Source organism: Chenopodium album, chromosome 5, assembly GCF_948465745.1.
Source record: "Chenopodium album chromosome 5, dcCheAlbu1.1, whole genome shotgun sequence".
Classification (NCBI taxonomy): Eukaryota; Viridiplantae; Streptophyta; class Magnoliopsida; order Caryophyllales; family Amaranthaceae; genus Chenopodium; species Chenopodium album.
The window spans coordinates 17,582,117-17,654,205 of NC_137838.1; the positions used below are offsets into that span (position 1 = coordinate 17,582,117).

Genomic DNA, 72,089 nt, shown 5'->3' on the forward strand with positions numbered 1-72,089 from the left:
AAGTATGATTGAAAGGTTGAATGCTTAATTGGTCAGCGGATCGAGACCTCTTGAAGCTTTTTTTTTTTTTTTTTTTTTTTTTTTAATCCTTATAAATGAAAACTACCCATATTCATATGAGTTACTATGTAGAAATAGCTTTCTAATCTATCATACTCTCTCCATTCATATTAATTCTTCTCATTTTCATACATACATTTTTTTTAAAGCTCGTATATAATCATTAAATTATTTAGTATTAAAAAGCGATAATCTAGATAGTACTCCATCCGCTTTTATATATTTGTTTTATTTCTGTATGCGCGGAAATTTAGGAGAAATAGAGAAAGTCAGAAAGTAATAAAATAAAGAGGTAGTTGGGTTAGTAGTGGTAAATTAGAAAAGAGAGAATCCAAATTTAATAAAAAAAAAAAATCATTTTATTAGATCCAACTAGTTAAGAGAAGTAAATTAAATATTGTAAAAGCTTTCGAGATAAGGAAATGGAGCAAGACAACAAGTATTTTAAAACGGCCGGAAATGAAAAGTGGAGCAAGCATTTTAAAACGGAGGAAGTATATTATATTATATAACGACTAATTTATGAGTTTTAGTTATTTACTGTTTTTTAATACGTTATCTAATGCGTAGTGCTACCCCTATCTAGAAATCCTGGATCCGCCACTGCCTCCGTTTCATATTATTTGTAACGATTTAATATAAAGTAGAGAGAAAAAATGTCTAATTGCTACAAATAATATGTAACCGAGAAAGTATATAATTTAAGAGTTGTGTTTAACATGGTGGAAGTACAAAGGGAATGAAATTAGAATGGTATTATACTATTATGCATATGTACATGCATAATTGTACCATTGTATATATATATATATATATATATATATATATATATATATATATATATATATATATATATATATATATATATATATATATATATATATATATATATATATATATATATATATATATATATATATATATACCCTCCTCGTGAGGGGAATTCCTAATGCGTCAGACGTAATGATGGGAAATAAAGAAGAATTATTACAAGGAACTATATCCATACTATCGCACTAACTAAATGACCAACATTTGTTATCTAGTCCGCTGCTTGATTTGCCTCTCGAAAGATATGACTAATACTCCAGTTATCGAAATTGCTAAGAAGATGTCTTTAACAATATGATCAATTTTCCATGGTGTTGACCAGATGTCTTTAACGGAGTTGATTACTAAAAGATTATCACCTTCAATCATAATATTTTTTATCCCACACTCAAGAGCTAGAAGAATATCTTTATGAAGAGCCATGACCTCTGTTATGAAAACTTTGGTGGTGCCGAGGTTGAAAGCGCGAGCTCCTAAAACTGTCCCACTGTTGTCTCTGATGAGAATCTCTGCTGCTGCTGACTTGTTGAGTACTGAACCGTCAAAATTGAGTTTGCAGAAATTTGTTGGTGGTGCCTCCCAGGAAACCATGATAGATTGATAGTGTTTGTTGGAGAATAAGGAGGAGTAGATGAGGATCGGATCTCCGAATAGGAGATTCCGGCCCGATGAAGAAAAGGTATCGGTGAGAATTCTGTAATGTCACTCATTGAACGCAAATTGCGCTCGGTGGTAAATTCTAGGAATATCAAAGGGTTCTTAGCAGAAAATTATAGAATTACGCACTTTTCAAATACTTCAAATAAGGAAGATAAATTTCCTAATAGCTAGTTTGTGTTTTTTTAAGCATAAAAGTGCTTCAACTAAATCAGTGTAGGGAACTGTACAATCCAACTAATTCTTAACTAAGGTATTGTTCCAAACACCTTTAGAACGTATGCAAGAGAGAAAGAGACGGTTCACTATTTTACTATGAACATTACATAGGCCACAGTCACTAAAAGGGATTACGTGTATTTTGTGAAGAATATCACAAACGCTTAAACTATTATGAAGAATTTGCCACAAGAAGATTTGGATCTTAGGAGAGATATCTAATTTCCATATCCAAAGATGTTCCCATTTATATATATATATATATATATATATATATATATATATATATATATATATATATATATATATATATATATATATATATATATAAAAAGTAGTTGATAATGGTATCAACAATAGCTAAAATAATGGCATGCTTTATTTTGAAGCCGAATATGTACAACTAGTTAAAGCTGTCAATTTGGGTAAACTGGTCGGGTTTTGGTCGGATAAGAGTGGGTTGGGTCAACTCAAGTCGGGTCAATTTGGGTTAATGTCGTAACCTATGCGGGTCGGGTTCGGGTTGGGTCATGCTTGAGTTAGGTCATTTTGGGTCATACATCTTATCAAGTTTGGGTCGGGTTATATTCGGGTCGAGGGAATAATAGGTTGGGTTTAATTTGGATTTTCTCGGGTTAAAACGGGTTAGGGTAAATCTCGGGTTCGAGTCGGGTTCGGTTCAAGTTAATAATTTACGGGTTAGAATCAGGTCGGGTCATTCTTAGGTTAGTATCAACCACCATTTATCTATATGTGCTAGGAATACCCAAACATTAATCCTAATCATCTTATAGACTACATATATACAATGTACATGCCTTTCTAATTATTTACTTTGACTATATAATAATATGTATGGCAATATGATAGGGAATTATAGCCTATAATTTAGAAAGATAATTATCTCCTTTGACCATACAACAAATATATACTATATTTAACTCTTAAATTTGGGGATGATGCTTCGTTCTTATACTGGTCTGGACTGACTTGGTCTCCTTAGACAAATGCTTTGATCAACAATAATAAGGTGGTCTAAATTGAATTTAAGGTGATTTGAAATCGGGCCGGGAACAATTTGGGTTGAATTTACGTCCGGTCAATAACAAGTCGTGTTGATTTCGGGTCGGTTTAGTAACAGATCGGGTTGGATTTTGTGTCGGGTTAGTATTAGGTCGGGTAAACTTCGGGTCGGGTTAATAACAAGTCGTGATGAATTTGGATCGGGTCAATAACATGTCGGATTGATTTCGGGTCAGGTTCGTAACAAGTCGGGTTGAACTTTGAGTCAAGTTAGTAACAGGTCGGGTTAAATTTGGATCGGGTTGAAATCAGATCGGGTTAAATTCGGGTTTTTATTAGATTCCCCTTATTATAAAATTTTCAAATCTCAACTTTTTATAATTTTCACTTATACATAGCTAAAGATAATAAGATATTAAAGGTCAAAGATGTTTATCGAAGACCGCCCAAAGACAAAATGAGTCAATCCTTCAGGAATAGAGGAAGTAAAATTGTTAAAAAAAAAAAAAAAACTCCCTCTATTAAAGTTATATGCAAGATATTAGCTTTTTCACTATTTATGTATTTATATGTCTCTCTTGGCTGTATTTTTATTAGGCAAAAGCTAATTGGCGCCCCGGGGGCGCTAGATAAGAGCAATATTTGATGCATTAGCTTTCTCACATTTATTACTATTGTATTAAATATTTCTTATTGTCCCAAAAAAAAAAATACTCTGAGTACTATGTGAAATGTAAATACAAACCAAAATTAATTACTGCCATAAAAAAAACAATTATTTTACATGTATATCATTGTTCTTCCAATCGTCAAAAACAGAAACATGAAAAATTGATATTTCATGGGTATCATATGAACCTCCATCAAATATTAGATGAGAACTATATTAAGGTTTTGTTGTTGATTTTCTTTTTTATGCACTTTTTAAGGTATTCTAATTTCTATTATTACTTCTAATCATATTTTTTTTTTTGGAGTAAGAATCAATATAATGGAAAAAATAACTACATTTTACAGTAGATATGAAGCGTTTCTTCACAAAAAAAAAAAAAAAAAATGATATGAAGGGAAAAAAAAAAAAGTAAACTCTTAACTATAATACTACTCTTGTATAGTTGTCTTACTCATGGGAAATATATAATATCATGGAGAATTGAATATCTTAAATGAAAAGTAGCATTAAATGTTAATCTATTGAAAATTGATTCTGCTACATTGTTTTATGGACATATAATCACATTAAATGAGTAATAATTAATAAATTGATAAATTATATATAAATATTTATACCTTAACTAACGCCCCGAGGCGCCCGTTAGCGGGATCGTTTTTATTAACACTTTCATGTAATTTATATCAATTAGATCGAGGTGATCAAAGGGGGTTCAGGCCGAGTTCAGGTAGGGCTAGCGGATTAAAAAATCGGCCACGAAGTCGGTCAACCTTTCAAAAATATTTGTCCAAAACTTGTAAATATAGGCCAAGTTTAACAGGCTTTCGGGACGGACCAAAACAATTGACTAAAAAATGCTTAAAATGCTTGTCCATAGCCCGAGCCGACTTTTAATGTCCATGGCGTGCCAAAAATCGGGATGGCTTGGGTCTATTTTGATCGCCTCTAATACTTCTTCCGTCTCCGAAAGAACGATTCTTTTGGGTTGATTTCGTGGGTATTAATAAAGTTAAATAAAAATAAGTAAAAGTATGTTGGAAAGATAAATTTACATGAGGTTTACAAAAAAGTAGAGAGAAACAGTAATAAAAGTATATGAAAAAATAAAATTTTATATGGGGAAGCTAATTTTGCATAAATATTGTTGCAAATTGGTGGGTATTTTAATGCTAATGGGTCATTCTTTTTGGGACTAAAATTAGGCCAGATGGGTCGTTCTTTCGGAGACGGTTGAAAATTATTCTAACAAGCCCCAAGCTTTTGAAAAAGATCCCTTGGAGGCGGTATCTTGTGTTGCATCCTTTTCAAATGAGATAGACAAATGGCAGAAGGAAGTAGATGCAATAGAAAGAGCACTCTACAATGTTGGTCTTGGTTTTGAGGACGACAAGGTGGAATCAATCAAGCAAGTTGTGCGATTGGAGCCTACGGTAAGTGTTCCGCCAGATCGAGTTGCAAGTGTTGAATGCAATGACAATTTGAAGCAACCCTCGATCAAAGATGGATCTTTAGTGCGTAGCAGTAAAGATCCCCCAGTCCAAGTCAAGGAGGATCCACCAGATAAGGTGAATTGACGTCCCACAGGGCATGTCAAGAAGCCGCGTCGCAGCCGAAACACCGCTAGACCGGGTGAGAAACCACCCGATCAAGCGTTAGGCCAAGGATTCTAGTTATTATAATGTGGTAAGCGGGTCGTGCGGGACCTAGATAAACCAGCGCTTTGCGGGAGGCAACCCGTATTTCTTGTTTTCTAGACTAGTTTTCCTTTTTCTTTTTTTTTTATTTTCATTTTAGAGAGGCGAGGAGAGTAAAATTTTACCTTTTTTAAGTGTTTTTGTTCAGGTATAGGTTTGAGAGGTAAAGAGACTTAGAAAAATTTGAAGACGAAAAGAAATCGAAGAAGAAGCTAAGAAAATCCGACTGGGCACGGGCCCGATTGGGCGCGAAAGCGAGGAAAATTTTCTGCTATTAATTCGCCCGATCGGGCGCGCAAATGCAGCTGGAAATTGGAGCTTAATTCGCCCGATCGGGCGAGGCTGCCCGATCGGGCGCGCAACCACACATCTGGAGTCCCTTATTTTCGCCCGATCGGGCGAGGCTTGCCTTATCGGGCGCGCCTATTTTTGGCCGTCCCTTATATCCTTTTCCCTTCTTTCTTTCCTCACTTTCTTCTTCTTTCATCTTCTTCACAGCGAGTTTCTCTCTCTAAAACCTCCATTATCACACCTTCAAACTCCCTTATTTTCAAGATCTCCTCTAATTCTTCCATCAAAACTCAATTATTTTTGCATATTCTTAATCCTTTCATCTTTCTCTATAATCTACACCCAATTTCTACCACTTTCTCTCAATTTTTATCAAACCCTAAGAGAGAGAAAGCTTCAATTCCTACATTTTTTCATCAAAAATGGCTCTCAAAAGATCTAGGACCGTAAGGGGGGAAAGCTCAAGGCAACAAGAGCCTGGGATCGACCCGGAGTTGCAAGTTCCGGGATGGGAGAGGGTGGTCATCACCACCCAAGAGAAAAAGCAAAGGATGATCAATCTCACGTCAAGGCAGGTAATTCCTACACAAATGTATATATATTCAACTGTCAAGTTTTCAAGATATTTACGCATATACCATTAATGACACTAATGGTTGAATTGTGCATCGGTAAGAGTGACAGTCATCATTTGACTCAAAACAAAGGAATATTAGATCGATGTTACATACGTAGAAGCTGGTTTGATTAACTGATTATATAACTTGTTTGACTAGCTTCTTGTATTTATTGTTTGTTATGTAAAAGGCCAGGGCCGTAGCAAGGGGAGGACAGTTGGGGCGGCTGCTCTGGGCCCCTTGTTAAAAAGCCCAGTTTCAATACATTACAAGACCCCAAACAAATATACTTCATACTAAATAATATTACGTATATATACATTTAACCAAAAAAAAAGAGAAAGAAAGAAAGCAAGAAGTGTGTACTGTACAACACTACAATAGTACTGTAGTATTCCAAAATATCAAATGGCATTTTCGGTAAATGTATTTCATCCCTAATTTTTTGCCCAACTTATTCACTTTCCCAAATGAATTTGATTAACAAAAAAAAGTCATTAATTTTAATTGTATCTCTATTTTTGGTAATTTTATTTTTCAAAATGTATTTCATTACAATTTTCAGTTAGTTAAATTCCTTCTCTTTCGCAATTCAATTGAAGATGAAAATTATAATAAACGATCATTTTACTCTTAAATTTTCAACGTGAGAAATCTAATTATATATAGTTCTCTTTGCATTCTCTTCTTTGTATTAAATTATATTTTTCTTTGTAATAAAAAAAATCTAATGGATGGGTTGGATACTTGGTTTGAATGGTTCGGCTGGTGTAATTACTTCAACGAGAGTTACGAGAATGTAATTTCAATGTTTTATGAAATTTGATGTTTTTAAATATTATTGAACATAATAAAATATTTTTGCATACCCAATTTTAAAAAAAATTTATATAGTATATGTGAATTAGGGCCCCAATTTATGTTTCTGCCCCAGGCCACCGAAATCTCATAAACGGGCCTGTAAAAGGCTTGAAAATTAGTTTTTAGTTGAAGCTACTTCATTGTACAAAATGACTAATAAGAATTTATGCATAATTTATTACTCCGTATTAGTTTGTTAATAATGGGTAATGAGTCGATTTTGATCAAATTTAAGGTAGAAGAGCCATATATTATCCACAACTAATACAAAGTTTTCTCACAAAAACACCCCAATTACTAGGGTTTTCAATGCTAGCTTTTTAAACTCAAAACTCTATCTAAATCCTCTCTAATAATATTTGGTAAAGGTAGACTGGTCGTGGTTACGACAAGAGTCATGGAGGTGGTTGTTGGTTTCAGAAACTGGTGGTTTTGGTGACAACGGTGGAGGTGGTGGTTCTTTAGGTAAGGCGGCCGGTGAAACGGTACAGTAGGAATTGTGGTAGATATCAAAAATCTAAAGTTGATATGAGATAGTTATTGAAGTGTTGAATTTAAATATTAAATTATAATTATAAGATATTGAAGTGCTGACATCAGATATTAAAATTTATGTATTCAATTTGTTGACATAAGTTATTTCATTATCGATTTAACCTACAAAACTGCCGATGATAAGCAATTGAATCACCATCAATATAAGTTTAAGTTATTAAATTGTTATTATAAGCAATTAAATTGTCGATTAAGCTACTAAACTGCTGATACAAACAATAGTATTATTGATATAAGTTATCAAAATCTCAATATAAGTTATTAAACTATAGATATAAGCTATTAAACTACTAATATATGCTATCAAATTGTTGAGACAAGTTATTAAATTGTCAATAATATAAGCTATTGAACTACTAATTTATGCTTGTTAAATATAGAGAAATATATGAAAGAATATTATTCAGTGTGTATACTTTCCATCTGTTACGGGATATATATATATATATATATATATATATATATATATATATATATATATATATATATATATATCCCGTCTCTAGAGTATTCTAGATAGTACATGGATAATAATCATCCACTTATATATCTATATCATAACAATGCTATCGAATCGTTTAGACAAGTTATTAAATTGTTAATAATATAAGCCTAGTATTAATTTATTGCTGCTACATTCATGCAGGTTCATTAGCTTCAGCTCTAATCTTTTGAAGTACATAAATTGATCTTTTTTCTATAGAAATTCTCTTAGTTAAAATTTCATGTAGTATGAAAATTTATTATCGAGCACCAAAAAAAAATCTATAATTTAATACATATTCTTAAGGGTCTAATCTTACCTTAATATGCTTAATGATAATCATTTTTTAATAAGCACTCCGTATGATTAATAATCAATAAAGTCATGTGAAAACATCAAACAAATCTAACAACAAATTCTGAATCTGCCAACACATAGACAGAAGTAAATTAAACAATAATTAAGAACCAAAAAGGAAATTTCATAATCAAACTATACATTATTAACAATATAACATTATCACTACAAAAACCAATTCATCATAAAGCAAGTCTATTATTCTAGTTTATAGTTTTATACCCTTTTCTCTTTTACAACTCTCTTTCATTCCTTATTTCTAGGATTCCTAAGTCCACCACCCCACCACCATCCTCTTCTTATCATTACTTCTTTCTCTCTCCTCTTAAATTTTCCAGTAAAAAACACATTACTTTTTTTTTTTTTTTCTTTTGATTTCCCCAAAATTTCCTTTTCCTCGATTTTATACTCTTATCTTTAGAATTTATTTTTTGTTACTTACAATTTTTTTTATAGCAAATTTCTACATTGTTACACATGTATGAATAATCAGTAATACTGTACATTACTGCAAATCTCCATTGTTGTAGTATGCAAGTAAGTTTAAGCTTTTTTTTTTTTTTTTTTTTTTTTTTTTTTGGTTAGGTTGAATGATTTATAATTTCGAGAAAAACCCATGTTCTAAGGAAAATATAGCATTAAATAATTTCTGGGTATTAATTAATAATTATAACCAAAGATTTCTGGGTAAAAAAAAATATGCTTTGATTGGCACACTACTTTGGTTTTCTGCTGTCTGTTTGTTGGCTCAGTCTTTTATACTGTGTTGTTGTTTTCCATATTTTGCAGTTTTTTTAGAAGATGATGATGCCGGAGAAGTTGGTTAACTCGGTAACTCAGTGGCCGATTCTCAGGTTAACTCGCCGAGTTGGGGTTCTTGTTTCTGTAGCATTGTTAGCATTGTTGCTAGTTTGGAGCATTGATCAATCTGTTGTGTTTGATTTTCTGAGGTATCCAAGAGAAACTCTTTCTCAAAAACTACTTGATAATAGTACAAAATCTGCAAATTCTAAAAATTCTCAAAATTCTACATTATATGATGAATTTAATGCTACCCATGTCAGTTTTTTCAATGATAGTGATGTTTTATTGCCTAGAATAGAAAACCCAGATGAGATTTTGGTTAATTCAAGTCAAAGTTTTGTCAATGTTTCATCTGGATTAGACTATAGAAATGGTGGTGATAATGATGTTGATGGTGTTGGTGTGCCTGAGGGGCAATTAGAGGGGGATTTGGATCGATTTTCGGGTGAATTTGACCCGAAAGGCGAAACAAGGAACCTGAGTCATGGTTTGGATTGGGTGTCAGTTGAGTTTGAGCAGAATTATAGCTCAAATCTGTTGTCTAGGTGGTTGGCACCAGGGGGTGAGGCTTGTAAGGATTCGAAAACGGTTGATATTAGGTTTGTTGGGTTTGATGATGGGAAGGAAATTGTGTTGTCAACTGGGAATGCTCATGAGGTTGTTTTTCAGGCATTGGATGAGTTGGGAAATCTTCATTGTGTTGGAGATGATTATTTTGAGATTGATTTGTCGGGTGAATCATGGAAATTGCGGCCACCCATCAAGGATTGGGGCAATGGGACTTACTCATTTACTCTTCAAGTTCATCCTGATTTTCCTGGAACTTATAATCTCACCATTATCCTACTATTCCGGCACTTTGAAGGAGTAAAGTTCTCAACTGCTCGATTTGGATATGATCAGCAGCTTCGAAATATTCCTGTTACGTTTACTGAATCTGAAGCTATCTTGCCTGAATTGCATTTGTGTAGAAAATCCGATTTCAATAGAGATGTTTGGACGGGGAGATGGACAAGACATGGTAAAAATGATGCTTGTGAAATAAGCAATGATGGGCGATATAGGTGTTTGGAATCTGACTATCCTTGCACTAACCCCTGGTGCAATGGCTCGTTGGGGATGCTAGAGAGTAATGGTTGGGTTTATTCTGCACATTGTTCCTTTAGATTACTCTCTGCTGATGATGCCTGGAATTGCTTAGACAATCGGTGGCTTTTCTTTTGGGGCGATTCAAATCATGTGGATACAATTCGCAACATTTTGTTCTTCTTTCTTCGTGTTCCTTATCAGGAACTAGATATAGTCTCTAGGCGTTTTGACAAGACTTTTACAAACCCGAAAAATAAGTCACAGTCTGTTAGAATTACAAACGTTTTCAATGGTCATTGGAACATGACCAAGAACTATGAAGGCCTGAATTCACTAGCAAATGAAGGATACCGGAATTTGGTGAAGAGCTTCTTCAATGGATCTGCTGTACCTGACACTATCATTTTGAATTCAGGTTTACATGACGGAATTCATTGGCATAATGTTAGGAGATTTATTCATGGGGCAGAAGACGCTGCTTCATTCTGGAAAGAGATTATGGAAGGAGTGAAGCAGAACGGTTTAGCAGTATCGAATTTTATCTTCAGGTCTACAATCACTACAGGAGGATATGCTAGAACTCTTTCATTCAATCCCAGTAAAATGGAGGTGTTTAATGGTATCCTTCTGGACAAACTGAAGGCAGCTGGTTTGGTTACTGGTGTTGTAGATGATTTCGACATGACTTGGGCATGGCATTTCGACAATAGGTGCAATGATGGTGTACATTATGGAAGATTTCCAGCAAAAATGAAATGGAGAGACGGACAAATCGGGCACCAATATTTTGTTGATTTGATGCTCGGCCAAGTTCTGCTGAATGCTATCTGTGCAAGATGACAGTTTCTGTACCATAAAATTCATTTTCGGTTCAAACTTCTACCCTGGTGGGCGGAAGGATCCAGTAGATAAGAGTATATTGAGCTAGAAGAAATTCAATTCATTACAAGGTCAATAGAGCATCTGTATAATGTGTCAATTTTTTCGTTACCCAATTGTTTGGTTGAGCTAAATATAGGCTATATATGTCAACGTGAAAGACTAATAGTCACATTGATAGTGCCATTGAACTACTAACGTGACAATCAAGTCTGGACGTAGGTTGTACATTACACGTATCAAAATCATTTGTATTAATCCGTATTTGGAGAGACAACCATGTTTATGTCAATTCCAATGTGTTTAACAATAGTTTGCACTACATTATTATTGATGATTTTTATAATATTATACAGTACTCCATTTATAAGCCAAATGTAAGACCGTGTTTGGCTAATCTTGTTGATTAATTAACACCAGAATAAAATAATTTTGGAAGAATCAAATAATTAGAGATAAAGGGCACTAAATCATAAATGCGGTATGTGTTAGAGGAGTAAATAATTAATGCTGGAATAGCTTACAGAGGGATTCACATGATTGGTTGAGTGTGTTTCATTGCAATGGAGTAAAGTTGTAAAGCCAACAACCTTTTGTTAGGAATTTTTTTTTTTTTTTTTTTTTTTTTTTTTTTTTTTTTGACGGGCTTTTGTTAGGAAATTAATATGGAAAATGTTCAAGGAAACTTCTAGCTTCCTAACCTTATTTGCTTGACCTAAGTGTAGTTAGAATTTTATAGTTGCCTGTACTTATTGTACGAGTATTTTCTAAGGTTGAAATAAATTTACGTGTTTAAGATATAAAACATGTTTTACGTTTGACTATTTGGGTAACGATATGGTTACATAGGCATTAAATACGAAGTACATATTTTAAAATGTTATGTCCTTGGTTTCAAATAAGAGCAAGTTTAGCCCCAAGTCTTAAGATTTGGATGTGACATCATTTTTGGTGGTCCCCAATTGAAAATGATGTCATCAAATTCTTGTTAAGACTCACTAAGATTTACACAAATTTATCACTTTAGCCCTAAGACTTAAATATTTGACATATTATATGTAGAAAAGTGTAAAAAAAAAAGAGATAATAAAAATAAAAATGAAGTGAGTGAAGTGGGTCCCAATCTCAAGTCTCAAGTTGAGTCTTGATTAAGACTTGCTTGAGATTTTTGAAGAAAAATGGGAAAAGTCTCGAGTACAAATCTTAAGACTCAAAATGATGATGTCACCCCAAGGGGCTAAACTTGCTCTAAGTTGTTAAGTTTTAACTTTTGATAGTATTTATAAATTTAATTCCTTAAGAAAAAAAAAAAAAATACTCTATACATAGTTATATGAGATTTTATTATACTATCTCCGTCCCCGATTGATAGTCACTTTTGCCATTTTTAGTGACTTAAAATGTTAGTCACATTTGCTTTTTTCAAGTACCATTAATATTATTTTTTTACCAAAATTCTCTAACATTTGCAAAAATAATTGTGCAAATTTAAATTTTCCATGTAAATTTTACTTTCTAATGTACTACTACCTCCGTTACATATTATCTGCAACGATTAGACATTTTTCCTCTCTAATTTATGTCACATCGTTGCAAATAATATATAACGGAGGTAGTATAATTACTTTCTCTCTCTATTTTTTTACATACCCAATGTAAATTTCCTTTTTCAATGTACTTTATTTATTTCTCCTTAATTTCCGTGATTTTTTTTTAGCAAAAGTGACTATCAATCGAGGACGAATGGAGTATCTTTTACCATTAAATACGAAGTACATATTTTAAAATGTTATGTCCTTGGTTTCAAATGAGTTGTTAAGTTATAACTTTTGATAGTATTTATAATTTTAATTCATTAAAAAAAATACTCCATACATAGTTATATGAGATTTTATTATATCTTTTACCATATAACTAGTTGAAGTTGTATTAGGGTCTGTTTTCATACGTTGAAATTCAGTTCAGTTCAGTTCAGTTCAATTCATTTTAGTTCAGTTCAGTTCAGCTCCTAATTTCCTTCTCTTATAAAATATTCAATTAAGTTCAGTTCAGTTCAGTCAACGAGAACAGACCCTTAATCTAGGGAGGTACAAGAAGTTGTCAACTTTGCATGTAAGAGTACTTAACATACAAATTTAACTCAACTCTTTTCCATTTAAACGAGTAAAATAATCTTTGCTTGGATTGAATTTTTGGATTTATTATTGTTGTTAAGTGATATTGAAGCATAATTTTGTTTATTAATGGTCAGTAGTTAGAATAGAGAGGAAATAAGAAGAAGATGAATAATTTGTACAAGTTCGCTAATTATTTTTTGCAAATGGGCAAAGAGTTACTATCTATCTTCAAAATAAATGCTCTTTTTGCAGATGAAGCATAAAAATCAATATAATAAAAATAGAACAACAAAAAAGTGTACCTCAGAATCAACAATGGAGGGGGGGGGGGGGGGGGGGGGGGGGGACATACGAAGTATAAGATAAGGAAGTACATTTCAATAAAATTAAATTTCAAACCTTAAATAAAAGAAGATTCTCATCACGTAAAAAATGGTGAATGAAGTTTGAAAATACAAAAAGAGAAAATGAGTTAAGAATTTAGAGGGAGAAATATGAGAGCAAATGAGTCTTGAGAATTTAGAGGCATAAAATAGGTGTTAAACTTAGGTTTTATCTGGCTGCTCTTAATTCTATTTGCACTCAAACTTCCCATGAATTTTCTTTTGATCATTTTGTTTAGTTGACAGCTTGACACTAAAAACAAATAAAGGAAGTCACACACAATTTAGGGGATTTGTCACAAAACATGGCAATTTTATTTGAGAGCTGTTAGTCTATGTGTATCTCCACATAGACACCCAATACATAGAAGACAACTGTAGGGAATAAATTTCAAGCGTTAATCCCTATCTTGAACCCCACTGTGATCATACACTAAAGTACGGTGACGTCCAAAGGGAAAGAAGATAGAGCAAAAGAGTCGCCAACAAGTTTTAGGAACTTGTAAACCGTTCACGAGGTGAATGTTACACCCCTTAACGATCCAAGAGATTGTCAACTCCATAAGGTCTAGAACCAAATAAGGGTTCGGGAATGAAGGTACAAATCCAACCTAAAAGAGATTGAACCTGCCCTAATAATAGGCCTCTACTTTATTCTGATCGTATTCATGTGCGATTTCTGACTAACATGCAATCAATAAGATTAACCCTAAACCTGTTTATCTATGTTGGTTGATTATAATGCATAAATAAATCTATTATTGGCGATCACTTGAATTATAATCACATTAACCCTAAATAAGATTATTAAATATCTTATTAAGCGTGATTATAAGTACCAATTCCCTTTAAACATGAATCAAAGGTGTGATCAAGCAATAACAATAAATATCAAGCAACATAATAATAATAATAACGATAATAATAAATTATAATAATGATAATATCCTCATAAATAAAATAATCATAATCAAAATAATAATAATAGTAATAATAATAATAATAATAATAATAATAATAATAATATTCATAATCATCATAAATTATAACAATTATAATCATAATCATGTTCATGTTAATATTAAAGCATAATAATAGCAAGATCCTAGGCATGATACTAACAAGATTAATAACAAACCCTAGCATGTCACTAAGCAATAAAAATCAAATCTTTAGCCCTAACATGATACTAACAATCATAAATATTAGGAAGAGAATAGGAAGCATCGTAACAATCATATTTAATATTAAAATTACCCTAGACATGATACTAGGAATATCATAATAACAATATAAACATGATCTCTACATCATAATATCAATTAAAACCATTAAAGCACTTACTTTGATGCCTCGTACCTCTTTCTAATAACAAAATACACACGTTAGTAACTTCAAGGAAAATAATAATCAAAACAATTAAATTAAATAATTGAAATAGAGATTTGGGACCAAACCATCAGAAATTAAACCTTTCACATCTAGGGCGAAGGCATCTTCGAATATGGCTAAGTGTATCTAAGTCTTGCGAATGCGGAATTTTGTATTTGAGAAAAGGCTAGTTTAGAAAAAGAGAGAGAGAGAGAGAGAGAGAGAGAGAATAATCAAGAAAATCTTGATGAGAGTTGGTGAATGAAAACGGAGTTTTTACGACGTTATTTATAGAAAAATCAGCCAAAAAGATAAAATATCAAAACAGAGCACTTGGCGCACGCAAAACGAGGTTGGCGCACGCAAAACAGAGCTGGCGCCAGCACCAGCTAATTGGCGCCAGGCCTAGTTCCAGGCGCCAATGCCTGGAGTTAGGCGCCAGACCTGTTTTCAACGCGTTTTCGAAAATCAGATAAGTTTGCCGTACTGGAGGATAAAATCGTATATTTTCCTCGAAAATGCTTTTTGATTTTAATTAAAACTCTGAAAAGTCAACAAAAGTCATTTTATCAATGCTAATTGAATTAGGAATGAAAAGAACCTTCTAGAAGAATCTAGAAGACTAAAACCATTCCTAATTGCATTAGGAATGATAAATCATATTAGGCCCTCCTCAATATCATTGGGCCGTATATAAGGCTCAAACCGGGCCCAGTTTGGTAAATTGGCCATAACTTCCTCAATATTCATCGGAATTGGGTTTATAATATATCGTTGGAAAGCTCTTGGCAAGCCCCATCCAACTACACTACTATTGTACCCATATCATGGACCAACCAAACTGGATTGACTGTTTTCTTAAAATAAGTTTTCAAAAACAGAGAGAAGAGAAAAGAAATTAAAACTATCTGCAACACTAGACTTTCCACACTTTCGCTTCATTCGATTATGATTCGACGTGAAAGGTACTCATCACTGGGTTTGGTTTTGGGGAGACACAAATGGGTGTCTACAACAACTCATCAATTTATTATAATAAATGGGAGAGAATTGAGCGGGAGAAAATTTAGTGATTTTCTCTCTCAGAAGAGAGAAGAAATAAAAAACTTAATGTTGAATTAAATGAAAAAATTATGACACCATTTTCATGAAGAGAAGATATTGCGTCAGTCCGTATCGACGAAATGTTTCGTCACTCTAGGGATTTTTGATATCCTATATTGTTGAATGACATTCTCTATTGGGTGGATGATATCCTTTATTGGCTGGATAATATCATATAGCCAATAAAGGATATCATCTAAACATGATATTATATAGCCAATAGAGGATATCATCCAGCCAATAAAGGATATCATAGACACAATCATAAATGATATTGTATAGCCAATAAAAGATATCATCCAACCATGATATCATATAGCCAATAGAAGATATCATGTAGAGGAAGTAGAGGATGTCATCCAACAATTAGAGAACATCGCCTAGCCAATAAAATATATCATAGATACAATCATTAATGATATCATATAGCCAATAGCGGATATCATTTAGCCATAATATCATATAGAGGATATCATCCAACCAATAGAGGATATCATCAGCCAGTTATGATATGTATAAATGATTGGAGGATATGTATAACTTGTTTGAGGATAATTATAATTTGTTTGATAATACGTATAACAATGGCGAAATCTCCATTGAAGAGCTCATACTAAAGGTCATGGGTATAACATAACTTGCACATTTATCAACCAAAATACATGCATTTGCCATCAAAATGCTCGCAATTCAACATATGTATGTCCCATATGATTGTATGTTGAATTGTGAGCATTTTGATGGCATTTTTCTGAGCATTTTTCGAAAATTCCGAGAATTAAACTTTCTCTCTCTTCCACCATGAAAGACCTCACTTCTCTCCTTCGCCATTGATGTCATCATCTTCATCGTAATCGTCACCTACAGGGGGAGAAAGAGATCCTCCATTGTTGTCAATATGTCATCATCGTCATCGTCGTCTTTATCGTCATCGTCATCTCCTCCGCCGCACGAACTATTTGGTTAGGCTTAACTACTAACCCAATAGTTTGTGTTTCATGAAAAATCTTACATCATCACAAGCAAGCTCTTTTTTGTAGTTTTGGCAACTATTTGTATGACAAAGTGTTAGAATTCGCCTCTTTCTCTATGTATCCCCTCTTCTTTTTGTTGTACATTCCTTATGTTTCACCTTCTAAGTCTTTTCTTTTTACTTTCTAGACTCTAGGGAGTATTATTGTGTTACTGTAGTTTCAGTGTTCACTTGTATTTCTCTATGCAATCAATATAAAGCTCTTTAAGGAGTGATTGGTTATTGAATCATTGCTCCTTACCCCATTGCTATTGCTTTAAGACTTGTGTGTTGTTTTAAGCCTTTATAAATATTGTGCTTACCTTGTTTTAAAGCATCCCCCACCAAACCAAGAAACCCCAAAAGACGCTTTCATCTTGTCGGTTCCGATTGTGCCCGCTTTGAAGCATCGGCCGTCACAAGCCCCGACTCCGCACCCGTTGTTGACGAGTGCTTCCTTGAGACACCCTTAATCCGTGTTGCTGTGTGCTCACGAACCTCTTCCGCTCTAGGCTTGCGTCCTTGTCGCCAATAGAAGAGAGCGCGCCGCACGATCTGGTGTCAGAACACTCGGACCGTGACAGTTGGTATCAGAGCCGAGGCTCATTCTAAATTTGCCCAGCATGGTGATGCCTGAACATGCTGATACGTGGGAAGAGAGAATTTTCTGGCTCTAAGGTAAGTCGGAATTTTAGGCTGTACTCGAAGAAAGAGTACCCAAGATCGAAGATATAGTAATAAAGCAAGTTGAGCAGATAGAAAAGCTTAATTTAACGGTGGATGGGTTGACGGAGCAGCTCAATTTTGTTCAAGGAGTAGCGGACGAAGCTCAAGACAAATGTGCTACCTTTATGCGTGCCCAAAGAGGACTCGGGGGAAGTGAAGGTAAGATAAAACCTCCTAAAACTCGGACCTTTAATGGAACGAGAGATAAAAGGAAGTTGACAACTTCATCTTTGATATGGAACAATACTTCCGCATATGCCAATTGGAAGATCATCTTAAGGTCGACACAGCCACAATGTACTTGGTGGACGATGCGAAACTCTGGTGGCGAACCAAGTACGCCGACATACAAGCAAAGAGGACGTCGATAGATACTAGGGAGGATTTAAAGAAGGAACTAATAGCTCAGTTTTACCCAAAGAACACAGAGTTCGTGGCTCGTACAAAGTTGGCCACCTTACAACATAAGACCTCTATTCGGGAGTATGTAAAAGAATATTCCGCGTGCATGCTAGAGATCCATGACATGTCCGAGAAGGAACGCCTATTTAATTTTGTTTGAGGCTTGAAGGATTGGGCCTAAAGGGAGATTTGGCTCCAGAAGATAGACACCTTGTCGGGGGCCATAGCCGCAGCTGAAAGGTTGATGGACTACTCGTCAGATAAGGGATTGAATCAGAAGAAAGGAGCTAGTGGGTCAGCATCTAGTACCCCAAATAGCAACACTGGGAACTCCCAAGTCAGTTCGAACAACATGGGGAGTAGGTACAAGAGTGTGGGAGACGATCTCCGGAAAAATGGAGCGTTCGCGTCGACCAACAAAGGTGCAGCCTCCAGCTTCACCTCGTGGAATAAGCCCCTCACCTGTATCCTTTGTCGCGGGCCTCACAAATGGTTTGAGTGTCGCCACAAAGGGGAGATCAACCTAATCACGGTACCACCAAGAATATGAAAGCCAAGATTGGGGACTGGAGTGGCACCCTCGACTTCACTGTGGCATCGATGGATGATTTTAAAATGGTACTAGGAATGGATTCTCTCCGGGTTGGCAAAGCTATCCCAATTCCCCACCTGGGCTACTTACTTGTTGTCGAAAACTATCCTTGTCTCTTGCGAACGTGCTCGCCGGTTAAAGCAGGGGAAGGTAAGAAGAGATCTATTTTGTCAGCAATGCAACTCAAAAAGGGAATGAAGAGAAATGAGCCAACATTCCTTACTACTCTCTCGCTGAAGGAAGATGAGACAACTACTGACCTCCCTTCGACCATGAAGGGTGACAGGGTAAAGTCGTATCCCCTAATCAAAAATAATTCCTAAGTCCTCTAACTAAAGCAGATAGGGAAGTAGGGTCGATCTCCACAGGGAAACAAGTCTTTTTACTCCTAATTAATTATTATAATCTAAATTATCTAAGTAACCAATATTTATATTTGAATAAGAAACTAAACTACTAAGATTGAGAATAGGGAGAAAACAATATATAAAAGGATCTAGGGCATAGGTTCACCAATAAATAATACTCCAGGGTAAAACATAGTAATCAATCATTGACATTGCATAAAATACATGATTAACAGGCTCTCGCAATTTATTAATCAACATATATAGATCTAACAGGCTCTCGCAATTTACTAGATCTAAGTTCTTATTGAAAATAGCCTTTAATATCAAATTAACATCTGCTCGATTCATCAATTCAATATTGCTAAAGCAAAAAGAGTAGGAACTTAAGCATAAAAATACGAAGATTCAAAAGCAAGGTTGCACACCTTGGGGGCTTATCTAGGGTCTTGAGCCTTTATCTCCTTCTTCTATAACCTTTAGCCTAACCACATTACAACCCTTAAAAGACCTTTTTGAGGTATACACACTTGTGCGAGGTTCGGCTAGAGCTACGTTCGGCCTGATTCCTAACGGATACGTAGGCAACCTCACATCGAGGTGCGGCCGTAATAAACATGCATTCATATTCAAATTCACACACTTGCACCATGATCATATCAATGTCCAATACTCATCCCTATTCACTTAGAGCTAGACTTGGGGGCTTGATCCCTACATCATTAGCTTACCTAGCCTAAGAGTCCCCCCCCATTTGACTCTTTTAACAAATAATATCTTTCCACACACTTAGCCCTTGCATCCTAACTTTAGTGTCACTATCACACACATCACAGATACATGACCAAATATACTTCCCTTAGGAAACCTTTGTCATGGAATCTTAACATAACGCTGAAGCATGCCTTGTCACATCACTCATCAATCATAATTATCATCGCATCACAAAGTACGAAGTACTTAGCCTCCGTGCCTAAGTTACCCAAATACTTTCATCATGGAGTCAACAGTTGAGATAACCTAGGATGGATTAATCCTTGCACCTTGAGAGATAGTATCAAACAACATTCAACATGCACCTTCAATACCTTTGATTCTTTTTCGCGTCTTTCTTTTTCGCGAGAAAGTCGGTACCCTCCACAAAAATGACGGAAAATTTTTGCTTTTCTTTGCATTTTCGAGTCGCACGATCACATTACGATGCACACACAAGTCATGTACACATTGAGTCATGTCGTGTCATATCACTTTGATTTGAGTCTAACACATGTGTCATTTCGTTTCGAGTCGAGTCAACCTCGAGTCAATCATATCGAGTCAAGTTTATACCTTGAGTCGTGCCATCACAATGAGTCAAGCAATGCTAGGTCAACCCTAAGATAATTGAAGAAATTGGCAAAGTTTTAAAGTAAAAAATAAATACATGTGCAGCAGAATGGGGAAGACCCTATCACAGCGTTCGGCGACAGAGTCAATTCTTGGCGCCAGAGATATTTCAGCAGCGACAGAGCTCGAAGCCTCTCAGAAAGGTGATTTCGACCTCATACAGCAATTTTGGGTTCCTTGGTACGCCAGTTAGCCCCTATAAGCAATTTGACATGATTAAGTAGTCAGTTTGATTACAATCACAATAAGTGGTCGACCTGATGAAAGATTGTCTCACTTAGCTTAAAGCGCCTAAGAATTGGCTCATCACGGAAACACCGACATACTGGTTTTAGCGAAAGCAAATTTCAGGCGAGCTTTAGAGATCGACAAACGTTGGTCTTCGAAAATTTTTCTTCAGAACATTATCGCAACAAACATTCAAGTACCGAAGCTCTATTTTTCAGAGACGCGTGAACATTTCCACCAAAGCTCTTTGCTCCAGAGACGCGTGGGCATATTATTCAAGCTCTTTTGTCCAGAGACGCGTGGACATATCATCAAAGCTCTTTTGTTCAGAGACGCGTGAACATTTCCGTCAAGATCTTTGTTCAGAGACGCGTGGACATATCATTTCAAAAGATCTTTTGTTCAGAGACGTGTGGACATATCATCAAAGATCTCCTATTTTTAAGCTCTTTTGCTCAGAGACGCGTGGGCATCCTATTATTAAACTCTTCGTTCATAGACGCGTGGACACATCATTCAGAAGATCATATCAAAAAGAAGCTCTTTGTTCAGAGGCGTGTGAACATATCAAAAGGAAGCTCTTGGTTCAGAGACGAGTGAACATCGAAACAGCAAGGTGGTGTTCCCTAGATTGTGGAGAGTTGTCACAAACATCTGAGGATTGCTTCAAGAGAAATAATCTTCGATAGTATTCTCCTTGGACGTGGAATATTATCAATGCGGATGAGGATTGTTTCAAGAGAAGCAATCTTCAATAGTATTCCCTTGGATGTGCAAAGCGGAAAAGGATCGTTTCAGGCGAAGCAGTCTTCTGTATTGGAAGCAGTTACGGGCGTAGCAGTTTTCAAGCGGGATAGCATTCTCTAGCTTGCAGGAGGTCATCAAAACAACAGTAAAGCGACAGCAAATCGGTTACTTTCAGAGACGTGTGCTCGACGGTGCAAGATACGCGTTTCTAAACTCTTTTATCTGTTTAACTAACGTTATTTTGCAGGTATCGGCGTTACAAGATTGGTTTAGGATCGCAGAACGTTCTGAATCATTCTCCGTCCCTATCGATACTTTGACTTTTGTTTTCGAAACTTGCGTTTCTCCAAACTCAGTCAAAGTGGGGGCTTCTGTAGACACCCATTTGTGTCTCCCCAAAACCAAACCCAGTGATGAGTACCTTTCACGTCGAATCATAATCGAATGAAGTGAAAGTGTGGAAAGTTTAGTGTTGCGGATAGTTTTAATTCTTTTCTCTTCTCTCTGTTTTTGAAAACTTATTTTAAGAAAATAGTCAATCCAGTTTGGTTAGTCCATGATAAGGATCCAATAATGGTGTAGTTGGATGGGGTTTGAAAAGACCTTTCCAACGATATATTATAAGCCCAATTCCGATGAATATTGAGGAAGTTATGGCCAAAATACTAAACTAGGCCCGATTTGGTTTTTATATGCGGCCAATGATCTAGAGGAGGGCCTATTATTAATTATCATTCCTAAATATATTAGGATTTATTATAGTCTTTTAGAATACTCTAGGAGGTTCTTTTAAATCCTAATGGAGTCAGGATTGATAATTATGTTTTAAAGAGTTTGAAATTGAATAAAACTACTCCTTTTAAGAATCCTTGTTTTGTACGAAGTGGAATATATTCAGATTTTATTTTCGTGCCTCATAATATTTATCCAAATTTTATATGGTTGGATAGATCTTGAAATTATCTTTCCAATGATATATTATAGTATTAATTCCGAGTTATAACGAAAAAGATATGAATGAGACATGAAACTTTATCCAAAACTGACACCCTTCAACTATTTTGGCCATAACTTTTTATCTAAAAAATATTTTAATCTGATTCTAATTGGGTTGGAAAGTAGACTTTAAAATCTTTCCAACGACATATTATATGCCTTATTTGGACTTCTGGATCAAAAGATATGATAAAAACAAAAACGCGTGAATTTCTGAAATCAGCGCCAAACGCCAGCTGTAGCGCCTGGCGCCAGCATTGGCGCCTGGCGCCAGCATTGGCGCCTGGCGCTAGTGTTGGCGCTTGGCGCCAATAGCCTAATGTTGGCGCCAGCTCTGTTTCAGTTGCGCCAATGCTCTGTTTTGTTAATTTTATCTTTTTGGCTGATTTTCTCTATAAATAACGTTGTAAAAACTCCGTTTTCATTCACCAACTCTCATCAAGATTTTCTTGATTATTCTCTCTCTCTCTCTCTCTCTTTTTCTAAACTAGCCTTTTCTCAAATACAAAATTCCGCATTCGCAAGACTTAGATACACCTAGCCATATTCGAAGTTGCCTTCGCTCTAGACGTGAAAGGTTTAATTTCCGAGGGTTTGGTCCCAAATCTCTATTTCAATTATTTAATTTAATTGTTTGTTTATTATTTTCCTTGAAGTTACTAACGTGTGTATTTTGTTATTAGAAAGAGGTACGAGGCATCCAAGTAAGTACTTTAATGGTTTAATTGATATTATGATATAGAAATCATGCTTAGATTGTTATTTTGATTCCTAGTATCATGTTAGGATGTTTTCCTTAATTTGATGTTTAGGGTGACAACAATAAATTCCTAGTATCATGTCTAGGGTGACTTTAATATTAAGTATGATTAAAAGTATGATGCCTTTTATGTTTTTCCTAACTAGTTGAGCCATCGCGCGCGGCGCGCGCAATAGCCCAATAAACACGGATTATTTTTGAGTAATGATATTGTTAAATAGATGGGTTGTACTGATATAATTTATTTTGTGTGGAGTAGTAATTCGTCTCATCGGGTTCTAAAATGTAGGAAGTGATAGTTTACTGATGCGATATCGTTTTTGGTTCCGAGTATCCATGCTAGTACATACTTTTTAAAATCCAGCGAAAATTGTAATTGTTATTCTAGTTTGGTTCTTTTTTAGCGTTTAATACGCAAAATTATAATCTGGGTAAGGTAGATTATGGTTTCGATATTAAAATGCTAAGAACTTTGTGTTATTTTAATTAAATCGCTTAAATATTAGTTGTGCTAATCGTTTTGTTTTTTATCCAAAATTTGTGCGCTTTTACAAATTTAGCAACACAAATTTTATATTAAAAATATTACTAACACACGTGTGTGTAGATATTGTGTATGTAAGAAATGTTACGAATTACGAATTAATTACGAATTACTCTTTTTAGAATTGTAATTGTACGTACAGTTATAGAATATATATAAGATATGATCATCTAAGAAGTCGAAAAGTTGTACTTGATCTAAAAAATTTGTAAAGAAGCTGAAAAGTTGTAATTTGTAAGTCATAAGTTCTTTTATTGTTTCTAGATTTTGTCATGACTGTTAGACTTCCTCTCGTTGGTCAGTTGAAATCCTCTTTTGCGTGGTGTATAAATTTTGCTTTGCTATGCTGTCTTGTCTTTCATTTTCCTGTCTTTCCTTTCTTTTTTTTTGCTTCATCTTTCCTTTTTCTCTGTGTTTTTGTGCTTGCATCTTACCAACAACAATGGCTAGCACTGATAGCACGTCTACTTCTGGGAAAGTCTTTGCACCTCCAATCTGGAGGCCAAATCAGGCTAGGTCACAGGAGCAGAATGTTGCAAGTTTCCGAGTCTATGTTATGAGTATGGAAATGAAGATGAATAGTCATCTGAAATTGCTAGAACAAGGAATGTCAAAAGCGGAGAGGACTGAAGAAAAAGGAGAACCGAGCAACAAGCGGAAGCGAGGAATTGAGAGGGATGACTGTGGAGAATGGCCGGTGATCATTGTTGAGTCAGACAGTGATGAAGATAAAAAGAAAAGAAAGAAAGGTGGTGAGACAAAAGATTATGGAGTGGAAAGTAAGGAAAAAGTTGAGATCAAGGAAGATGCTGAGAAGAAAGCAGGAGAAGCAGAAGAGGGAGGTGAAGAATCTGAAGAAGACGAAGATGAATGTGAAGAAGAGGAGGAGACTGATAAAGATGGGGAAAGTGATGCGGTTTTTGATTCTGAGACTGAGAGGATGAAAAAAGTGGTTGCAGACCCAGAGGATGGGGAAACTGAATCTAGGAGCAATGATGATGGTGATAGTGGTTCGGGCTTTGATTCTGGGAACTGTGTGGAAGGAAATCACAAAACAACTGAAGACTCTTCTATGTTTCGTATGAAAATTTCTGATTAAAAAGCTTAATGTGAAAGATTGAGTGTAGGAGTTGTTTTTTGCTTATTTTGGGAAGGTTGTTTATGGGTAAACTTTTGAAATGTTAGGATGACTTTAGAGTTTTATTGGCTTTTTTTGGTATATTAGTCTATGCTTTCAAAGTCTGTACCAATGAAGGTTTTGTAAATATAACTATGAAGAAAGAAGTAGGGTGTAATGATGCTTATTATAAAAAATAGTGATTTTGGATGAGAAATGGATCTTATTTATATTTTTTTCTTGCACTGTTTATTATGCTTGATAATGGTTTGTATTTTTTTGTTGGTAGTATAATTTTGATAGTAGGCTGTATCTGTTTTTGAGTAAAACCTTTATTTTAACTCTGTGTTTGATTTGGGATGAACTTATCTGCATTGTATATGTAGCATAAACAGATTTTTGGGACTATTTTCTATATGAGCAAAGGAAAGATTTAAAGGTTATATAAGGGTATAAGTAGGAGGTTATGATTAGATTTGTGGATATCTTTTTATTTTAACAAAATTAGTATGTGATTCATGAGATCAATGGCTATGCTGAACTCTTATAAGAATGTGTAATGCTGTAAGCTATGCAACTATGCCGATTTAGGGAAGTTGAGATAATGGTGCTGAATTGGTATAAATTATTAGGTTTGCTTTTAAAGTGCTGCACGATAAGCTATTTATAAGCATTTGGACTACTAAACCATAACAAGCATTTATACTCAGAATAATAAATCTTTTATTTCTGTGTGTAAGTATTTAGGAAAATAGGATTTTGTAATTATTAAAATATGACATTATCTATGGTTTATCAATCTTCTATCTACGTAATTTGTCATCAAGGGGTATTGTTATATTTTATGCTTTGCTTTATATTGCTGTGAGTCAGCTATAATGCCTATGTTTTGTTGCTAAATTTTTCTACCTTATGTTGCTACTTATCAATCAATGTTGGGTCGATGATTTGGATAAATGCGGTAAAGAATAATAGCGTATAAGTTATATGATTTCCAAAGTAAGATAAAGAAGATAGATTGAAATCTTTAACCATAATAACACATCACATTATCCTGATAGCATAAGTAGAGAGCCACTGGTTACAATAACTGGAATACAAAGCCTAATTCTTCTAATATTCTAGATACACAGTACTAAGCAAGTAGATAGAAAAAGATTATGTTAAGATGCAGTCTTATATGAGAACAAGTGCTATAGTAGACTTGTTCTTATATAAGTTCATTATGTCTGATGGGTTCCGTGGCCTATCTAACCAATCAAACAACAAAAGGTAGCTTGATTAGGTCGCGTGTCAAAGCTGACAGTTTAGCACTTGGTGTTGTATAGGAACAAGTATTTTTACAAGGTTTGTTCCTTTCCAAGACCATAGCCTTCAAAAGGTTTAACCATAACCGATATTGTTTTTATACATGTGGTATTATTCAAAGACAAGCAGGCTGATCATACTTGTCTTTTATAATAGCCACATGATACATAATACTTATGCATACCTTTAATAAGTATGTACATAGCAAAAGATTCAATTAGTGAAGCTGTTACCCAACTGATCTGTCCGGACTTTTTTTTTTCTTAAAGGTCATCAGAGGTGTCATCCTCAAACACGAGGGCTCGTCTTTTGCTGTCCTTTTCCTGCTTTACAGTTACCCTTTCTTCAGCTGAAATGGTGTATGTGTCGTAGGTAACACCTTTACCCTTAAGTGCTGCACGAGAGGCTGGAGTGCTTTCTTTCTCTTTCATGATGCTTGCAGGCTTGATTGTTGAATCCACTTGATGTTCAAGGATATCTTTTTCTGGTGTAGCAGTTTCAGATTCATCACCATAATCGAGTCTTTTCCTTTTGGATCCAGAATCTTCTGTGGTTGACTGAGTTGCTTTCTGTGCTGCAACCATTGATTCCACCAGTAAGCAAGCATCTTCTTCTTCTTGGCTGAAGATTGATAGGTCATAGGCTTCAACTGTTTCTTTTTTTATGGTTTTGCTGATGTTTTGCCCATGTTTGGCTGCACATGTAGAGTCCTCCTTAGTTTCACTCCCTTTTGTATCGTCTTTGGTACCTGCTTTTTTAGAACCAGTCCCTGTAGTAACAGGTACAGAAGTAGTCCCTGCATCATCAACTGTGATAGTGTGTTCCACCTCCACACCTTTTATGCCCCATTGCAGCACTTTATTCTGCTCTAGAGCAGTTGTAGGCCCAATTTTAAGCAAGAAGTATGTACTGCGTAGCCTATTAGCTATTTGGCTGAACTTGGTAGTATCATCCTGAAATATGGATAGATCTAAAGTGAAAATGAAAGCTAATTATGTAAAACTTGGATTAATAATGTGTAACCAATTTTGCTAATCTCAAATGGTAGCTTGTTTGGATAGCTAAAATACAGGAATGTAGCATTATAGCAGCATATATATTGTGTGAAATTTAGAAGCAATAACACAGAACAAAAACTATTGATACGAAGTCAGAGCTGTGGACTATTTACCAGTGCCTTCATGTGGTAGATATCTGCAGCTGACATGCCAAGCAGTGGGATTGAGTTTTCAGTGAATGTAGTAAGCTGCAGTGCTCCTGTTCCATCTGAAGCAGTAAAAGTTATAGTAGCTCTGCAAATTTTGAAGAATTTGTGTCAGTTTAAGTTCTTAGGATATACTGTTCTTCTTATTCAGGGTAATCTACTGGTAGTTTTTACCTGTATGTAGCAGATACTTCATTTCTCTCACAAGCCACACATCCATAAACTGATCCAAGTGGTAGCTGTGTTCGCTTTCCACAGTAAGAACACCCTATGTATGTTCTAAGTCTGTCATATTGAATATCTGATGCTGTAACTCTAAGCCAATAAATCTCTTGTGGAAGGGTTTTTGCAGACTACATCATCAATCTAAATATTAGCATAATGTCGACGTTTAATGTGTTGGCTTTAAAAGCATACAAGCATAAAGCATCTCAAAGCTAGTAACCTAAAACAAAGCAGAATGTATAGTGGCTGCATAGAGACGGTGTACAGTATGTGTCTACCTTTTTGGTTTTGATGTGAGCTATTGTTGTCAAAGTTCTTTCTGCAAGTGGATTCCAAGCAGCTGTAACTCTGTTCTGATGTTCGATTAGAACAGTACGATGCTTTCTTGCCCTGGTATTGAGCGATTTCATTAGCACGAATGAAGCTTAGATATTTCATATTAGTTCATGCAACAAATATATGGTGAGTAGCATACCATTCAGTGAGAGCAGCTGCCTTTTCACCTTCAACGGGATTCAATTATTACAGTAGACATGGATGATTCAAGTTGAAAGCCTATGATTTGAGAAACATAAAAGATGTGATTATACGGATCATAAATAAAAATTTTAAAAGTGAGGGTAAGTATATATTTATTAGCCTGTTCTGTGGACTACCTTTGCGAGTGATTGGACGCAGAGCTGTGATCCCAACGACTTTGAAATTGTCGCAGTCAGAAACAAGAGCATCACATTGTTTTCCAGATAAATCATTCCAAGTGCATATCTTCACTGGAGAATCAGTGCTGAAAATGAATGCATAGAGTCAGTCTGGAATAATTATAATTATGGTAATGTTGTAATCAGACTTTGTTTGCATAAGTCATGAAGCAAGCACCTGTGATCTATCACCATTAAGTCGCGAACAGAAGATTCTTTATTCAGGGTTGTCACAATTTTCCTTGGTTCATCCGCAGCATACAGGACAATAACAAGAACATCTACAGAAGAAGAGAATGTGTGAGCAAATTGCATACTGGAAACTGGACTATTAAAGAATAGACTCTCAAGTTCTTGGTTCAAGTAGCTTTTGTACCATGGAGAACATCATCAGTAGAAACTCTAGGAATAGAAGCAAGAGATTGGTATCTTGGAAAAACTTGTTCTCCTTTAGGATCCAGAGATTGTATCAGAGTCCTGCTGCTTATGGTCATTTGAAATGGAAGATCTGATTCTCTAGCTCTATATTGTGGATCTAATGGCCTTATTAAGGCATTAGCAATATCATAGTTCCCTCTAAACAAGATAACATCTTTATAGGCATCAATTTGATCCCCAAATAAGGTCATCTTCATGCGATTTTTCTGCAAAAAGAACCAAAATTGCATCTTATATTATATGAATATACATTAGGATTTGTTATAAGCTATGTGTATGCTTCTATATGGTATGTGTGACTGGTACCTTATCATCTTGCAGAATAATGTAATGGTAAAGTATTTTTTTTTCAGACTCTTGCTTTCTGCCTTTTTTCTGCAATATTGACTTTAACCTTGTATGATTTACTTGATGCATCAAGTTCGTCGAGAAATTTTCGTTGCGGTGCCATAACAAGGTATTCTATAAACACAATCACAAAGGTAAGTAAGGTTGGGCTTTATGTGAAGACTGTTATAAGCTAACAAATGATAAAGGATGAGAAACCTCTATAATGATATACACATGCATGTTTTTGTTTTTTAGAACAAGTTACTAAATGAATATTTGTGGTTTTAGATATTAACTAAACAGAAGTTAGATCCTCTATATTTATACACATAAGATGTTACATAAAATGCTTAACCTAAATCAAAAGTGAAAAATTAAATGCATAAAGGCTATACTAAATAGAATGCAACAATCAGAATGATCACCTATTCCTTGAACTCAGATCTTTTGAGGAAATAGTCTCAATGTCAATGTATTAGTTAATTTGGGATGGCTGACTATGCTATGGTTCAATAATTTAAGTGTCATTCAGCGAAACATTAGACGCTAACCACATAATCAAATCACTCAGATGGTATACTTAATGTAATTTGTAGATAGAAAAATAATGACCTTTCCTTTTACATAATAGCCACAATGCTGTAAACAACAATCGCCAACACATTTTCAATGTATAATTGGATGTTAAGCTGATAGTGACCTAGATTAAAATTACCAAATGTGTAGAATAGCTTGAATTTTTATAGAATACAATACAAGGAATATATCAGTTCTGATCTAATATGTGAAGTATTTTTTTATTTTTTTTTACCACATTATGATAGAATTAGGGTCAAACATGGTAAACAAACTCGGTTTAATTCTATTGGAGATCGATAATGTATAAATTTAGCGGTGAAAATTATGCTTAGAGGATCTTCACATTATTGGTATTAGCTATTTTTTATTAATTAATATTAGATGGAAAAGGTATACATGTAGTCTAATGGTGGAAGACTAAGCATGTCTGAAAATCAAAGCTAATTATGTGAAGGTGAATTTATAATGCCAAACTAATTTTGCTAACATCAAATGGTAGGTTGTTTGGGTAGTTAAAATACAGGAATGTAGCATTGTAGTAGCATATATGGTATGTGAAATTAGGAAGCAATAATACAGACAAACAACAACTTTTTGTTCTCATATAATAGCTACAAGCATTTTTCATACAATAAATGATAGCACATATGTAATCTATGGGAGCATGTTTACGTAGCAGTAGTTTGGCATGAAATTAATGGAAGCTGTAGAATAATTTAAAGAATTTAAATAGAATATAGGCTGAATATACCTGTGTAGAAGCAGAGGATTTAATGCTAATACTCAAGAATATCACTTCTTCCTTTTGTAATTGGCTATTTTTCTTTAGTTGCTTTTTTTTGGGAGTTTTTTTTCTTGTTGATTACTGCTGACACAATGACTTATACAAGCAACATAAATGGTTTAGTGTTTTTATAGTACACTTTGATGTAAAGAGAAAATCAAAGAAGAAAACCAGGATTCAACTCTACTATTTACAGCAACAGTGTTTTGTTGTATTTTTCTTACATAAAATCAGCAAGCTTACTCCCTAAAAAGATGGTTGCATGTTTATAGATGTATAGCATGTACCTACACAATATTTTGATATGCATTTGTATTTGTACTTTTATTTGTTATTTTTTAGCTTTAAAATATATAATTCATGTTTTGTAAGAGTTTTGTTTGATTAATTCTACTGTTCCTATCACATGCATTTCAAATACAAGAAAAGATTACATCTCTTGTGTATGAATTCTATAATTCTAATTCCTTTTTTTGCCACACCTTTTTTCCTGAAATTACTTGACTAATAGCATTTGTTGCCTATGTACTTTTTCCTCAATTTAAAATTCTTCTAGTAAGAAATATAGTTTAGATTGTTGTTCTGATTTAACAGAAGCACATTTTGATTTTTCCTTTAGATTAAGAGGTATTAGATTGGTTGTCTGTGTCATTTTTTACTTACTGCATTTTTAGATATGATGAAGCTTAAAATCTGTCAAAATGCGTCATCGCGATATGTGAACAGCTATTCTATAGGACTGAGGATTATCTTGTTCAGATTATCATTATAGCACAAGCTATGTGTTAAATGTGCTACTTAGTGCATCAATGTACATATTATGATTATCAAAGTAGAATATCAGAATAGGATGTTTGTCTAACAAAGATACATATCACCAGCAAATGATGAGTAATCCTCCTAAATTATCCAAAAATTGTGGTTGCAACACTATTTGGCCAATAGAAAATGCAATACAAAAGATATTTGTCAATTACAGAAGCTGACCCTAGATTAGAATAGTAATCTAAAACCTCTGCTAAATTTTCTGAGTTGATTGGAGAATATAGAATACTTCAAACTGAATTAAAATTTCAGGGCATTTAAGCCTACAGCAAAATCATTAATGAAAAATGATTAGTCAATCAGTCGTTTGATTCAGATGAGTGATTCTGAATGCTATACAAATGAGAGAGGACCATGATATGAAAAGCTAAAATGATATCACTTACTTATGCATCTAGATGATGCCAGCCATATGAAGAATATCATAGGAGACCACATTCTTGACATGACCTAAATCTGGCTAATCAGCATCTATGGCAACTATAACTGTAACATTAGCTGCTTGTCGAGCTCGAGAGAGGGAAACATATAGCTGTCCATGTGAGAAGCAAGAGCGCGGAAGATAAACAACAACTTTATTAAGTGTTTGCCCCTGAGCCTTGTTGATGGTCATTGCAAAGCTAAGCTTTAACGGGAATTGTTTCCGCTGAAATTGAAAAGGATAACCTGAAGATTCTGAGGGCCTCAGATTAATTCTAGGTATCAACACATGCTCTCCCTTGTGATGGCCAACAACAATAACACATTCAATGAGGTTTGGGAAAAATCTTTTGCAGATCAAGCGGGTTCCATTGCAGAGACCAGATGATGGTAGGATGTTACGCGGTAGGATAACTGGACTGTTGGGTTTCAGTTTAAGCTCGTGAGGGCTCATGCCACCAGGACATAGCTTATTTAGGAATTCAGTGGGATAGATGGAACAATTATCATCAATCATCGAATCATAACTCTTGTAAGTCATTGCTTCACCTGGAAACTTATCTATCAAGATTGTATTTATCATATCTACATCATCATTAATTGGTGTTAATATAGCTCTGGATGTAAATATATCTGCACTAAAGGGCGACATATCCATTTATGGGAAGGCAACTGAAGTCAGCTGCATATCTTTTGGCATGGCAACATCATAAGGCTGCACAATCTCTGGTGGCAATTGCACAAATGCAGTTTCAGCATCCTGCAACTCTCCATTTCCCAGTGCGAGTAAAAAGGCTGCATATGCTGGATCATGTCTAGCTCGAATATTTTCTGTTAACCTGAACTTAGTTAAAAGTGGCCATAAAGGAGAACTAACCAAGCTAGCTGCAACTGCTTCACGTTGTGTTCTGCGTGGGACTACTGGAAGTACTTGTCTGAAATCTCCTCCAAATACAACAATTTTACCTCCAAATAATAAGTCTGGATTGCAGATATCTCTGAGCAACACATCAAGCGATTCAACATTTTCCTTTTCGCCATTGAAGCTTCATCCCAAATGATCAGTGATGTTTCTCTTAGCAATGCAGCTAGACTGCCTTGTTTAGGCACATTACAGGCAAGTGACTCAAGAGGATCCAGGGGAATCTTAAATCGCGAATGTGCAGTCCTCCCGGAAGGAATATTAGCTGCAGCTATACCAGATGTAGCTGTTGGCAGTACAATTTTGTTCATCAGTCTTATTTCTGCATACAAAGCATTATATAGAAAGTTTTTCCTGTTCCTCCAGGACCATCTATAAAAAATGCTCCAGGTTTTTGTCCTGTGACATGATACATTATGACATTAAATGCTTCCCGTTGAGCCTGATTTAACTGGTTTTTACATTCTAAACACTGATCAGGTATTGGAGCATTCAATGCATCTTGTATATCCTTTGTTCTTCGCATTTCATCATCATCAGGTTGAACTAAATGGTCTAATCCATATGCAGCAAGAGAACTCCCCATTGACTCCAAAAACCACTCAACTGATTTAACAGTATGAACTCTGACTTTATGTGGATCAGAAGCATACCTATGTCTAAAATCTTCAGACAAGAAGCTATAGTATTTTATCCAAAGAGAAATAGGGCTGCTAGGCTGGCAGAAGATTAATACAGTAGCAAAGAGCTTACGAACTTCTATTGGCATCTGAACTGCACAGCCTTCTTTCAAACATAAATCAACCGAATCATCTTCTTCTAATAGCCTTAGTTTGAGTGCAGCCTGTTGAAAAGTGTCACATAGATGACCATTAACTGTTCGCAAGTCTTCAAATGACTTTGGACCCCTAACATTGTGCAACAACAATCTGAGATAGTACCTCTCTCCTTCTGAAGGTGCAACAAATGCTAATCTACCAATGACTATTTTTTTATTCTGTCGTCTGTACCAATATTTGGTAGATGCATCCCAGCGGTAGTGCTCAGAAAACTCATTATACAACCAACCTGTCCTAGCTGGAAGGCTACAATTCATCCGAAAAAATTATGTGAGACAAGTCCTGGAACGCTTGCTATCTGAAACCACTAATGTAAGCTGCTCATGAGGCCTAAGCTGTATCAGCTGTGAGTTGGGTAAGTGCACAGGGAGTGGCAAAACAGGTGGGTGCATTTCGTATAAATCAAAACCAAAAAGGCGCCAAGCAGCTTCACAAGGAGAAACCCATCGACCTGATTGATACTGTTGTATTTCATCCTGGATAGGCAAAGCATCTGTAGATTGAACAACAGTGAAATATATTTTATCATGGCCCTTATAAACATACTTGTATAGATACTTGACTGCCTCTGTAGTAGAGCACATTTCAACATTCAAATGACAATTGAAATATGATGAAAGATATGGATTATATGGGATGACCCATCTATTATCCATAGCTGTTTTTCTGATTGTAACAATCTCCCCTGTGTCTCTTCTCCGATACAATGGATATCCATCACTGCTATTCCTTGTTTCATCACATAATTGTTTAGGGTAGCCATATTTACAACGGTTCGGGCTTTCCTTGTGTTTCATGCAAGGACACTCTGGATCTAAATGACCAAATGGACCGTGCATCATGTGCTTTAGAATGACTTTCCTGAGGTGAGCCTTATCAACTGATGGTATTTCAGCACACACAAATTTATCAAAGTCAGCAGGGCATTTGATTTTATAATCTTGATGTAGAATGATCAGAAAATGAGCATAAGGTAAGCCTCTTTTCTGAAATTCAATGACATAGATCATTGCTGCAACCTCTCCAAACACTTTCTTCTTTTTAATCTGATGCTTTAGAGCAAGAACCTTTGCTCTAAAAATGCGCGCAACAATGTCTGGCCTATCCTGTGCCTTCTCTCCAATAGCTAGTTCCTGTTTGATTTCAGGCCAGTTTGCATTACAAGTCATTGTAATAAACAAATCAGGCTTACCAAATCGCTGGACTAAGGACATTGAATTTAAATATCTCTTTGTTAGATCTCTAGGGCCACCAATGAATGTTGGAGGTAATATCACTCGACGACCCACATTTGCTGCACAGTTTTCGCCACAATCAATAGTATCAAGGATCCCTTGATATACATCTGCTCTTATGGTTTGTTGATTTCTACGAAAAAATCTAACCGTGTATTCTCCACCTTCACATACATATCTACTAGACTACTATGTATTGTTGAAAGCACCTGCCTATTCTTAGCAATATATTATTTGGCCTACATTGAAGCTTGTATGCATAGTATTCCCTAGCTGAAATATTTTTATCTTTTTTGGATGAGCCTCCACTTGCACCTGTAAATGCAGACTCTGTGTTAAAATTTTTAAAACTACCCAAAAATACTGTTGACAATATACCTAGCTAAATTGCATGTGTAAATATAATTATCTACAAAAGGGACCCCTTTTTTTCTAACATATCATCTTACTTGGCCTTATAGACTCTTGATAGGTGTTACACTATGAAGCTGCATCTAGCAGCAATGTAGATAGTGAGCTTATGCATGTATTTGTTATTTTAGCAACAGAAGAAGCTTAATATAAGCACATATATGAGGCCTTTCTGTTTGACTAAGAATTTTTTTTTATATTAGCACTTAGACTAAGAGGCTTAATATTAGCACTCAGACTAAGAGGCTTAATATAGTTTGACTAAGGAATCTAAGTATTTGATACACAATTCCATATAATTATACCACAGATGAGAAAATATCCCAGAGATAATATGTTTCAGATGTTTGAGTCATGACCCCGTACTGATGTAGTAAACAACTAAGTAAGGTCATAATTTCATTATAGCACTTAAATCTATTTGAATTTGGAGCAGCAGAATCCAGAAACAGTAGTGAAACAAAGAGCTTATATTCTTAATTACAAAAATTGCATTGTCAATAGAAATTTAGGCATCAAGTCTGTACCAAACACTAACAGCAATTTTAAAACTACAGGAAACAACATGTCCAGATAAACTCTGCAACACACTTGAGTAAGATAGTATAGGTTATAAATGCAGCATTGGGTAATAGAATCCAATGACAGACCTAGTACCTAGTACTTCAAAAAGGTCCATGCAAGAAATTTGTATAGAAAAAAAAGGTAAAGAGTACACGTACGTCTTGCTTCCTCTTCAAGCAGCTGTTCAGCTGTGTGAACACTGCAAGAAGAAACTGGATCAGGTTGTGATTGTAGCTGTTGCCTTCCTCCTGCAGACATCTTTTTTAGACCCTGAGTCCATCCACAATCACCATGTGGAAAAAGCAGTGGATATTGTAGAGGATCATAGCAGCCGTAATAGTGCATAATTCTATGACACGATTTGTCTCTAGCTGAATCATCATTAAGTGCATAGTCTTCTTCAGATAAATCAACCCGAGATGGATTGTGCTCAGATGGATTTTTTTTTGCCGTCACCAAAATATGAGGACTCTCGGACTCACAGGAAGATGTATTTTCCGGCCATATGACAGCAACCTCATCAGTAGAAGGAGCATTGTACACGCGTTGATCTGGCACAGTAGTCTTGTTTATCAAAATCTGTGTACTTTCTGTAACTTGGATCTCTCTTAGGGAACGAAAGAACCTTGCATAAGGGTTTATCTTAGTGATTTCCATCAGAATAGCTAATACATCCTGCCTTAGCTCTGGAAAACAACCTTGCCGTTTTTGTGCTTCAAGCTCACCATCGTAAAAATAGAGTTGCATGTATTTAGGCCCTTCTTTTCCAGGAAGTAAATAGGGAATATAATGATATAGCTGACCATGTAATTTAAAAACATAAATTCCTTTTTTGGTCTTAGCATCAAATTTTCCGCCCAATGATGTAAATGAAAACATGTTGTTATACAAACGTATGTATTGCCTGAAATGTTTAGCATCTTCATCCATAGAGGTCAACAGCCTCACAAGCTCTGCAGGGTACTCATTTACTGCAATCCTAACTTCACCATCACCACAGCAAAAATGGGGTGTTTCAAAAGAAAATTTACGTGCTCCACACTTAGAACACTCAGTAGGAGAAGCAAGCTGATAGGGTTCTGCAGGTAATTTGCCACCAATTGCTGCATCAGGAATTCCTGTTTCCATTACACATTTCCAGAAAATTCATATATATATATATATATATATATACATATATATATCTTAATTGTAATAGACAATACAAATATAAAATATTTCTACATCTCTATTATAATTGGTTAATATCAATAAGAGTTCACATGAGATTAGATATAGACTAAGTTACTTGTAACAGGCTGCTTCGGTTTAGATGTCTTTGGACGCTTTGGAGCAGGAAGAGGCTGCAGCCTAGAAAAACAACAGTAGCATAGTGCACAATTACTATATAAGATATTTGTCAAAGTATAAAGAAGCCTTTTTGTTATAATCAACTAATATATATCTAAGAGAAATCACCCTAATATATGAATAATGTTACTGGAAATCAGTTTTCAGCATGCATATACCTTTCTATTTCATCTCGAGAACCAGATTGTAGACTCTTAAGACGTTTAGTGTTATATCCTTTTGAAGACGATGGCTCTCTTAATAAACGATCTATAAATTGATTTTGCAAATTTAGAACTCTAAGAATTAAATTTCAAAAATGGAACTATTTAAAAGGATAGATGATATGCAATAGGCCATACTCATATCTGAAGAAAGTATGATTTGCAGCTATCATACCATAGCACCACAAGAACACAAACTGTAATGCATCGATCCTGGTTACCAGATATAACACAGAATAAGCAACTAAACCACAACAGTTCGATTAATAATATAATAAGTGAGCAAAGAAAAAAACAACAACAAAGCTAACTGCTGCATTTCTTCAAAAATTAAACAATAGTGCAAATAGAATTGATAGAAAAACATATTCGATTAGCTCCATTACAATAGTTCATCAAATATTATACAAAAACCTAGGTGAAGAAATGGTTTTCACAAAAGCATTCCTACACATTGTCACTTGACATGATCCTAATACCATACTAACAAACAGGACATGTTTTTCTAATAATTCTAGTGATAGAATAGTGACCCAGCTACATCAGCCAGCAAAAGTAGCCAGAAAATACAACAGCAGCACCACTAAGTTCCAGGCAACACTAAAAGCACCTATTTCTTACGAGCAAACTTTGCACGCTTAAAATAACCAGCTAAATCCTCTGGCACAGGAAAGACTGACACCATCTTACAGCCATCATCAGCAACAGGAGATGTCTCAGCATATATGTGTCGTAGCAGTCGCTTCTTGGGAGGCAGAGCAGGTGGGATAGACACTGGGACCTGGAACTCCTGTCCAAGTGGAGTGAGGCAATCTTGTTCAACAAGAATGGTGGAAGGTTCCAGTTCTTCCTTAATTCCCAACACACGTTCCTTCACGCTTACATAGCTCTCCCTCTCCAAAGTTCATAAGATGGCATCAAATCTAGCAGTTGTGACCTTGTAATTAGCATCAACTATGACAAGGTTAAACACATCGCTAAGATAGTCAACAGCCTTTCTAGCCAAACTCTGCTTAGCTGCAGTTGCAGTCTGACAATACTCACTAAATAAACACCGAAAACCAATCCCTTCTTTATGAGGCATGACAGTAAACCAAGAAGTATACTGATCAGGACCATGCTCAATGGTTTCAATGGGAGTGCACCTTATCTCAACAGCCCTAAAGATTGCCCTTAAAACAACAACAAAGTCAACTACAATCTTCTTATGATTCTTCTCAGCTTCGAAAGAAAGGTCCTCATACATACAAACTTTCTGTTCCTCCTTCTCAATGCGTTCTAGCTCCTCCTTTTTGAACCAAAACAACTGACCACAACGATCATACATTTGCTTCCTTAAATAAGTCACATCCTCAACAACTATTTCATATTTCTTCATAAGATCATAAACGGCCTTCCTAGCAGCAACTTCACAAGACTCCTCTATACTGCTAGTATAACCACCAATGTAAACAGATGCAATCGGACCGCAATCTGTCTGAACAACCACACAAGCAATGCTCCCTGGATCATCAACAAACTGGTAATCTGGATCAGGAAAGTTCAGGTACTTGGTAATTTGCTTCAAAAGAGGACGAAATGGCATCATTACTTGTGTGGGTGGCAAGTCCATGACCTGTAAATACAGGTGTAAAATTTCAATATATAGGTCCACAATACTAACCATTAAACACAGGGCAACTATAAATATTTTTCTTCTATAAAAATCCCTAATACTGTTCTATAGCATCCAACAAACCTATGATACAAACCCTATAAGAGCATCTGAAAACAGCAACAACAAACACACACACTGAATGTTCTTCTCTATGATTAAAGGCACTTATGTAACTGAATACATAAATAGCCACAACCTATAACCTAAATAAAACATTTCCTATGAAACAGAAGATTTGTCATCCAAAGTAGCCAAGGCCCAAAACAGCAAAAAATTCTTTCACTAACCTATATCATGATAAGAACAACATGAAAAGCAATTCAACGTATTGAATCACATCACATAACACCAAAAGAGCAGATTAACCAGCATACTGCATCAACAACTTTGAAAAGCCAAAAAAGGAACCCCACCCCCTCCCAAAAAAAAAAAAGATCACCTAATTTACCCCATAGACACACCTAATTCTCAACGCAAACACCATATCTCCATACTACATCTACATCCCATAACAAGATCACATAGATTAGCACCAAAGCACAACAAAAGTCCAATCAACGACCATAGTCTCCCTCTAAAAAAAACACTTCACCACCATGAATGCAATCATCTAACCACAAATAAGCAGGACTCAGAGTAACACACTCCTCTCCTATCAATACATAACATCATTCTATAAACAATGCCAAACTAAACAGACAATGCTTTTAACAGCAAAGCACATGAAATAAGCAATGAAAACATCTAAACCAGACATTATACCCCATTACAACCTCAGAGTATATTCCATAACAAAGCAAGAAAAGAACATTAACAACTCATTACACAGACCAAATCAAAATCGATTCATAAAAGAGCAACAAAATAAGCACTTTCATCAACACTAACATTATACTTAATTAATGGAAAAGTCCCTGCCACAGTCCTGTAATTTATGGAATTGTCTCGTGTCATGGATAATTAAGATCCTGGTCCATTAGATTGTTGGCAGTAGTCGTATTCAACATGCTAATGTAATAGTTAACAAGGCACATATGCAACAAATGCATTTATCCGAAGCACTTAGAAGATTAAAGTTACCTGATCTTTCTTTGTTCACAATTATAAACTCTTTCCAGTCAATTTCTCTCTAGTCTAGTCTAGTAGCACCAAAAGAAAGAAGAAATAACCAAATACAACAAAGAGTGCAAATGACAGGCAAGCCACAAAATCCCCTCTCTCTCTATATATATACATCTTTTTTTCATCAATAAAAATACACATAATAGTACAAGATAGGCAATCTACAGTCCTAAACACTATTCCCAGTCAAAAAAACAAAACCAGTAGCACACTCTAATAATCCCTAAAATAGGGAAGACCAAATTTCTACCAATGACCCCTCTCATTGACTGGATTGAATCTCACCTCCTATGCTAATCAATCCTCTACACTAAGGCATAATACAAACTGCTCTAAATTATACATACTTATTTTCAAAAGAAGTCATCAATATTAAATTAATCACTAATTTAATGACCAACTCCAAATAACACATGGTAAGCTAATACAACAAATGCTGAATCAGCAACTCCAAATCATCCCTTCCTCCACCTTCCTCTCTAATAAACCCATTAATTCACTAACATCCCATAATGAACATAATTATTCCCATGCAAAATAGGTATAAAATAAACTAAGGAGCATATTTACTATCCATTAATTAAGTCACTTCGTTAATTCACACTAATGATAGCTGCATCTTAGCCCATTAATTATAAACTAAGGAACTTGTTGATTCACACTAATGATAGCTGCATCTTAGGCCATTACTTAATTCACTTCACTAACTATCACCAAAGAATAAACCTATTATAAATTCTAAACAAAAGCCAGCCCTTTTTGGACGAAGAGTCAAAACTGGAAAAAAGAAAAACCAAAGAAAGGCCAAAAAAAAAAGGGAAAAAAAAAGTGAGGGACAAAGTCGGAAGAACACTGTAGATTTCAAATAGTGCCCCAAACTTCTGGTTTTTAAAAGGGTAGAGATATTTATGATTGTTAGTATCATGTTAGGGTTAAAGCTTTGATTTTTATATGCTTAGTGACATGCTAGGGTTTGTTATTAATCTTGTTAGTATCATGCCTAGGATCTTGCTATTATTATTATGCTTTAACATGATTATAATTATTATTTTTTATTATTTATTATGTTGCTTTATTATTTATTATATTGCTTGATCACGCCTTTTATGCATGTTTAAAGGGAATTGGTACTTGTAATCATTCTTAATAAGATAATTAATAATCTTGTTAGGGTTAATATGATTATAATTCAAGTGATCGCCAATAATAGATTTATTTGTGCATTATATTCAACCAACATAGATTAAACAGGTTTAGAGTTAATTTATTGATTGCATGTTAATCAGAAAGCGCACATGAATACGATCAGAATAAAGTAGAGGCCTATTATTAGGGCAGGTTCAATCTCTTTTAGGTTGGATTTGTACCTTCATCCCCGAACCCTTATTTGGTTCTAGACCTTATGGAGTTGACGATCTCTTGGATCGTTAAGGGGTGTAACCTTCATCCTATGAACGGTTTACAAGTTCCTAAAACTTGTTGGCGACTCTTTTGCTCTATCTTCTTCCCTTTTGGACGCCACCGTACTTTAGTGTATGATCACAGTGGGGTTCAAGCTAGGGGTTTAATGCTTGAAATATTCCCTACACTATTGAAACTAGACCTAAACATTAATTCTCATATGTCGAATCTCGAATCAATGTTGTCATACTCATGCATAAAAGATAGGCCTAATCTAGTCACAGAGCATTAAATCAATCAATAGGAAATTAATCTAGCATTGATAATTAACAACAACAAATTACCCCTTCATATTATTTATGGATCCCCATAAACCCTAGAATTAAACTACTCACACATGGTAAAAACTAAACTAATCAAAGCAATAAAGTAAGACATGATTAAATGAATAAAATAAACAACTAAGATTAAGAGAAGAAATAGTTACCAAACTAATCTGTATTAATGGAAAATAGTTAAGAACAAGAGTTGCGAGAAAAGTTAAGAGAGAGAAAAATCCTAAGTAGAGAGAGAAAGTCTAAGAAAGAAGGTCGTTAAAATTCCGTACAAATCTCGTACTTAAACGTTTCCTAAAACAAAAATTAAAACTAAACTAATCAGGCTATATAAAAACACGCGCCCGATCGGGCGAAGGGCCGCCCGATCGGGCCCGCCTTTTTCTTCGTGTTCCTTCTCCGCAGCATCGCCCGATCGTGCTAGACGCTCGCACGATCGGGCGCGCTATAAGCACGCACAGCACCAACGCCGCACCGCGCCCGATCGTGCCACTCCTTGCCCGATCGGGCCCTTGCTTCACTTCGAGGCTCGGACTTCGATTGGGCTTGATTTCTCGGCCCAATCCGAATTTCCTCTTCAGGACTTGAATACTCGGTCCAAATACCTCGGAATCCCAATTACCGAGCCCTTAATCACCGGCTCGATGACTCTAACCGGCCTTGGGCTTCAAAGATGGTCGTATTTCTTCAATGCTCGCGATTGCTCCAAAATAACTCGGGAAAATACTCCAAAAGCATAAATCCCTGCAAAAGTCAACCAAATATACGAAAACACTAGAAAACACCAATTAGTAATAAAAATGGCTCTAAAGAGTCAAAAACACTACTAATTACGACCAAGGGACGGGGGTAAAATGCTATATAAAATAGACACATCAAAGGGGTTGCTTGAAGAGTTTGCCGACCTTCTTCCTAAGGAGCTTCCAAAAACACTTCCTCCTCGGAGAGCCATCGATCATACCATAGAGTTGGTGCCATGAGCTAGACCTCCCGCGCGGAGCCCTTACCAAATGGCACCTCCCGAGTTAGCGGAACTGTACAGACAGCTCGATGAGCTACTCCATTTCAGGTTCATCTGACCCTCTAAGGCGTCGTATGGAGCACCTGTTCTCTTCTAGAAGAAACAAGATGGGATTTGAGATTATGCATCGTTTAACGGGCCTTAAACAAGATGACAGTGAGGAATCATTATCATATACCCTTGGAGGCCGATTTATTCGATCAAATTGGGTGATGTTGTGTACTTCACCAAACTTGATATTTAGTCGGGATATCATCAAGTCCGAATTGCCCAAGGAGACAAACACAAAATGACCTGTGTCACCATATTTGGAGCTTTCGAGTGGTTGGTTATGCCGTTTGGGCTGACCAACACTCCAGCAACATTCTGCACGTTGATGAACCAAGTCTTCCACGAGTATCTTGACAAATTTGTAGTGGTATACTTGGATGACATTATGATCTTTATCCGCACATTTAAAGACCACCTGGAGCACTTGAGGAAAGTATTCTTGAAATTAAGAGAACATCATTTGTTCGTGAAGCGGGAGAAATGCGCTTTTGCTCAGAAAGAAGTGGGCTTCCTCGGACACTTTATGGGCGGAGGTCACATCAGAATGGACTCAAAGAAGATCAAACCCATCAGCGATTGGCAAGATCTAAAGAATGTTTCAGGATTAAGATCGTTCTTGGGGCTAGCTAATTACTACTGTCGTTTCATACAAGGATATTCGGCAATAGCAAGCCCCCTCACGGACTTGTTGAAGAAGGATAAAAAATGGAGTTGGGCAGACGAGCAGCATGGAGCTTTTCTCAAGCTTAAGGAAGCAGTGACGAAAGACCCTGTCCTAACTCTTTCGAACAACAATAAACCATTCAAAGTTGAGACTAATGCATCAGATTTTGCGCTAGGTGGAGTCCTTCTGTAGGAAGGCCATCCGGTTGCTTATGAGAGCCAGAAGCTAAGCGGAGCCAGAGAAAATATATACTACTCAAGAAAAGGAACTACTGGCTATTGTCCACTTCTTGAGAGGATGAAGGCACTATCTGTTGGGAGCCAATTTCCTTGTTTGCACCGACAATACTGCAGCAAGCCACTTCCTTACCCAACCGAAGCTAACAGGAAAGCAAGCTCAATGGCAGGAAGTGCTCGCTGACTTTGATGTGGATTTCACCTATAGAACAGGAGCCAATAATCGGGTAGCAGATGCATTGAGTCAGTGAGCTAACTTGGCGTCAGTGCAGAAGTTGTCCCCTCTGGCCGCCAGTAATATTATGACCTCAGTAAAAGAACAGGTCAAGCAACACCTGCCCGAAGACCCCATGACAAGCACCATCAAGGGATTGATTGAAACGGGGAAGATAAGATGTTTCTGGATGGACGGTGATCTCATCTACACCAAAGGATACAAACTATTCATACCAAAGGCAGGAGGCCTGCAGAGGATGCTCTTGAAAGAATGCCACGATTCCCTATGGGCCGGACACCTGATAAGTTCATATTTTGTATACTTTATTGTATCATTTTTACTCTATTTTAGAGTATAAATTATGTGTTTATATATAGATATTAATGGCTTATCATGAAATTTACTTTGTTGAGCTTAATTGATAACATTTACTTAATTATACCCCTAATATACGATTTTGACAAAGGAATTACTAAAATTTCAACTTTCATATTGTTTCAGGTTTATTACTTACAAAGACTAAACAAAACAATAGAAACAAAAGCCCACTATATACTCACGTGCAACATATAAGCAAAAGAAGTAGTAGTAGTGGGTAGGGGTGTTCAAAAAAACCCGACCCGAATGTCCCGACCCGATTTCCCGATGACCCGGTAAATACCCGATGGGAAATTTGGGGAAAAAGCTGTTTTTTCGGGACGGGTACCCGACCCGGGAAAAATGCATGTTATCCGGGTCGGGACATGGGTCGAATTTTGTAATATCCGGGTACCCGATTTCCCGAAATCTTAAAAACAAAAAAAAAACCTCCCTCAAACTAAGCCCAGCCCACCAAATTAGGGCTCTTTCACACGCCTCTCACCCCCCTCCCGCATCTGCCTCCTCTCTCTCTCTTCTTGCATCTCCTCTCTCTCTCTTCTTGCATCTCCTCTCTCTCTCTCTCTTCTTCCTTGAATTGAGCTCCTCAATCCTTTCCCGTCGATTTCCCATCTTCAACTCTCCACTTTCACCTAATATTTCCATTCCCTCCTTTCCTTTGTATCCCGAATCTCTCACCCCCATTGAACCCCACCAAAAATCTCTAATGTCTACCTCAAGAACCCTACAACATCTCCTCCGATTAATCGTGAGTTGTCGGAAAATCTTAGCTCAGGTGACAAATCCGGCGACTGATTCCATCATTGCCATGGCCTCTTCCTCCAAGCAAGAATTTGTCTCCCATTATCGCACCAGTCGTCTTCCATTACGACATTACTGTTTTTTTTTTTTTTTTTTTTTTTTTTTGGCAATTCAATTGGGAATCAGATGTAATTTTTTGGATTTTATTTTTGGAAAATTAATGGTTATAATTTGTGTTTATCTAACAAAAAAAACTAAATTACAGCAATTATAAATACCTAAAATTAATGCAATTATAATGGTGTTTTTTTTTTTTAAAAAAAGGAAATCCGGGTACCCTATGTCCCGACCCGAATAATTCGGGTACCCGAAACCCGGGTACCCGAGATATTCGGGTCGGGACATGGGACAGATTAACAACTACCCGAAACTCCGGGTACCCGGGTTTTCGGGTACCCGAAAACCCGGGTACCCGAATTTGAACACCCCTAGTAGTGGGATTTAATACCCACCAACCCCTAATGGCCCAAGAAACAGAAGCTGCACACGCACAAAGAATTGGAAGAAAAACCCTCAAAATTGAGATACTATATTTAAGGGGAAGCGGAGGCAGTAGCGAAGGACAGAGACGGCGAGCACGAACACACAAAGACGGAGACGAAGAGCAGCGTTCAACTTCTATAATTGGAGTTTACTCTTCTCTCTTTAAGATTATGCAATTATCAATGTTATATATTATTGATTGTGTTTTCTTAATCTCCATGTCTAGCTAATTTCCTTTGTTCTAGGTTAGGGATGTAGTCCATTATAATCTATCAATGAATTGAATTACTCTGTTTGGGTTTGATTTATATAATTGCAATTTGATAATCTTGTTTTAATTCGTACTCTTAATCTGGCTAATTGATTGTATGTTTAAGGTATTGGATTATTAGCGGAAGTGAAATTTCAATACTAGTTCGTGGGATTATCAAACGTCAAGTAGTATAATTTTAGGAATAGTTATACTCTTGGGGTGGTCTTTTTGAATTCCTATTCGTAATGAGTTTATTTCAATTGTTATGATCACGGAAGTAGACACGATATTGATTTAAATATACGTTTTCTACCTTGGGAGAGGAGATTACATACTATTGGTAATTCGATCATTGTTATATTATATATGTTCAACCATGCAATTAGTTTAATTTCATTATAGAGAGTAATTGGCGAAACCCGAAACCTAGAACTATTTCTCATACTTGTCTATCGTTTTATTAGTTTGCAAACCTTAATCGTTTATAGTTTAGTACTACTTTTCTCATATTTTCGTCGTCTAAATAATATTCTAGTTTCTTAATTTGGTACTTGAGTAGACCTCCTTGTGGATACGATACCTTGCTCACCCTATTTTTACTGTAATTGACCCGTACACTTGCGGTAGATTTAGACCCGACTAAGTTTTTGGCGCCGTTGCCGGGGAGGCAATAATTTAATATCATACCGTAGAAACTTTCGTATTAGTTTAGACTTTATTTTTATTTCTGCTAGTTTAGTTTCTGTTTTGTGTTGTTGGCAGTTTGTTAAAAAAGAAAAAATTTTGTTACTGCTACTGCACACAGCAGCAGTTTACAGGAGAAAAAAAATCTGCAATTTTTTTTATTTTTTATTTTTTTTATTTTGAGTTTCTGTTTTCGATATTCTGTTTCAGCATTATACTCTACTTTTTATGGTTATTTTTTAGTGTATGCCACGTACTAATCGTTCTTTAATCCCTTTTGATCCAGAAATCGAAAGAACGTTGCACGCATTAAGGAGACTCCAGATTTCTGAACAAGAATCTTCCATTCCCAACTTGGAGTCGCTTTTCTCAGAAACTGAAAACATGGTAGAACCACCAGCTAAGATGTTGCGTGAGTATGCAATGCTTGATGCTAGTTCAACCTCTGCAAGTATAGTAAGACCTTCTGTCCAAGCTAATAATTTTGAACTTAAGCCTGCGTTAATTCATATTGTTCAGCAAGATCAGTTTGGTGGGTCACCAGCTGAATGTCCATTAGAACATTTAGCTAATTTTCTTGAAAAATGTGATACCATTAAGATAAATGGTGTAAGTGAAGATGCTATTAGACTTAGGTTGTTTTCATTTTCACTTAGAGATAAGGCAAGAAAATGGTTGTCCTCTAAATCATCTGATCCTTTTACCACTTGGACTTCTTTATCTCAAGCTTTTCTAAATAAATTTTTCCCACCCGCTAAAACGGCTAAATTGCGCAATGATATTACTAATTTCACTCAAAATGAATTAGAGTCATTATATGAGTCTTGGGAAAGGTTTAAAGATTTGCAACACCAATGTCCTCACCATGGAATACCTGATTAGCTACTTGTGCAAACTTTTTATAATGGCTTAAATCACTCTATTAGAAGTACTATAGATGCTGCAGCAGGTGGTGCTTTAATGAGTAAGACTACTGAAGAGGCTAATAAGTTATTAGAAGAACTTGCTTTTAACAATTATGGTTGTTCTAGTGAAAGATCAGTTGCTAAAATGAGTACAGGGATGTATGATGTGGATGGTATTAACATGTTAAATGCTAAGGTTGATAATTTGACTAAAATTTTCAGTAAAATGAGTAATGTTAGTCTTATCTCTAGTCCTGATTTGTCTTGTGATAATTGTGGGGGTGCACATGCTAGTAGTGAGTGTCTTAATTTTGAACAAGCTCAATATATTTCTAATTATAATCGATCACAAAATGACCCCTACTCTAATACTTATAACCCTGGCTGGAAGAACCATCCTAATTTTTCTTGGAGAAATCAAGGAAACCAAGGTAATAACCTTAGACCACAAAATCCACCTGGTTTCCCTCAAAGACAACAACCACAACAAGAGAGACCCTCATGGGAATTGGCTATTGAAAAACTTGCTAATGCTACTTCTGAGAGAATCATAAAATTGGAAAATAAGGTTGATCAATTAGCTAATTCAAACAAAAATGTGGAAGTTCAGTTAGGCCAATTGGCTAATGCTATTAATTCTAGAAACCAAGGAACTCTGCCTAGTCAAACTGAGGTTAACCCTAAAGAGCAATGCAAAGTTGTAACCTTAAGAAGTGGTAAAACCCTTGATGATGTAACTGTTCAAGCCAAGGCTAAAGAAGTAATCGATGAAAATGCCGAAGTTGAACCTGAAAGGCAACCTGAACTAGGCAGTGATGGTTCTAATCCTACCCCTATTCCTGTTAAGCCTTGTGTACCTCCCATTCCTTTTCCCCAAAGGCTTAAGCAAAATAAAGTGGATCATCAATTTGAAAAATTTCTTAAAATGTTTAAGCAATTGCAAGTTAATATTCCGTTTGCTGATGCATTGATGCAAATTCCTTCATATTCTAAATTTCTTAAAGAAATCATGTCTAAAAAGAGGAAATTGGAAGATTATGAAACTATTGCTTTGAGTGAAGAATGTAGTGCTGTAATTCAGAATAAGCTTCCTCCTAAATTAAAAGATCCTGGCAGCTTTTCTATTCCTTGCACTATTGGTGATGTTAATTTTTCTAAAGCTTTATGTGACTTAGGTGCAAGTGTGTCTCTAATGCCATTGTCTATTTACAAGAAGCTTGGTTTAAATGATTTAAAACGCACTACTATTTCTTTGCAACTTGCTGATAGGTCTGTTAAATATCCTCTAGGTGTAGTAGAAAATGTGCTAATGAAAGTTAGTAAATTCATTATACCTGTTGATTTCGTTATTCTTGATATGGATGAGGATGTTGACGTGCCTATTATTCTAGGAAGACCATTTTTGGCTACTGCTGGTACTGTAAATGATGTTAAAAATGGCAAGTTAACTTTTAAAATTGGTGAAGAAGAGGTGCAATTCAATTTATTTAAATCTGCCAAATATCCTTCTTTTACAGACCATGTGTTTAGAGTTGATGTGCTTGATGAATTAAATAAAGAAACGATTGATTCTATTTCTAAAGATACCCTTGAAGTGTGTCTAACAAGTGCAGGTACATCCCATAATGATGATATTGAGGTGTTGGAAATGGCCAATGCTTTAGAGGCATGCCCTCCATGGAAGAAAAGAGGTAATCAATTTGAGAAACTCGAGAAAGGTAATCCTCTTCCTCCTCCCTCTACTGTGCAAGCACCTACTTTAGAGTTAAAGCCTCTACCATCACATCTTAAATATGCTTTTCTAGGTGAAAATGATTCCTTGCCTATGATTGTAAATGCTTCAATATCTGATGAACAATTAGATAAACTTTTGCGTGTTTTAAGAGAAAGAAAGAAAGCAATTGGTTGGACTATTTATGATCTTAATGGAATAAGCCCATCTGTTTGTATGCATAAGATTTTGCTAGAAGAAGATTATAAACCTGTTGTTCAAAATCAAAGAAGATTAAACCCTAACATGCAAGAAGTAGTTAAGAAAGAAGTTTTAAAATGGTTAGATGCAGGAATAATTTATCCTATTTCTGATAGTCCTTGGATTAGTCCTGTACAAGTGGTACCTAAAAAAGGTGGAATGACTGTTGTGCCTAATGATAATAATGAATTAATTCCCACTAGAACAGTGACTGGCTGGAGAGTTTGCATAGACTATAGAAAACTTAATAGTGTAACTCGAAAAGATCACTTTCCTTTGCCATTCTTAGATCAAATGTTAGAGAGAGTTGCAGGTTATGACTATTATTGTTTTCTTGATGGATATTCTGGTTTTAATCAAATTCCTGTTGCTCCTAATGATCAGGAGAAGACTACCTTTACCTGTCCTTATGGTACATTTGCTTTTCGTCGTATGCCTTTCGGTTTATGTAATGCTCCAGCTACCTTTCAGCGTTGTATGATGTCTATTTTTTCTGATTATATAGAGAAAATTATGGAAGTGTTTATGGATGATTTTTCTGTTTTTGGATCATCTTTTGATAATTGTTTAGCTAACCTTTCTCTGATTTTGCAACGTTGTGAAGAGACTAATTTAGTTTTAAATTGGGAAAAGTGTCATTTCATGGTACAAGAAGGTATAGTGCTTGGGCATAAAGTTTCTGCAAAAGGAATTGAGGTAGATCGTGCGAAAATAGAAGTAATTGAAAAACTCCCACCTCCAATTAATGTTAAGGGAATTAGAAGTTTCTTAGGCCATGCGGGTTTTTATAGACGTTTCATTAAGGATTTTTCTAAGATTTCTAAACCCTTATGTGATTTGTTAAACAAAGATGCTCCCTTTGATTTTAATTCTGAATGTTTGCATGCATTTAACAAATTAAAGCAAGAGTTAATTTCAGCACCTATTGTGATAGCTCCAGATTGGAATTTTCCTTTTGAATTAATGTGTGATGCAAGTGATTATGCTCTTGGTGCTGTTTTAGGGCAGAGAAAAGATAAAAAGCTGCATGTAATTTATTATGCTAGTAAAATGCTTAATGATGCTCAATTAAATTATACAACTACTGAAAAAGAAATGCTTGCTGTTGTGTTTGCCATGGATAAATTTAGATCTTATCTTATAGGGTCTAAAGTAATTGTCTTCACAGATCACTCTGCCTTAAAATACTTGTTAAGTAAAGAGGAACCTAAGCCTAGATTAATTCGTTGGATTCTTTTACTACAAGATTTTAATTTAGAAATTAAAGATAAAAAAGGCATTGAAAATACTGTTGCAGATCACTTATCTAGATTGGAAGTTGATAATAATTCTGATATACCTATAAATGAATCATTTCCCGATGAACAATTGATGGCAATTGCTAGTATTCCTTGGTATGCTGATTTAGTAAACTATCTAGTAAGTGGTATTATTCCTTCAAATCTAAGCTATCATCAGAAAAAGAAATTTTTGTGGGATGTTAAACATTATTTCTGGGAAGAGCCTTTGTTATATAAATTTTGTGCTGATAGTCTCATTAGACGATGTGTGCCTGAAGAAGAATTTCATAACATATTGTATCATTGTCACTCTTTAGAGTGTGGTGGTCATTTTAGTACGAATAAGACAGTAGCTAAAGTTTGGCAATCTGGTTTTTATTGGCCTACTATGTATAAAGATGCTAGAGATTATGTTAGCAAATGTGATAGATGCCAACGAGTAGGTAACATATCTAAAAGAAATGAAATGCCTATGAATATTATGCTTGAAGTTGAGTTGTTTGATGTGTGGGGAATTGATTTTATGGGCCCCTTTCCTTCTTCCCATAACAACAGATACATTCTAGTTGCTGTTGACTATGTTTCTAAATGGGTAGAAGCTATAGCTACTCACACTGATGATTCTAAAGTTGTTATGAAATTTCTTAAAAAGAATATTTTTTCTAGATTTGGTGTTCCTAGAGCGATTTTAAGTGATGGAGGCTCTCATTTTTGTAATAAGCCGCTCGATTCTCTTTTAAGAAAGTATGGGGTTAAACATAAAGTTGCATTAGCTTATCATCCTCAAACCAATGGTCAAGTAGAGCTTGCTAATAGAGAGTTAAAACAAATTCTAGAGAAAACTGTGAACATTTCTAGGAAGGATTGGGCTAATAAGATTGATGATTCACTATGGGCGTATAGGACAGCCTTCAAAACACCTTTAGGCATGTCTCCTTATAAGCTAGTTTATGGAAAATCTTGCCATCTTCCCGTAGAAATAGAGCATAAGGCATTTTGGGCTATAAGGGAGTTAAACATGAACTTTAAGACTGCTGGGGCTAAGAGATTGCTACAATTGAGTGAATTAGAAGAGTTTAGGTTAGATGCTTATGAGAGCGCTAAAACATATAAAGAGAAAACTAAACTTTGGCATGATAAGCACATTAATCACAAGACTTTTGAAGTGGGACAGAAAGTTTTACTCTTTAACTCACGCTTGAAATTGTTTCCAGGAAAGTTGCGATCTAGATGGTCCGGTCCATTTACTGTTGTGAAAGTTTATCCATATGGTGCAGTTGAAATACAAGGAAAATCTGAAGTTTTCAAGGTGAATGGTCAGCGACTTAAACCTTACTTGGTTGATGAGATGGTGCCTACAGGAGTGACTTACTCCTTAGAAGAACCTACTGAAGATTAAGCACCAAATAGTCAAGCTCGTGACTTAAAACACGCGCTTCTTGGGAGGCAACCCAAGTTCTTTTTCTTTTCTTTTTTTCGGTTTTTGTTTGTTTTTCTCGTTCCTGTTTTATCTTTTCTATCTATTTGTTCTGTTTTCTTGCAGATTAGAAAATAAGATGGTGATCTGGACACTTCTAAATGAAGAGAAGGGAATTACTGCTTTTCTAGCTATAGCCAGCACCTGGTAGAATCTGCTGTTTCAGGGATGTGGCTGTTATGTGGTGTACCTGCTGTTGACAAGAGTAGCTGCTACAAACACCAAGCCTCAAATTCCACCAGGTTGTCTCTTTCTATGCTTAGTTTTCTTTGTTTTTGTGTCCTTGGTTGCTATAAATACACCAATTCTCTGCTTTTCAATTCTGTTTATTAACATTGAGGACAATGTTTGTCCTTAAGTGTGGGGAAGAGGTCAGAAATTGCTGCAAATGCCCTCTGTATTTTGAGTTATACTTAGTTTTGTTATGTGTTGCCATGTATGAAGCATGGCTGGGATTTTGTGCAGGTTTGAATGACTTAAAAATTTTGATATATGCCTGTTTTAGGGAAGTGCTGCCAAATTTTCTGCAGAATTTTCATGAAAAAAAAGAGAGTTTCGTTTTGATTGTTTCTAATTGACTTGTTTTGGATCAATAAAAAAATATATATATGGTATGTAAAGATAGCATAAGTCCTTCATTGACATTGGTTGTGACATTTTTTGTGACTTTGTGGTAAGATGGATTGCTTTTCCCTTATGCGATGAATCCCGAAAGGAGGGCCACGAACCTCGTAAGACTCAATTTTCAACATATATATCCTTCTTCTTGATCGCTCAAATTGGGACTTGCATTTTAGCTTCCTGAGATCAAAGACCAAGGTGTATGAGAAATGATAAAGGCATTTTTTTTTTTTCCTTTCATGATTAGAACCTTCAGAATTTAGGCTCACTCATATTTTATTTTTTTTTTACATTATCCTGTTGCTTAGCCCTGTTGTGCCGTAATATCCATCTTTTGGTTAACCCTACATTACAAGCTTATGGCCTTTACCTATGCCTTGCTAAAAGGAGTGATGTTATTATTGAGTTATGCCTTAAGTTTTGCAATAGAAGGGGGAAGAGAAAAAATTTGAAAGTATGAAAAGAAAAGGAAAAAAAAATGAATGAAAATGAGCCTCGAAAAAAAAAAGTCTGAAAAGAAGGGTTGAAAAAAAATGAAAAAAAAGTTGAAAAAAAAGCAAACATATCATACAATCGAAATAAGTTGAAAATGATGAATATATGATGAAAAAAGGGTTATAGTTTAAAAATTGGAGTACGGTGATGATATATTGGTAATAGTGAATATGATCTCTACTTTTAAAGATTGTGTAATACTCTTTTAGCTTGGCATTTTTACCACCACATTCCTAAATATTCACACCCTTAACCCTAGCCTCGTTACAACCATATTAAAGTCCTTTTGATCTATATATGCTATTGGTCTACAAATTGGTGGAGGGTTAGATTTTGCGCAAGTCCTGACGAGGGTCATCAAACCGAAGAAAGGCATGAGCTAAATGGTTGAGCATCCCTAGGGTGGATTCAAATTTGGGGAAAAGAAGCGGTAAGAATGATTGGTCAATGAGGGTGCTAATTCTTGTTTCGTATCACATTTGATCCATTCTTGTTGATTGTGACAATAAACTAATGTTGAAATGAAATTGAAATTCTTGATATGATCTATTATTATTTGCTCGAGGACTAGCAAATCTCAAGTGTGGGGGACTTGATAAGTTCATATTTTGTATACTTTATTGTATCATTTTTACTCTATTTTAGAGTATAAATTATGTGTTCTGGTTGGAAGGAGACCTTGAGCTTGCTGTCTATGGGCTATTACTAGCCATCAATGAAGGAGGACGTCATCAACTACGAACTTGCCTAGTTTGTCAACAGGACAAAGTTTATCTTCAAAAGCCTGGAGGTCTTTTAGACCCTCTTCCCGTTCCGGTTAGTCCGTGGGAGAGTGTATCTATGAATTGTATTAGTGGTCTGCCTAAGGTGGATCAATATTCAGTTGTAATGGTGGTGATCGACAATTTTTCAAAGTATGCTACTTTGTTCCCGTGCAAAAGGCTTGTGGTGCTGAGGAGACAACGGCGTTGTTTTTCAAACATATTGTGAAGTATTGGGGTTGCCTCAAAGCATCGTCAGCGACAGAGACTGGCAAGGGGAAAACTAGGTCGTTTACTAATCCTCCCTAAGTCAAACTAAATTTATAAACACTTAACAAACATGAATACGTGTATAGAGGCAAGTCAAGGGTCGAACCCAAAGGAACGGTAATGCTCAAGTACTCTCAATTATGCTCCTAAGCTAGGTTGAAATCGAATGTAAGAGGTAACACTAACAACTAACAAAACAAACAACCAAACTAATGAAACACTAGGAATGGGGATCAACAATTAATCATGACAATTGCAACAACTTGAGAAGAGCATGCCAATCAAAGGTTATGAAGACTAATGATAAGAGCTATCAATTGGAATCAAAGAACTACCTCCTAATTGTTAAGCAGAGTTCACTATGAATAACAAACTAAGAGAATCACAATCCAAACCAATCAATAATTGCAATTCCTAAATCAATTGGTCGTGTCATTAGCAATTACAATGCAATCTAGTATAATTCTCAAGGCCTAATCAAATTACACACATGAAAACCTTGACTTATCACTTTAATATCAACAATTAATCAACACAATTCCCAAATTAATCACAATCAATCAATCATACAAGTTTCACCCAATTACTAGCCAAAAAACTATTCAAGAATCATCATCTATTAACTAACAACTAAGGAAATCAAGAATTAACAATATATCAAGAACAACTACACTAATTAAGCATCAAACATCAAAATCAAATCAAACAAAAATGAAATTAAACAAGCAATAAGGTGAGATAGAGTGAGAAATGCTCATTGATTGATTAATAAGATCTTCAATACAATTGTCACCATTGAATCTTCAACCTCTAAAACCACCATTGAAATCCTCACTTTCTCTCTCTAAAACTACTCCTAAACTAGAGAGAGGAACTCCTAATCTAACCTAACCCTCCTTATAGGAGAAAGAAAAGATTCTAAACTAAAGAATTACATGAATGAAGACTAAAGAAAGCCGTACAATATATAAAAAAACGGAGAAAAGAAGCTAAATCGCAAATAAAACCTAGAAAGTCGCGCCCGCGGAGGAGAACAGGGCACAAAGGAGCCCGCGCGGGTGCACGCGGCCAGCCCGCTGTGGCATTCTGCTCGAATTTGCTGCTTGGTGCTGCAGCTAGCCCGCGCACGCGGCTGCTGGGTGCACGGCTGTGCAACTACGCAAGGCAGCTCGGGTTGTGTTGTTGCGCGCTTGATGCTCGACTGCTTGGGTAGTGCTGCTGCACGTGGAAGCTTGGGCAGCATGCTCGAGGCCGCTTCTTGGTGCTTGTGCTTGTGGATCTTGCTTGGTTGGCTTAACTTGTATGCTTGACTTCCCGAACTTGGCTCCGTTGACTTCCTTGAATGCGCTTGACCTCCCTCCTTGATGATTAAATCCCGAGAAACTCGATACACCTACAAAACAAGTCAAAAGAACGGAGAAGCGAGAGAAAAAGCCGAGAAATTAATAAAATAGTAAGAAAACCATCAAAAGCACACATGTCTCTAAACTTACACATAAACACGCAAATAAAGCATTATTATCTAAATACACGACATAAAAGACTAAAAATGAGCATAAAAATATGAAGAAAACCTACCATAAGATTGCCATAAATGGCACGCATCAGAGACACAAGATTCACGAGCATATTTTAGACGGAGTTGTTCAAGCTAATGGGGTCGAACTTAAACATGTCTTCAAGTCACCACCCCCAATCCGATGGGCAAACAGGGAGATTCAACGGGCTCTTAGAGGAATACTTAAGGCATTTCGTCAGCGCCAATCAGAAGGACTGGATGAAACTTCTTGACGTTGCTCAACTCTACTTCAACGCCCAAAAGAGCTCCACTTCCAACAGAAGTCCGTTTGAGTTGGTGATGGGCCAACAACCTCTTTTACCTCACACCATAACTACGTGTGAAGAAGGGAGAAACTGCAAATCCCGAGAATTCAAGAAAGAGTGGCAACAAAACATGGAAGTTGCTCACACTTACCTGGAACGGGCAACAAGGAGAAAGAAGAAATGGGCCGATCAAAATAGAAGGCCACAAGAGTTTAATATTAGGGAAATGGTAATGGTGAAGGTCCTACCGGAGCAGCTGAAGTTCCTCAGAGGGAGAGATCGCAGACTAATCAAGAAATACGAAGGCCCCATTTGCATTACTAAACGGATTGGGAAGAATGCATACAAGGTTCAACCCCCAGCGTGGATGAAGATACACCTTGTCTTCCACGTCAGCTGTCTCAAGCCCTATCATCCAGATCATGAGGATAGCAACCGCAACACCAGCAATCGCGTCAACATCAGAACAAGGACGAGGACCACAACAACAACAGAAAAATAATCTTTTATATTTTTGCTTTGTGAGTCAACGAGGTCGTCGACAGCTTAAGTGGGGGAGGATGTTAGAATCCGCCTCTTTCTCTATGTATCCCCTCTTCTTTTCCTTGTATTTTCCTTATGTTTCACCTTCTAAGTCTTTTATTTTCACTTTCTAGACTCTAAGAAGTATTATTGTGTTACTGTTGTTTCAGTGTTCACTTGTATTTTTCTATGCAATCAATATAAAGCTCTTTAAGGAGTGATTGGTTATTAAATCATAGCTCCTTACCCCATTGCTATTGCTTTAAGAATTGTGTGTTGTTTAAGCCTTTATAGATATTGTGCTTACCTTGATTTAAAGCATCCCCCACCAAACCAAGAAACCCCAAATGACGCTTTCATCTTGTCGGTTCTGCTTGTGCCCGCTTTGAAGCATCGACCGTCACAAGCCACGGCTCCGCACTTGTTGCTAACGAGTGCTTCCTTGAGATACCCTTGGTCCGTGTTGCTGTGTGCTCACAAACCTCTTCCGCTCTAGGCTTGCGTCCTTGTCGCCAATAGACAAGAGTGCACCGCATGATCCGGTGTCAGAACACTCGGACCGTGACACAAAGGCAATGGAAGTTCAACATATTCTCATAATTGAAGCTAGAGATATTAAGTTCGTTAATTAATCTTCTCATTCAAAGCATATTTCAGGTATCATTGAAGGTTGAAGGTTTAGGGCACTTGTATTATTTTTTTGTTAATTCCAAGTTGAATTCGGCCCTTAAGAGCTAAAATGACCCCTAAAAACTTAATCGAATATTTTTCGACACATAAACCGATGAAAAAGTTACATAAGGCCACAATTTACAATTTATAAGAACTTTTGGGCTGCAATTTGCAATTTAAATGGTTGCAATTTGCAAATTACTGACATTAAATGGCTGTAATTTGCAAATTTTCCTATGTAACATATAATCATTGGTTTCCACTATCTTATTTCTCTTAATTATAGCATAAAGTCACCAATCATAATAACCTTTCGGGAATAGAGTGATGCACTTAAAAGAACGGAGGGAGATAACAGTTAAGTATGTTCAATATGATTAAAAAATTTGTTTATTATTCTATTTTTAATCTAATTGGGATAGAATTCTATGATAAAATTGTTAGTTTAGAGTTTTGTTTTCGATAAAATTCCAACATTTCAGGGGCAAGTCTTGTATGTGGCCACACCATGCCACATGGTGTGGCCACATTGATTTATAAGAGTAATTTTCATTTATATGTATGAATAACCTCATTTTTTCATAAGAGTAACCCCATGTAATCCATTAAAGTAACTCAAATTCATTATATGAGTAAAATCAAGTAATTTAGAAATAAGTAACCCCATGTGTTCATTTGAGTAACCCCTATTTTTTCGTTTTAAAAACGAAAGTATAATTCCATTAATTTAAGAAAGTCACCCCTTTTTCTCATTTAAGTACCATACATATGTTACAGTAATCCCATTTGATCTTCACCGTAACCCTCTGTTACTTAATTAATTGCCTTATATGTGATTATGTGAAATAGTCACACCATGTGGCTAGCCACATATAAGACTTTGTGATATTTCAGATGTACAAATTGAATTATAATTTTATTCAAAAAAAGTTTAGATTATAATTCTCAAAAAATATCATATAAATTTATTTTTTATATCATAATATTTTGGGAAATTCTCAATGGAAACCCCCAACTTATGCTACGCACCAATGGTGACCTCCCTTTTTTTCAACTATACAAAATGACCTTTATTAAGAAATTTTTCACAGTTATGACATTAATGAGTGTTATTTAATTAAAAAAAACTAACCATGGTGAGCTTTGAAAAAAAAAATTAAAAAGAAAAACCACCAACCAGCCACCACCGCCACCCACATCCCCACTACACGAAGCCAGCACCACCTCCACCCTCACCGCAGCCACCGAACCCTCTCTCTAAACCCTAACCTCACAACTCTCTCTCCTCTAACTGAAAAATGTTGAATTTGTTGAAGATTTAAACTCTAGGTTTTCAATTGGTTGAAGTCCGAAGATGTTGAATGGCAAATTGCTATAATTGGAGACCGAAAATGTAATTGTTGGTGGTCGAATGGTTGATTGCAAGTGGATTGGAAGTCGAATGGTGAAGGTAGAGTGGTGGTTATTGCGCGGTTCGTTGTTTGCCGCTTGGAGGTGTGTGATTGGTAGAGATGGTGGTAGGTGGCTGGTTCGTGCGGTGGTGTGTAAGGTGGTTATTGCTGGAGGTGAGTGATTGATTGGTGGTTGGGCAGTGAATGTGGTTGCGAGGGGAAGAAGTAGCATGGCTGGCTGGTGGTGATAGTGGTTGTTGCGGGCCTGCTGGCTGGGACGGTCAGTGCGTGGGCTGATGAGGGTTTGGGTTTGGCGATCTAGTGGTGGTGATGGTGAGAAGGGGGAGAGAGAGAAGGAAGGTCGTGGGTGGGGATTTGGGTATCTGAATTGACGATGGTCGAGGTGGAGTTGGCGCAGCTTCATTGGCGGTCAGGGGGAGCCTAGGTAGCATCGCCGGCAGTCGGAAGTTTATGTGGTAGTGTTGTCGGAAATGAAGATGGTGGCTAGGCAGGTGGTGGTGGCTGGTTTTGGTGGTTGGGTCAATTTTTTTTATTTTATTTTATTTTGTAAAAAAAAAAAGGTAGTAATATCTATAACGTTGGGTTTTGGGTGGTAGTAATATAAAATAAAAAATTAAGTGGTAGCAATATCTATAAGGAAAAATTGCCCGGAATAATCCCACCTTTGGGTCGTCCGCTGAAAATAATCCCACCTTTGGATTATTTTTTAATAATCCCACATTTACCCCCTGATCTTTTTTAATGGTCCCAACCGGTAACTTAACTTGCTGTAGCAAGTCACTTGACACGTGTCAACACCCAATTAATCCAAATAATAAAATTAAAAAAAAGGTAAAATAAAACAATTAATTAATAATAAAACCACCCACCAGCCAAACCACCTTCCCTGCCACCTATCCTAGCCCACCGACCTCCCCATCCACCAATCCCGGCGCGCCAACCTCCCCAGCCACTAACCCCGACTCCCTTGTATCAAGTATACGGTTGTCCCACGTATCCGACCACCCCTATCGCCCTATTCCGGCCTTGCAATCACCCCCAATTTTGGATTTTCCGACATCCCCTGCCCCCTCTGGCCGCGTCGACCTCCCCCCTTTCCCGAATTCCGGCATCCCCCTACCCTCGAAAACCCCTTCCCCATCTCGATCCCAACCCCCTCCCCGTCCCTTAACATCGGCTTGGCTGGGGTTTGGTGGGTTCCACATCTGGTTTCGGGTTTGGTTTGGTGGCGCCGTGGCGGTGGTTCCTGGGTTGGCTGGGGTCTGGTTTCGTGGCAGTGGTGGCTCTGGGTTTGGGTGGGGTTTCGAATGGGCATGGGGTTGGTGGATTTCGAAAGAGTTTTGGGGTTGGTTGGTTCCGGTCGGCGTCGGTTGGGAGTGGCGTTTCGGTTTGGTGGGTTGCGTTCGGGTGGGGATGGTGGTGGTTGAAGTGGTGTGGCTTAGGGGTGGCTGGGGCTGGTGGAGGGGTGGCTGGCTGAAATTTTTTTTCATTTTTTTATTAAAATTTTTGGTCAAATTGTATAGTGACACGTGTATTTCACACCCAAAAAAAAAATTACCTTTTTAACAGGTAACTGGTCACCTGGGACCATTGGAAGCGGATTAGGGGTAAAGGTGGGATTATTAAAAAATAATCCAAAGGTGGGATTATTTTCAGCGGACGGGCAAAAGGTCGGATTATTGCGGGCAATTTTTCCTATCTATAATGTTGGGTTATGGGTGGTAGTAATATAAAATAAAAAATTAAACCGGTATTAAATGTGAAGCTAGGTGGTTTCGCTGGCAGCAAGTGTGAGATTTTCCAAAAAAAAAATATAAATCTTATAACCATAGTTAATATTTAATGAAATAAGGTTATGAATGAGATGAAATTTTTAACTAAGATCATTTTGTATAGTTGAAAAAAAGGGAGGTCACCATTGGTGCGTAGCAAAAGTTGAGGGTCATCATTGAGAAATTCCCTAATATTTTTTTAGAGCGAAGGAAGTAGTTCAAAACGTGAAACATCCCTCTATAATATATACTAAATTGTTAAAATAATATAGAAAAATTTGTCAGAAAAAACCTTTTAAATGCCTCATTTTGCAAGAAAAAACCTTTTAAAAGATTCTTTGCTAAAAAAAATCCACCACGGTCACCTTTTTTGTTTAATGAAACCTCATCCTTCTTTTCCGGCATTGACTCCAAATTTCAGGCATTGACTCCAAATCTTCCCTACTTACACCCAATTGTAATTATATTTGCACTTCCTCTTTGTTTACCCTCTTAAGTCTTTCCCCTGCATTTTCTTTCTCCTTTTTTCAATGAATGCTCTGCAACACCATACATCAAATTGGGTTTCTTTCTCTCTATCCTCTGCTGTGCCATTAATACTTCAACTACAACCTGAGGTAAGTGTAAATTCATCAATTCTTGACTCTAAATCGTAAAAAAAAAAAAAAAATTGGGGCTTTTTTTTAGACAATTGAAAAGCTCATGTTCTTGTTGTTATCAATGGCTAAAGGAGGAAGAAAGAGGATTGTTGCTAGTTGTTTGGTGGTGGTGCATAAATATAACACGAAACTTGCTTGGATTGTTGAATTTCTTCACTAGAATTGTTCAGTTGTTGCCCTAATTTTTTGAAATTCTGCAATTTTGTTTGTGTTGGAGTGTTTCAGGTTTAATGGTAGAGTGAATTAAAGAAGACAAAGGAGAACTAGAGTGAGTGCTACAATGGTGAATTAAGCACTACAATGGTTGAACAAATTGTTGAAGAACCCTAATTTACCTATCAATTGGTATGATTTGGGGGAGATTTGCATTAATTTTTCGTTGGACTGATTTGGGGATATTATAGAGGGGAAATTAGGGAGCAAAAACAAAAGAGGGAAAAACGCCTAAAAATGGCTGCAAGTAGGGAAAATTTGGAGTCAACGCCTGAATTTGACTCCAAATTTTAGAGTCAATGCCGGAAAAGAGGGGTGAGATTCCATTAAACAAAAAAAGTGATCGTTGTGGTTTTTTTTAGCAAAGAATCGTTTAAAAGGTTTTTTTTTTTTGCAAAATGAGGCATTTAAAAGGTTTTTTTCTGACAAATTTTCCAATAATATATCTCACAATCTAATATAATTTTATTACTACGTAGACCTATCAATCAGGGTTGAGTCATAAGTCATCGAATCAGGTCACTTCTGGTTACGAGCCAATAAATGTTTCAACCCTTGTCCAAAATTCTGGCTGGTCAACCCAACAGGGTCTGAACAATTTTATTTTTTAATTTATTTTTTGCTAATTTTTTTTTTGTTTTCTATTTAATCGAAACATTTTCACCAATATTATTAGTCATTACATGCCTACTAAATAGAAAATCATTACAAAAGCACATCAATTGCTAACTAACTTTGTATCAATTATATAAAATTAAAAAAAAATTTAAAAAAATTTTTTAAAAAAAAAACTTTGTATCAATGTATATTTTAAAATTTTACAAAGATTAAAAAATTTTCTTAAAATTTAATTAACAATCTCGGCATCGCACGGGGCACAAAACTAATTAATGTACATAAAGTTAGGTTAAACTTGAGCGTATGTATGGTTATTAATTGAGAAGTAATTTATTGTTTTTTTCTTGAAAGAAATTTCAAATAAATCTTGACAATTTTTTTATTATTAAGAATTTTTATTTCCGATATGTTTGATAACCGAAACAAACACTAAGGGCCTGTTCTGATTTACTGAAGTGAACTGAAATTATTGGAGCTGAACTGAACTGAATTGAATATTTTATGAGAGAAGGAAATTAAAAACTGAAGTGAACCGAACTGAAAATAATCTGAAGTGAATAGGCCCTAATATTACCATATATACTACGAGTCTAAGAGTACTTGACTGATCAAGTGAGTACATCATTCGTATGGTTTGTCTATCTTATATATGTACTATCATATAACTAATATATAAAGCTAAACTTTTAGCCAGGTCACGATGCAGCGACACTTGGCGTTCTAATTTTTCGCCAAGTGTCGTCCCACGTTGGATAGATTTAAATAGATTTCATAAGATAGAATTTTAGGATAAAATTGTTGGTTTAGAGTTTCACAAATTTTTATATGTGGCAAGCCACACGGTGTGGCCAGCCACAATTTTTATTTTTTATTTGTATTTTTAAATACTACAACTCTCCTCTCTCCTTTTTTCTTAGCTTCTTCTCTAAGCCAAATCACGCATCACCAACAACCATATCTCTACTCCACCCATTTTCTCTCTCCTCTTTTCTTAGCTTTTTCTTCAAGTCAAACCACACATCACCAACAACCATATATCTACTCTACCCATTTTCTCTCTCCTCTTTGCTAAATTGCTGCAATTTAAATCCCGAAATTGTAGAAATTGGGTGTCAAATTGTTGTGAAAATTTGTGATTAATTATCCTTAAGATCATCAACAACATTTGAACTAGTAAAATCGATGAGAACCAAAGAAATTTGAGCTCGTTTTCTTCGTGGAATCTTAGACCGAACATTCTACGTCAAAAATTATAGGGTGTTACTAGTTTGGTCAGGGGTTACTTGTAGGGTGTTACAGATTTGGTCAGGGTTTACATGTAGGGTGTTACTGGTTTGGTCAGGGGTTACTTGTAGGGTGTTACTGGTTTTGATCAGGGGTTACTTGTAGGGTGTTACTGGTTTTGGTCAGGGGTTAGGTTACTTGTAGGGTGTTACTAGTTTGGTCAGGGGTTACTTGTAGAATGTAACTGGTTTTGGTTAAGGGTTACTTGTAGGGTGTTACTAGTTTTGGTCAGGGGTCACTTGTAGGATGTTACTAGTTTTGGTCAGGGGTTACTTGTAGGGTGTTACTGGTTTGGTCAGGGGTTACTTGTAGGGTGTTACTGGTTTTGGTCAAGGGTTACTTGTTGTAATCCCCCGTATTTTTAAATACTTTATAAATGAAAATTTATTTTATTTATAATATTTATGTGTTATTTTTCATAATTTAATTTCAAAAGTTTCAAATTATTAATCTGGGTCGAAAATTATTTGAACAAATTATTTTATGCACCTTTATTCTACAATTTATGTCCAATCACACAAGCCTAACTCATTTGTTTACTTAATCGACCCATTATTTTTATGAGGCCCAATCTTTCTTTTTACCCTACAATAATTCTCTCCTATAAATACCCCATGAATCTCCAAAAATTTCCCACACAAAAAGGTTAGTCTTATTTTCATCCTCCTTTGTTTCATTATTTTGCTTAATGTTAATTTAAGGGGGTTACTAAATGCCACAATAGAATTACTTAGGGCGCGGTATTAAATGACTCATCTACCCTTATAAATTCCATGTTTGACATCTTTTAATTTTTCTCACTAACCATACTCATTCCACCACCATCACCCTAAACACCATCACCACCACCACCCTAAGGTCGCCGGAATCACCATCACCCTAAAGACCATCACCACTACCACCCTTAGGTCGCCGGAATCAACCAATTTTCTCACTATCTATCACACCATATCAACCACTTATTACACCAAATCAACCGGAAAAAGGAAGGGGTTGACGATAATGGATTCGCGGTGGGGGAAGGGTGTTCGTTTGCCGGGAAACGTGGGGAAAACGCCGGCCAATTCGTCGGTAAGTTTTTTTTTATTTTCGCATAAAATGCATAGTCGCGTGCTATATGCGACTCCACCACGGCATAGTCGCATATAGCATGCGACTACACCGTGGTGGAGTCGCATATAGCGTGCGACTGAGCCACGGTATAGTCGCATATAGCACGCGACTCTACCACGGCTCAGTCGCATGCTATACGCGACTCCACCACGGTGTAGTCGCATGCTATACGCGACTATGCCGTGGTGGAGTCGCATCTAGCACGCGACTGTGGTTTTTTTTTTTAATTTTTTTTTTTTTTGAATTTTGAATTTGAATTTAAATTTTGAATTATGGTTGTAATTTATGTATTTTTAATTTCGAATTATTCGAATTCGTGATTAAATTAGTAATATAATTTGAAATTGAATTTTGAATTTGAATTTAAATTTTGAATTATGGTTGTAATTTGTGTATTTTTAATTTCAAATTTTTCGAATTCGTGATTAAATTAGTAATATAATTTGAAATGTCGTTTTTTTTTTAAATTCGAATTTAATTTTGTTTAATATGATAAGTCATAAAATTTTTATTTAGTAATAGCAATAAGTAGTTAATAATAATTACTAAATGTAAAAAACAAAAAAAAAAATTAATTACTAAATGTAATTATTGTTATGTTATATGCATATATAATTGTTGTTACTAATTAGGGAGTAGTAAATTTGGTTTTGGCATTGGTTTTGAATTTGTAAATATTTAGGATTATGTTATTTTAAAAAAAAATAATTTCAATAGTGTTTATTGTTTAATAGTAAAATTATTAGTAATAATACTTGAAATAATAATAATTATTGTTTGAATTATGAATATAATAATTAATTTGAAATATTTTTATTATATTAAATAGCGACAAGGTGGAAAATCGATTGCGGTGAATGATGTGTTGACTGGCTCGGGGCCACGACACACTCGAGCCCGAAACATCGATGCCTCTGTTAGGAGAGAAAGGGATGTTGTACGATTGGGAAAGTCTGTTGTTGATGGTGCTTCTGATGATGCATCTGTTCCTTTTGACGATGAGCCTGATCACGGACGAGCTAGCGAGTCTGAGGAGATGGAGATGGAGGACTTTGAGGGTAATTTTGATCAGAGCGGTGGGCATGATGACACATCAGGTGTAGTGGTAGGTAGAAGGGCTAGAGATGGTAGGTTTGTCGCCTCGGTAGCACCACTAGTAGACGACGTACTAATAAACGTCAAAGACAAGTTGATGATGATTCTTGGATAGTGAAGGAGGACATGCCCGGTGGGCCCCTTGATGGTAGTGTTATTCCTAGTTTCGGAGGTCATGTTGCTCGTATGATATGGGATGGAAAGGAGAGAAACTTTCTAAGGTGTCAGAATAGGGAAAGAGCGTGTTATCAGCTTCAGTCATGGTTTGCCACGCTTTCACCCGAGCAGGTTATAGTGGTTGAGGGTACAGGCTTGTCACACTTGCCTCGGTGTATGTTTGGACACCTTGATATACCTCTTATTTGTGCATTTGTGGAGCGGTGGCAACCTGACACTAACACATTTCACTTCCCTTTTGGAGAGATGACTATTACTCTACATGATGTCTGGCACATTTTGCGCATCCCAGTGGATGGGCGTATAGTTTCTGCTCAGGCTACTAGTGAGGAGTTGCGCATACATGCTATGCAATTTCTTGGAGTGGATCGAGATACACTTTTGGCACCTCCTACACCGCACTATTGTAGTGGTGCGATTTCCATTGATTCCATTATCAACATTTGCTCAAAGCGTAGTCCTGAAACGCAACTTATGGGTTACATGTTACTATTACTTGGTTCTACGTTGTTTGTAGACAAGAGTGCTAGTAGGGTACGACCAGCTGACATCCTCGAGCTTATTCATGGTGTGGATGATATCTCAGATTATGCATGGGGAGTCGCCACTTTGGCGAACTTATATCGCCAGTTAGGGATTGCGAGCAGGGGTACGTGCTCAGGCATTGCTGGTTGTTTGACATTACTACAGGCTTGGATATATGAGCATTTCCCACCGTTTCGACCTCATAGGGAGCGGTTAGTTTGTGCATCTCATGGGGCTCGTGCCTCTACTTGGAGTATCAAGAAGGAGGGTTTTTTTGATGCTCGGTTGAGATCTTTTCGTCAGCGGTTAGACAAATTCGATTCGAACATGGTAAATTATAACACTTTGTACATATTTTCATTAAACAATGGTTAATGCCACTTTATTAATTTTTTTTCTTCATTCTTTGCAGGTCGTATGGCTACCCTATGGTCCAGAGCCAGCCTCAGATGTTCCTAGGACTATATTTACTAGATGGCTTCGTTATCGAGATGTCATTGAGCCGTACATGCCCGATCGTGTCTTACGACAGTTTGGTTATGTACAGACAATTCCTATGCCTATTAACCGTCCAGATTTTGCTTACAGGCCTGCGACCAATGTGTGCAATGGCAATCTCAATCCGAGGTCGATCATCAGTAGACGGGGCTCGCAATGGTAGAACTGTCATACACGGATACAACTCTCCTCGTGGGCCAACTCCATAAACCATAACTGCACAATTCCAAAAATTTGCAATTGAGTACAAATCATCAGGCAAGTCCATGTAATGGTTCGCGCCACAATTTCCACCGTTCCAGGTGATACGATCAATTGCTTGATCCAAGCCTCCGTGATACAAATGTATGTACTCTGGTCTATTGGCCTTAACCTCGTTCACAATTAAATACCGAGCTTGTATCCAATTGTCTTGCCCACCTAATAAATTAAACAACAAAATTTTAAGTAAAATCATTGGAATATAATGTGACAGATACTTTATGCAAAGGCTTACCTAAGAAAAAGTCTGCAACACATCGAAATCCACAATTCCCGTCACCCATTACATTGTTCCAATCCTCCACAAATGGTTTGATGATATCGGGAAGCCCATAAAGGTAAGGAAAATCTGAAATGTTTCTTCCTCCTGATGAATAACGAATTATTAATATTGTAGTTAACATAAACATCAAAGTATAGCAAAATAAACAAAAAATTACAAAAACATAGAGTACCCTTACCTCGACCTCCACTACGACCACCATCACCGCGTCCCCCATTACGACCACGACGCCCACGAGTACCACGTGTATACTCCCATGCACTACGATTATGTCGTGTACTATTTGATTGTGGTCTCCCTCTAGTAGTTGTGTTCCCAGGCGGCTCATTAACATCAAATTGATCGGAATGGATATGTTCATCTATTAGGCGAGATACAGAACGCATGATTGTCGGGTCACTTCTACTCACCTCACGCACAAGACTCTCAAAAAATCGATTGTCCTGTGACTGATGACCGGGGTCATCCAATGGAGTCGGAACACAACCATCCTCACCAATCACTAGTGTCCTATAAAAGGGGTGCACTTGGTCTAAGTAGAAGTATGTCCCCGAATCAATGGCACGACGTATATCACATGCACAAGGCATTTTGTATTTGTTTGTCTTGTAAGTTGAATCAATGCCAATGACCCACGGATACGTGCGTAAGAGCGCTAGAGACGTAGGATGTGCCATAAATACATGAGTCAAAACATTCGTATCCGGGTCAACCAAGCTCCAATGTGTATACTGCGACTCGATACTAAGTTCAAGGAAATATGTAACAGCAGCTCGACCATCAGCATCTTCAAGTCTCAACCGATCCCTAAAGTTGTAAATATGTCTACGATTGGGATGATCATCAGGAAACTGATTTCGTACAGCCGCTAAGATATTTTGTGGCTTCACTTTTGCATCGGTCAGGTCACGAACAAGTTGCTTCGCACCCGGACTAAGCTTGCTCATTTGTCGATTGCCTTCTTCATAGACAATTAGCTCATGGTTGTGTTTTCCATATGCATCGGGACCCAAGACAATCTGCCATCCTTCATCATCAGAAACTTTATAACCCTTGATCAAAAACTTGCAACCGCAATGTTGAGTTTTTGTCTTTGGTCGTTGAGCAACACTAAGATCTCTATTTTTCCCCCTATCTCTTGCACCACGATTGCATCTCAAATATAACCATCCGTTATGGTTGTAAGAAATCACAAGTTGAAATTTGAGTGTTAGTGAAATGTCTTTCGCCCATTGTGACAACTCTCGATACGTTGGGAATAATTGATCGGTCTGAAAATGTGGGTAATAATTTACCCCATCACCGCCAAAATCTTCAATTGGATCCTATAAGAAAGAAAAATACTAAGTTAATTAAAATTAAATTTAACTACAAATTAAATTAAATTCAATTGAAAACAAATATATATATATATATATATATATATATATATATATATATATATATATATATATATATATATATATATATATATATATATATATATATATATATATTTTTTGTTTTTTGCAAATTTAAACTACTAATTTTTTTTATTAAGCCATAAATTTACTAATTAAATTAAGTGTATTTTGTTATTTTTAATAATTATCAAAAATTAATAAATATAAATTACACGGATTGCTTAAAAAATATATATATATATATATATATATATATAAAGGATCCCGGTCGCATGCTATATGCGACTATACCACGGTGTAGTCGCATATAGCATGCGACTATACCGTGGTATAGTCGCATATAGCATGCGACTACACCATGGTATAGTCGCATGCTATATGCGACTACGCCATGGTGTAGTCGCATATAGCATGCGACTATACCGTGGTATAGTCGCATATAGCATGCGACCGGGCACATCGGAAATTGAAAAAAACAGTCCGACATATACCTGACTCGACGGCGTCGACGGTTCATCGTCCCCGCCAAGTGCCTCCGATATGAACGCCGACCGTCGTCGACTCATTTTATATCTCGTGGGTGGTCAAGGTAAAGTCGTGGTGTATGATGGTCAAGGTGGAGTCGTGGTGGTGGACCAGTCAAGGTGAGTGATAGTATGGGTGGTGGAGCTAATGGTGAAGGTGGAGCAAAGGCAAAGTTAGTAATGGTTGGATTGTTATGTAATTTTTAAAATTATAAGGGGCATGAAAGTCATTTAATACTATAACTTGAGTAATTTTATTGTGGCAAATAGCAATTCACTAATTTAATTGTTTTGGGTTTTGATTTTAGTATAAAGATTATATTTTTAGTATCAAATTATATTTTTAGTATCAAATTATATTTTAATGGTATAAAGATTATAAATTTCATATTATATTTATGTTATAAATTTCATATTTTATGAATTATAAACCTAGGGTTTCAATTTATTGAAAATCATGATTTTAGGGTTTTTATGAACAATTGATTTAGGGCTTTTATAGTAATGGTGTTTTGAAATTTTGGTGATTATAACTACTGATTAGTTTAACTTGATTCGTGTTTTAATTTTTAGATTTTCGTTCGTTAATATTAATCCCGTTTTAATCCCGATCAGATTCTGAACTCATCCGATTTTGATGAAAAAGTAGTGTTTTCCATGTGGAAACAACGTTTTAAGAAAGACTCACTACCTTTGGTAGTGAGCACCACCCTCTCGTGGCCAAATTCAGCCTCTAAATATGATTTTCGGGCAGTTTTTGATTTTAACGAAGTTTTTTTATACTTAAAATATTATCCTTGAGTTTGATTAATAAAATTAATTATGATTAAAGTTAATTAAGCATAAATATATGTTTTTATTGAAGTTTTAAGTGTTGGAAATAGTTTTTAAGTACTACTTTTGATGTTTTATAAAGAGGGTTTAATCACCTATTAAAAAGGGAGATTTTTAGGAGTTTTTATATAATTTTCAGATTTTTATTAGACTTTGGACTTGCTGTAATTTCATGTATAAGAGTGTATTTTAAGGTTTTTATGAAGAAAATTTAAAGAACTATATATAAGCCTTTAATTTTAACTAAAGGGAAGGTTTTAAAGTGTTGTTTGATTTGGATTTTGAAGGTTTTAAAGTAAGTTACTATTGCTGTAAATTTCATTGATTGGGTATTGATTGAGATGTTATTATCTGGCTTAGGAGAGGAGTTTATTGAAGGTGATTTCTAGTTAGTAAAGTGGCATACCAATTCGTTTGCTCAAGGTACGTACAAGTTACGAAACCTTTCTTTTAGGTGCATGTTTAAGGACGACGGATCGAGAACTTAGTATCATGTATAGGGATGACTGAGTTAAATTGTTTGGTTATACATTGTGAATTTCGTATGACGTGCACTATTTTATATTGCAAGTATTATTTGTGCTCTAATTATGCAAGGTGCGCTTAGAGGCAAAGGTATATGATTGGTGTAATGAATAATTTATTACTCATTCATGATTATGCAAGCAGGATGAGTAAAGGAAGAATTTAAGTCTTCTAAGACGAGGTTAAGGTTTTGAGGTGCCTTATGCACTCAAGGTGTTTATACACCGAGTTAGTAAAGGAATAAATAATAAATGTTGCTTGCCACTAATAAATCAAGAATTGAAATTGAAAAGTTGTTTTACTTGATTGAATTGATATTGGATTGATTGTATTGTTATGCATATGAGTCATCACCAAGTCTAAACCTGTAAATCACGTAAAGTGCAAGATGGATGAGCAATAAAACTCTGGATTGGTGCACTTCTGGAGTAATGACAATCAGGGGTTGGGGTACATGGGGTATTAGCCGTGTACTTTTCTCGAGGCCGTCTGATCTACGAGTCTCTTATTTCAAATATTTTTCAAAACTAGGAGTTAGGTGAGATCTCATACTAACTACGGTCACGGAGTCGCGCCCGTGGTCGTTGGATGTTTATTGATGTTTCCGAAAGGAGGCATGGGGTTTTTCTTTTATTGATATTCCAAATGGAGCATGGGTTGGACAACCTTGTCTATTGCGTAATCCAATGAATAAAAATAATGATTTACCTATTATTAATTAATGGAGTCTTAGTTCTATAAATAGTTGAGTCGTGTGTTGAGTCTATAATTTAATGATGCATGATGATTGATTATTAGTAGCATGTTATGGATTTCTTAATTTATTTTGCAGCTTGTATGTACTCAGCTTTGCTGATTGCGTGCTTTGTGTGTCTTTCTTTGGTCATGGCCTTCGCCTTTCAATGACCCTGTGACGATCCAATTTTTACACTTGTAATATTGGGGAGCAGAATTACCACAGGTTCTTACACATGCAGCATTCATCAGGGTTGTGGGATCTTGAGTAGAGAGTTGGTTGTTTGCATTTTATTTCTTTTGCAAGTTTGAATTTATTTTAATTCGATTTTATTCGACACTATTTCTTTTGGGTTTGAATTTATTTGAACACTTAATTTAATCACTTACTACTTTTATTGGGTTTTGAATAAGGGCCTTAATGGTTCCAAGTTGTATGACTTAATTTGGTTTCATTTGTTGGTTTTGAAACTTATTTATAACTGATTTAGTTTTTCCGTTGCTATTTTCTGATAAAGCCTTAACGTTTGAACACGTGGCAGTAGCACACCGGTAATTCTCTTGAATATTGTTTAGGGTCCTCACAGGTTTAAAGAGAGAATTATTGGGGTGTTACACTTGTAGGGTATTACTGGTTTGGTATGGGGCCTATAAACAACCCTTGAATAAGTAACAAGTCACCATTGAATAAGTAATTCATACAAGTAACCTTTGAAGTAACTCAAATAAGTAACCCTTGAATAAGTAACTCATACAAGTAACCCTTGAATTAACTCATACAAGTAACCCCTGAAA

General features: G+C 36.0%; 2 protein-coding genes and 1 non-coding gene across 3 annotated transcripts; 1 reads left to right on the forward strand and 2 right to left on the reverse strand.

Annotated features, from left to right (window-relative positions):
* The first annotated feature begins 8,501 nt into the window (after positions 1–8,501).
* LOC145630539 (uncharacterized) lies at positions 8,502–11,386 on the forward strand. The gene is made up of 2 exons (XM_081682789.1): positions 8,502–8,859; positions 9,112–11,386. The coding sequence occupies exon 2, from the start codon at positions 9,124–9,126 to the stop codon at positions 11,053–11,055; it is 1,932 nt and encodes a 643-aa protein (XP_081538915.1). The 5' UTR covers positions 8,502–8,859; positions 9,112–9,123; the 3' UTR covers positions 11,056–11,386.
* A 20,391-nt stretch (positions 11,387–31,777) lies between these two features.
* On the reverse strand, positions 31,778–32,395 carry LOC145632682 (uncharacterized). Its single transcript, XM_081685029.1, has one exon. It carries the CDS (start codon positions 32,393–32,395, stop codon positions 31,778–31,780), a length of 618 nt encoding a protein of 205 aa, XP_081541155.1.
* A 14,934-nt stretch (positions 32,396–47,329) lies between these two features.
* LOC145633417 (small nucleolar RNA R71) lies at positions 47,330–47,436 on the reverse strand. The gene has a single exon (XR_014112744.1). It is a non-coding gene; the product is annotated as a small nucleolar RNA R71 (small nucleolar RNA).
* Between the last annotated feature and the right edge of the window lie 24,653 nt (positions 47,437–72,089).

What these genes read in the sequence shown, in the direction of transcription:
- LOC145630539 (XM_081682789.1), top strand. Translation starts at nt 9,124, where the DNA reads ATGATGATGCCGGAGAAGTTGGTTAACTCGGTAACTCAGTGGCCGATT.
- LOC145632682 (XM_081685029.1), bottom strand. Translation starts at nt 32,395, where the DNA reads ATGGATATGTCGCCCTTTAGTGCAGATATATTTACATCCAGAGCTATA.